We start from the raw sequence: 72,089 nt of genomic DNA, 5'->3' as shown, positions 1-72,089 counted from the left end.
ACCAATCAAAATAGTGGTGTTCGCATAGATGGAACAGATCCAAATAGGAATATACAAACATATTATGGCCGCATAGAAGAGATATGGGAACTAGACTACGCACCTAATTTTAAAGTCCCTTTGTTCCGGTGCCAATGGGTGAAGCTGACCGGAGGAGGGGTAACAGTCGACAAAGAGTATGGAATGACAACAGTGGACCTCAACAATATTGGGTACAAAGAGGAACCATTCGTCCTTGCTGCCGCTGTGAGTCAGGTGTTCTATGTGAAAGACATGTCTACAAAATCAAAGAGAGGAAAAAATGAAGACATCAACTCAATGATCAATGAGCCAAAGCGCCACATAATTCTTTCTGGGAAAATAAATATAGTGGGAATTGAAGACAAGTCAGACATGTTAGAAGATTACGAAAGAAATGTCCAAATTCCACCCTTCATAGTGAAGAAAGATCCAAGCATCATGTTAAATGATGAAGACACTCCATGGTTACGACAAGATCATAACTAAGGGTCATACGTCAAGAAGAAATTCACTGTTGTGCCCGCATGATACAACGATGCATGTTTAATATATTATGTTTTAGAGACGGATATTATGTAATATGTTATGACTTCACAATTGTAGATCTTGCTGAGATGATCAAACTTGGTATTCAGATTTTTTTTCATCTGAGGTCATTTAGTGTCTCATTTGAGCAAGTTTGACCAAGTCAAATTTGGTCAAATAAAAAAACAACACTTTGACTCTAGTATTATGAACTCTAAATGACTTCAAATTGAAAAGTTTTGAATACCAAGTTTGTTAAACTCAAAAAGATCTACAATTGTTGTTTTGGTCAACTTTCCAATTGAGAAAGTTTGGATGGTTCAAATTTGTGATTTTTAAATTTCGATGCCTACAAACTAGTTTTCGGGACCCTAGATTGTCTCAAATTGAAAAGTTTTGAATACCGAGTTTGTTAAGCTCATCAATATATACAATCCTTATATAGGCCATTTTTTCATTTGAGAAAGCTTGAACAAAATGTAGTTCAAATTTCACAAGTGTGTAACATAGTTTTAGAAAGTATATATGAGATTCAAGAAGTTGTGACTAGTGTTTGATAAAAATTTCTCAAATAGGAAAATGAGCTATGTAACAATTGTAGATCTTGCTGAGATGATCAAACTTGATATTCAGAGTTTTTTCATCTGAGGTCATTTAGTGTCTCATTTGAGCAAGTTTGACCAAGTCAAATTTGGTCAAATAAAAAAACAACACTTTGACTCTAGTATTATGAACTCTAAATGACTTGAAATTGAAAAGTTTTGAATACCAAGTTTGTTAAACTCAAAAAGATCTACAATTGTTGTTTTGGTCAACTTTCCATTTGAGAAAGTTTGGACGGTTCAAATTTATGATTTTTAAATTTTGACGCCTACAAACTAGTTTTCGGGACCCTAGATTGTCTCAAATTGAAAAGTTTTGAATACCGAGTTTGTTAAGCTCATCAATATATACAATCCTTATATAGGCCATTTTTTCATTTGAGAAAGTTGTAGAACAAAAAATACTACATTTTCTCTATTTTTATAGGTTCAACAAAAAATTCCTGTCAATTTTGGTCAAAAATCGAGAAAAAATTGAAACATTGATGTTACAATAATGTGATAATAAATTTCCTATCGAATAATATTAGTTTTATTAATTTTAAGTTAGAAATATATTTTTGCATTTACAAAATACTTAGTATTAGTAACATTTATATTCTATATTCATAAAAGAAATTAAAAACTTTAGGTTACAAAATTTTCCTATTTACAATAAATAATTAGTTAATCAATAGTATTTCTTAAAATAAATATTGCAAAGTATTGAAGTTGCTATGGAATTAATTGATTAACCTAGTATTAAACAAAAAAAAATCCCAGGGCTTTCCAATTACGTTGGCGGGTTGGCAAATTTTTCAGGGTTTCAGTCTCGGCCCAGACCAAGAACCGGGACTAAAGGGTGGGCGGCAATTTTGGTGCCCGCCAAAAAATACCTTTAGTCCTGGCTGGTAACACGAGCTGGGACTAAAGGCCATTTAGTCCCGGCTGGTAAGACTAACCGGGACTAAAGGGTTGGGCCGGGACTAAAAGCCATTTAGTCCCGGCTGGTAAGACTAACCGGGACTAAAGGTCCAACCCTTTAGTCCCGGTTGGTATTACTAGCCGGGACTAAATGTCCTTTAGTCCCGTCTGGTGTTACCAGCCGGGACTAAAGGGTCGTGGGCTATATATATCGAACGTCTGTTCTGTTCATCTTCGATCTCGCCTCCGTTGCTCAGCCCCGCCTGGCCGCGCCATCCGCCGTCGTCGAGCTCGTCTCTGCCGCGCCGCCGTCGTCGTCTACCCCCGCCCGGCCGCGCCATTCTCCAGGCCCGCATCGCCGCATCCCGTCTCCGCCGCCGCACCCGACCCCACCCTCCGTCGCCGACGCTTCCCGCGCGCCCACGCCGTACGGCCTCTGTCGAACTCGATCTTGATCTGCTGCTCTCGATCGGCCAAGTTTTTTAGATTTTTTTTACAAAGTCTCGGCTGTATGTTAGATTAAAATGTATTCAATTTTAATTAGTAGTTTATTGTTAGTTTTTTAGTTATTTTTAGATAGTTTTTGATATATTAGATTTAAATGTATTAAAATTTAATTAGTATTTTTTTAGATAGTTTTTTATTATAGTTTTTGATATATGTTAGATTAAAATGTATTATCTTACTAGTTTATCTAATTTCATGTTAGATTTATTTAATTGGATTTAGTAATTATATATTCTATCTCTCTATATATATTATATCTAGAGAGAGATTCTATATATATGTATACATATGTACTTAATTATTTCTATATGTATATATACATGTACTTATTTTCATGTGTTGAGAGAGATAAAATTGTATCTAGAGAGACATTCTATGTGTATCACATGCATATCTAGAGATATAGACATATGTACTTATTTCTATGTGTTGAGAGAGAGAAAATATATTGTATCATTCTATGTGTATATATATACATGTACTTATTTTCATGTTGATGAAATATTATGTGTTATTATATTTAATTGGATTTAGTAATTCTATATGTGTTATCACATGTACTTATGTTATGTACCATAGTAATTCTATCTATGTGTTATCTTGAAGATACAAATGGCTGCTCCGAATGATAACTTGAGTGATGACATAATGGCGGATATTATCAACGCCGGCACCAATGTGGATGTAGATGACATGAGTCAGTACTTTGCTGATTATGAGGATATCCTGAATATGCCGGTGGTTGAAGATCAACAAATTGTCGCACAAGAAAATACTGGCGAGGTATATTCGATTATCTATCATCTCTTATAGATGCATGCGTACGTATATTTGTTGTTAATCGTTGTGTTTCTACTCATGTAGCCGGTCTTTGGATCTACATCAACCACCGACAAAAGTAGGAAAGTCCGAGGGCCAAAAAAGCCATTAGAGGGCCGTTTCATAATATCAGAATTCGACACCGACACCAGCAAACCATTGGAACCACATGCTCAGACATATGTCAATCAATGTGGGTTTGTTGTAAGGGATAGGATCCCAGTTAGTGCTCGTGAATGGAAGCAGAAGATATCCGCTCCTAATGTTAGTTTTGTATCTGATCGTGACAAGAACCTAGCTTGGAGAGATATCACTCAATATTTCACATTACAAGCAGATGATGCTTTAAAGGAGCTAGTGAGGGATTGGACAATGAAGAAGATGGCAACATTGTTCCAGAGTTGGAAGAAGACATTGTATAAAAAGTTTATCTTGAAGAATGCTACGCCGAATTTCAATGCTAAGGCGTTTGTCAAGTTGGAGTCCCATTGGGATGCCTTCGTAGAATACAAGACATCCCAAGACAGTAAGGAACGTGTGATGAGGAATCGGCAGAATGCCCGACAGAAGCAATACCATCATCGCATGGGATCAGGTGGTTATAAGAGTGCTATTCCCAAGTGGCAGAACCTAGAAGCAGAGATTACTGCCAAGGGAATCATACCTGAAACAATAGAGAAGAACTGGCCTCAACGCGCGAAGAATTGGTTCTACGCTCATGGGGAAAGCCTAGACCTCGACACTGGCAAGCTAATTTTCGGCCAAAAAATTGAGAGAGCAACACAGAGACTAGCTCGTGCTAGGGAAGAAGCTGATAGTGGTGTTTTCAAGCCCAACAGAGAGAAGGATGAATTGACATATGCCCTAGAGAATCCCAAACATGGTGGTCGAACAAGAGGCTATGGGGCGGTTCCATGGCTACACGCATTCCCAGTAGACAAGGATACCTACAGAAGCCGCCAAAGAAAGAAGGATGAGGAGGCAGAACGAATCCATGCATTGGAGCAATTTATTGATGAGTCACGACAAGCATTGCTTGAATCACGTGAACGAGAAAAATCTCTTGAGGCAAGAATGCTGGAGGAGATCAAGAGGCAAGTGCAGCTAGCAATGAGTCAAATGCAATCGCAATCAACGCCGGGAGTCACCATTAGCCCCGTTGGTCAGATGAAAAGCAGTTGTGCTTCTACGGAGCTGCCAGTTATTCAAGACGACGCTGGGTTGCGCTTCCCTGTTGATGACATTACCGAGCCTCTAACAACATGTGAGCTGCACATTCCAGATGGTAATAATGCATCAATCATGGTGGCTGTCGGGGATGTATCTCCAATAGACCAAACGAAGACACCAAGAATCCATGGGTCAGTTATTCAGCCTGGATATGCTAGCGTCTCGGTCGATAGAGTGCTCAAAGGTTACAGCAATGTTCCTCTTGACATTGAAGGCGGTGATGGGGAGAAGACACTAGGAGAAGCAGAAAAGACATTTATTCAATGGCGCAAACGCTTCATCATCATTCCTGGGGTGCCACCGCTTCCCCTACCTCACCCTAGGTACGAATGAAAGTGAATGAAATATTATTTTCCATTAATTTTCTATTGGCTTAAAAAATAATTGACACACAACTTGTTTTTGTAGCAGGGTCTCCCCCCAGCCTAGCCTAATCATTCATTCCCCATCTCATCACAGCATCGCGGGGGGCGAGACGACTTCATCCCCACGGCGATCGCCAACTCCTACACCGGCCCCATCGCCTCCACAACGATCTCCAACTCCTACACCGGCCCCACCACCTCCACAACGATCTCCAACGCCTCCACGTCGGTCTCCACCAACACCGGCCACATCGCCTCCACGCCGGTCTCCAACACCGCCCCCACCCCCTCCACAGCGATGCACTACAAAGACGTCTAAGGTCCCGGCGGCAAAGAAGACCCTGAGAAAAAGAGTTATTTCTCAAGAAATACTTTCTAAAAAGACTGATGAGCAAATAGCAGCTGAAGAAGACAAAAAAGTGAAAGATTTTTTTTATAGATACCAAAAAGAAGAGTCAAGCGAAGCTTAAGGAGAAGCCGTACTTTTACCTACCACGAGAGGTGCTGAGGCAGAAGGTCGATGCTCACAAGAAAAAGATGATTGAACTTCGTAAGCCTTCGCCACTATCAGACTATGACCGCTCCCTCGTGAAGTCACATGATGCAGATAAGAAAAGGAAAAGAGCATCAGGGAAGGATGTCCCACAGCTCGGACAACAGAAGCAACCAATGCAAAATCTTGTTGTTGCTAATCAATATGGTTCCAACATAGAAGTCTATCGACCAGACAACTCTGGAGAAGTGTCGGTTCAAGCCCTTAATGCTTTTTTTCAAGATACTGGTTTAACCTTGGATCAATTGACGGGCAAAGCTCCAATCTAGAACCTAGAAGTTGATACCTGGAAGACTTATAAATATGGCAAAAGTCTGTACAACCCTGCGGCTCTGAATGAATTGGGTACGCAAATGTACTTGCTCAACAAGTGGTACATGCAGGCGTGTGGCAGGGGTTAGCAGTGGATCTTTGTCAGATTTAGAGACCATCATTACTTCCGTGGCGATGACATCTTACATATTAGTTTCGAAGAATTGCATCAACTATACCACATGGACGCTCTGGACAAATCAATCATTAGCTCCTTTTGTTTGTAAGTGATTCTTACTTTTATTTAATAAACTCACTTCCATGCGTACGTGTATATAATTATCCTCACATGTAACTTATATTTATATACAAATTCCAGATGTCAGAGCTCCAAAGAATACAAGACACCAGTGTTGGCTTCATTGATCCTTATATCGTATTCAAAACCGGTATTATTGTCAAGGAGCGATGGGTATCTGAAGCACAGGAGAATATCATGATGTTCTTCGTGAAGCAGCACGACAAGACAACAATACTTTTCCCAAACAACTTTGAGTAAGTGTTAATAATAATGTAGTCTACACATTTTATGTAATATCAATACAACTTATATGCATGTACGTGTGTGTATAAACCAATGCAGTTTTCACTGGATACTCATTGTCATTGAGTTAAACTCAAGTCGGTTACTAATCTTTGACTCGTTGAGAAAAGAACGGGCACTATACCAAGATATGATAGACATTATCCAGGGGTAATTTCGATCTCTCGTGCACAACTATTATTGAATAGACTTTGCCATAATTTATTAACGATCGTACATTATTGGTCGCACAGGGTTTGGAAAGAGTTTATTCGGCAACATCGCAAGGATTGCAAGGCACCACTTAATGTAGTTGAAATACCAGTAAGTTGTACTATATACACTTCCCCATGTGTTTAATTACTATATCGTACTTCAATTTACGTGTGAGATGATGAGAATAATCTTCTTCTCGTACAGTGGTGTTTGCGGCAGGAACCAGGTAATAACTTGTGTGGATACTACGTTTGTGAATTTATCACTGCGCACATAAGAAAAACTCCTGAAGATATCCTCAGAGTACGTATATATCAATTTTTATTTATTTTTAAATGAATATATATACATATATGTGTATTAATACTTTTCCTTTTATTTCAAATGCAAGACTGAATGGTTGAAATGAAGGGTCATGCAAAAAGACCATCTGAAAGCAGTTCAAGAGTCAATAGCAGGATATCTTCTAGAAAAAGTGCTAAATCCCAACGGCGAGTTCTACTTTGATCCTAAGGAATAAATGATGTAAATTAAATGTTTATTGATATCGTTATTTTCGAGAACAAGATTATGAAAGTGTTGTATATATACATATATATATCTATAATATATATAGTTTCATACTTTATTCGAATATAATAATGCTCAAGATGAGAATTAGATGTAATTATACGCATGCGTGTATTTATATTAGCAGCGTAGAATACGTACATAAAAACATGTTATATATTAAACAAATACGTGTAACTGAACTGAAAACAAATTAAACAAAAACAAAAGAAAAAGAAAAGGAACCTTTAGTCCCGATTGGGGTTACCAACCGGGACTAAAGGGTGAACCGTTAGTCCCGGTTGGTGTTACAAACCGGGACTAAAGGATGCGCCAGGTTTGCTCGGCTGGAGGGCCTTTAGTCCTGGTTGGTGTTACCAACCGGGACTAAAGGTCCCTCTTTAGTCCCGGCTCGATGACCCGGGACTGAAGGTTCCACCTTAAGTCCCGGGATCATTGTCCCGGCGCGGTAACCGGGACTAAAGGCTGTTACCGCCCGGGACAACAAGTCCATTCTGTAGTAGTGTACCTCTTTCCCTTAGCTTACACACCAAATTGTAAGAACTTCAGAGCATTCAACCGAGGAACATGAACTCGTATCATCTCTGAGACTGGACGTAGGGCTCCGGCCTGAATCAGTATAACTCTTCGTGTCTTTGAGTGCTACCATCGTTTTCCTAAAGCAGCACGATACATGTATAAATTCACTAGTCGGTCGACAAAACACCGACACAAAGTCACACAAAAACATAGAGTAAGTGTATAAATGCAGTAAGAAGATGAGCAAGAGGGCCTAAATTCTGCATAAAGATTTATCCCATAATATCACAAAGCAAATCACCAGTACACCTTGGAACTTTGCCAAGAATGTTATGCTTTCGGACACCAAGCATATCCGATAGTACCAGTAGTCTTTATCTTTCGGTCACTACTAGTCAATCTTCATGGTATATATATATATATATATATATATATATATATATATATTAATTCATTAAATTAAATCAATCCGAATAAAGCTTCAGCCAGGTTCACGCAATGTGGAGCGAGCGAAGAAAGTCAAGCTTTTGCTTGGTCTCGAATATAGCATCAAAGGGAAAGACAAAAGGCATTATCTTTGGTGTCTTCTCAGAAAGATGCACGGTCCTTCAAATATTTGCTCATTCTCGGAGAAGAAACACATTTGTAAGAAAGATATATGGTCCTTCGAATACTTGTTGATTGTCGGAGAAGAAACGCATATGTAAAATGTAATAAGATGTTTGTTTTGAGGAACCGCCACATTATGATGAGGTGGTGCATCATGAGTTTATACTAATTTGGTGAAATAACTCCATTTCTCATGTTTGTACTAATTTTTAGCTTACGAGGGAGTTGGTGATGGACCAACTAATTCTATACCACAAACCAAACAAAAACGTAAGGAGTGAGAATATGATAGAACTAGTTCATTCCTTTTCAAATAACTGAGACCTAGCTAGTGTGATTGAATAAAATAAGTGTTTCTCGTTCCTTTCCAAATGTCCGAGGACTAAGAAAGCCTCTACGTGAGAGGAATGTTGAAGCATAAGTGAATTGTCCGTTGTTCATTATCGACATAAACTTTTAAGTTGAACTGATCGATAGATGCAACTCAATAACCATAGATATTCATAGGTGTGAGTGTGTATATGCATCTAGTGGTGGTGTGCGCGTGTGATTATGTGTGTGTGGGGGGGGGGGGGGGGGGGGGGGGGTAAAAAACATAAGGTTGTCATAAAGTTAATTTTCAGAAATTAAAATTTATGGGGGGGTCACAGATAAAGAGGATAAACAGGATATATCGGAAATATTGGACCAAATTCAAATAAAATTTGATTTGAATTTAAGTAAATTTAAATAAATTTAAACAAAATTTGTACGAAAAAGATAGATATTTTCTTATCAGCACCTACGGATAAAAAGGATATATCGGGAGATTTCGGCTGATAAAGGAAACCACACTCTAAAGTTCTAACAGCATGTTTGGATCACCTAGCACTAGTTGTTAATCCACTACTTATTAGAACTAATTGTTAGATGACCAAAGTTTAGTCCTATACTGTATGGATACATTGACTAGTAGCTAGTAGTATTCCTAGACAAAGACTCCTATGCTCCTGGGTGAGGAGAGAGAAAAGGGGGGAGATAGCGTAGGGGGAGGGCAGTGATGCCATTTTCTCAATCCAGTGGCTCCTTTTAGTCCTATTAGCTAGATATGGCCAACTAATGGACTACTAGTAGTTAATTGAGGTGTGTGGACTAAAAATTACTTCACTCATTAGTTCCTCTGTTTGGATGGCCTAGTACTAATTTTTAGGTGACTAACAATTAGTCCTGGCATGAAAGAGGCTCTTAAGTCCAGCAGCTATGTTACCGTACGTTTTTGTTGCTCTACATATAGATGGGTCCATCCATTCTGGAGACCAGAAAACAGCTTCGTTCCAGAGGTAGCCGTCCTCTTCTCCCACAAAGCTGACAAGCTGATCGATGGCTGCCACTTCTTCCTTTGGCGACGACGCTGACCTCATGGTTGCCGACGACCTGTACTTGATAGCAGTTTGCCAAGGAATAAGCCAAGCAGACGCCACCGGGCTCATGGCGATATCCGACGAGGAGTACGCCGCGGAACTCCAGCTCCAAGAGGTGATTGTTTCCTCCGCCATGGCGGTGATTGTTCATTCTGGCATGGCAGCGACTGCGGCACAATCATCGCTCGTGCCGCAGCTTGATAGCGCCGTCGTCGTGCACACTGCCAACAAAGACACAGCAGCTGCTGAGACGCCCGTGCTTGCCGTAGCTGAGTATAGCTGCTGCTCCTCCTCCTCCTCCTCCTCCTCGCCTCCGCCACCTCTTGCAGTTGCAGCCCCTGCCAGCGGGGAAGACGACGCAACTGCGGTGGCAACTTGCAAGATCTGCCTGGACTACGTGCCACCGTCGCACGTGCACCACGCAAGTCGTGGCTGCGCACACGCCTTCTGCACAGCCTGCCTCTCCGGCTACATCAGCGCAAAGACCCAAGGCGGCCGCATCTCCGACGTCAAGTGTCCGGGGGACGGGGAGGACTGCTGCAACGTCCTTGACCCCGAACTCTGTCAAGGCATCATATCCGGCGAGGCTTTCGAGGCCTTGTGCGCCGCACTGTGCATGTCCATGGTGGAGGGCGCCGGCAACTTTTGCTACTGCCCCTTCAACGACTGCTCAGAGATCTTGGTGGACGATCGCGGCGGCGACGTGCCGGAGTCGGAGTGCCCGGCGTGCAGGAGGCTGTTCTGTGCACGGTGTGGCGTGCCATGGCACGCTGGCATTAGCTGTGCCGAGTATGGGCAATTAGCACCTGGGGACAAGGGGAAGGAGGACTTAGTGGTGCTGGAGATGGCCAAGGGGGAGAAATGGAAGAGGTGCCCCCATTGCAAGTTCTTGGTCGACAAACGCGAAGGCTGTGTGCACATAACTTGCAGGTGAAACTAAATCAACTCCCTTTGTTGCGAATTTAAGACCTAAGATGTTTTAGTTTTTAGTTCTGTCGTTCTAAATCAAACTTTTAGGCTTATAGAAAAAATATAGTATTATCTACAGTAATGCAAATAAATACGCAATTAGGATATATTCCTTGGTAGATTTAATGAAACTAATTTGATGTCGTAGATGTTGATACATTTAATTTTTTGATAAACTTGATCAAAGTTAAAATGTTTGATTTAGGTACTTTAGATTGGATGGTGTAACTTCGAGCAGTTAATTTGCTTTCTTGTACATACACCAAATTGATAGAAAATTGTTTTCAAGGCAACATAACTCCTTGAATTCATTATGTAGGTGTGGCTTCCAGTTCTGCTATGCATGTGGCGAGCCGTGGGGGCAGTCTCATCATTGCAACACGGCGTGAAAGCTGATTTTGCGCATAATCCGGCAGTGGAAAGCGAATGAAGTTACACGATCCATGCAGTCAAACTATTTTAAGTTATATATTGGCACATGCAGCCAAACTATTTCTCGTCGTATATGGCACTACCACAGAAGTAAAAACTAATAAGTGTAGTTCAATAACACATGTAGTCAAACTATTTTGTATTTTATGCGCTATGTATGTCATTGTGGCGGTACTACATAAATCTCTATCACAATTTTTTAACTAAATTATGATAGAGATTTTTATAGTAGTGCTATAAAGACATACATAGCTGATAAAAGCAAAAATAGTTTGACTGCATGTATCATAGGCCTACACATAAAAGCAATTATGTGTAGGCCTATGATACATGCAGTCAAACTATTTTTGCATTTATGAACTTTGTATATTTTTATTGCACTACTATAGAAGTGAAATAAATTGTCTTCGTTGCAGTATTACAAAAATCCCTATCGGATACAATCAAAGGCTGCTAAAACGGTTCTTGAATCTTAATATCATAAGCGGCTCAAAAGCCGCTTGTCATAGTATAGTACAATAAAATGCAATTCCAACCTAGAACCACATTACTACAGGTTTTTTATCTTAGTATCACAAGCGGCTCAAAAACCTCTTCTCATAGTAGTACAATGAAAAGCAATTCCAACCTAGAACCACCACTGCTACTACAGGTTTTCGAATCTTAGTGTCACAAGTGGCTCAAAAACCTCTTCTCATAGTAGTACAATGAAAAGCAATTCCAACCTAGAACCACCATTACTATTTTCAGCTGCCTCTACAAATGACCTAATCTTTAGAGGCGGCTCTAGATGCAGCCGCCTCTATAAATGGATTTCTAGAGGCTGCTGGATCTAGAGCTGCCTCTGAAAATCGATTTGTAGAGGCGGCTGGATTTAGGACCGTCTCTAAAAATAGGTGCAGCATAGTAAAATTTGAATTTTGTAAATGGCCTCAGATAGAGAAATGGCAAAAACTAAATTTATAGATCTCGAAGAACTATACAATTTTATAGTTGACAACTTTTTCATTTGAAATCATTTATCCAAGTAAAATTATTTTTTAATTTTTCACATTTGAAATTCAATTTTTTCAAATGATCTTGGATGGAGAAATGACCAGAACCAAAGTTGTAGATCTCGACGATATCTACAACTTTGTAGTTTAGAACGTTTTTATTTAGCTTCATTTAGCATCCCAAATACTCATTTTAAATTTCCGAAAAGAGAATACGAGGAGAATGAATATGGCTTATGGACATGACTGTCATTTGGGTGGGGTGATTAGAGAAGTTACACGCGAGGTTCGAATCATAGCTAACGCGCAGCGTGTGCTTTTTTCGCATGACTTTTTTTACTATTTTTTGTCAGATTTATGATTTTTTGGATGATTTCTGAGAAATGGTTTGTAGAGGTGGCTATTGTTGCCGGCCACCTCAAGACATCCTATTTCTAGGGCCGGCTGGGCAGCCGCCTCTACAAATCGATGATTTCTAGTAACGGAAGAATAGAGGCGGCTGGCCCAAGCACCTCAACAAATGCGGCCTATAGTAGTGAGTGTGCCCCTTGGCCCGACTCAGCCGCCTGCAGCCATTCCCGCTGCCTAGCCGCACCCTCAGCCCTGCTCGGGTGTTGTCCTGCTCACGCCGTCGCCTAGCTGCGCCGCCTCTACCCTGCTCGCGCCGCCACCTAGCCGCGCCGGCCTGCCCTGCTCGCATGGAGGTGAGCGTGAGAGAGACAGACAGAGCAAGACGGCCTCTCAGTGGGACGAGCACGTTTGGCCAATTTGAGAGAGCGAGCACATCCCGAATCTTGCTTGAATATTTCCTCTCAGGAACCACTCCATTCTACTCGTTTCGCAACCAAACATCCATGAAAGCGGGATGGATCGGCTCCATCCCGGTCCGCTCCTCAACCCAACGCATCATAAGTCAATCGACTAAGTCAAGCTCTGATGCTTACTGAAGAAGGTAGCGTGGAAGGACAAACGAGCACACCCTTTAAATCATGGCCCGGTGACAGATAATGACATCAGCTTTCGTAACATCGTCTTTTCTTACAACGGGTGACTGCGTAGGCTTTAATAAATAGTTGTGATGCACGAATTTTAATTTGGAGAAGAAAATATACAAGAAACAGTGAGTACACACAATTAAGTTCTATTGCATGTGTTAATTAATATGCTAAACACTCCATGTGAGAATCGAAATATTTATTTGTTAACATTCGTTTTAATTTAGAAGTCAGCTGATGATCATGGTAGCCCCGCAAATGAAAAATATCAATTACATGTACATGACCCCCTGGTTAGTCTTGCACGCTGCCATCAACCTACAAGCAAAGCAACTGCGCACTATCTCAGCCACTAATTTGGCCAGGTTCCCGCAGTGTGAAGCCGTGGAAGCGCACTCTCTTTTGCCTTTTGTTTCGAAGAAAGCATCTAGGGAAACACAAAAGAGGCATTATTATCTTCAGTCTCTTTTCAGAAAGATACATACATCGTCCTTCCAATATTCGTTGCTTGCCAGAGAAGAAATTAAATGCATTTGTAAGAAGCTAAGTAACCTGTAATTGTACATCTATCTGTATGAATATCCAAGTGGGCACTAGCTATATATGAGAAGATTATCCTGTGTCAAACGGAAAATCTACATTTCATTAGGCCCTTTGAGAAAATTCTTGTACATATATGTTAATCAAGAGAAATAAGAAAAATCTAATTAAGTGGACCCGGTTAGAATGTGGCTTGGATTAAAAGAGGAGTTTATATCAAGAACAACAACAACAAAAAACAACTCAAATTAAAAAAATCAAAGAAATTTATCAATTGGATTGTATAGGACACGAATTATTCCACGTCACAAAATATATATATATATATATATATATATATATATATATATATATATATATATATATATATATATATATAAGACCAAGTCACCCAGACTTCAACTAAAACATTACTCAAATAAACCTATACATAGCTATCTAGGGGAGCCTGTTTGGTAGCGCTCCTACCGCTCCACGTGAGAAGCCGAGGAGCATTGCCAAATGCCTCCGCTCCCCACTTCTCCCTTCGTAATCTCTCCGACAACTCCTCTTGTTTTGCACTGCATGTGGGGAACAGAAAAAACCCGCTCCCCACGCTCCGCTTCCGCTCCGCCTCCCCTTCCCTCCTCTCGCCGCCTCCCCCGATGTCCCCAGCCCTCCTCCTGCCACGCTCTTCCGCAAGCTGGGCCACCCTTCTTCCCCTCGTCCACCACCTTTCTTTCCTGCACTCACCAAGATCCATCCCGTCGTCACCGCATTCACCAAGATCTGTGGTGCTCCTCCTCCATGTCCATGGTGGTGCCCCTTTCCATCATCTGCGCCTCCTCCTCGTGCTCGCTCGCTTTCCTCTTCCTTCGCTACTGCTGGAGCTGGAGTTGTCGTGCGAGCGCTACCAAGTGTCAGGCTCATAAACTTGTTCGATGCATTTGAATGTGCATTTCATATGTTTGCTCGCATGGCACGAGCTTTAAATTTCAATATCCATACTTGTGTGGTGTATGCTATTTGTAGGTTTGAATGATGAAATAAAAAAAACTAGCATGCATAGGTTAAGTAACTAGACTCATGCTCATATTATGAAAACTAGACCCTCACTTCCAATTCTCACGGGGTATTCTAGTTTTTGTGTATGACTAGTTACTAATGGTGCTAAGGATGGTATATTGGTGCACTCCGATTGGTATCACGCTTCAAAGGTCCATCTTTTATACCTTAGCATCATTTGAAAGACAATGTCTCCTATATTTCCTATCTAAGCATATGTGTAAACTACAATCCAAACTCTTAGTACATATGTAGGGGGAGCAATTGCTACCATTTGGGGTTCATGAAACTTGTCTATATCCTTTTACACATGGTAAATATGCTTGGACAAGGAATATGGATTCAATTAAATTTCAATTCATATCTTTGTGTAAGGGTTGTCATGATACCCTTTAGAGAGTAGGAAGTCCCTCAATCTCTCATACCATGCTCTAGGTGCTTGCTTCAAGCAATACAATGCCTTCTTCAACTTGTACACATGGTCGGGCTTCTCTTCATCTTCAAAACCGTGAGGTTGCTCAATATATGCTTCTTCATTTATGTAACCGTTGAGAAATGCACTCTTGACATCCATTTGATAGAGTTTGATGTTGTGGGCACAAGCATAGGCTAGCAAGATTCTAATTGATTCCAATCTAGCAATCGGGGCCTATGTTTCTCCAAAGTCAAGACCTTTAACTTGTGTATATCCTTGTGCTACCAATCTTGCTTTGTTCCTTACTACTATCCCATCTTGATCTTGCTTGTTTCTAAAAACCCATTTGGTTCCAATCACATTGTGTCCCTTTGGTCACTCTACTAATTCCCACACTTGATTTCTTGTTAAATTATTCAATTCTTCATGCATAGCATTCACCCAATCAACATCCTTCAATGCTTCATCTATCTTCTTTGGTTCAATGGATGACACAAATGAGAAATGCTCACAAAATAAAGCCAATCTTGATCTAGTTTGCACGCCTCTTAAAATATCACCAATGATAGTGTCCAATGGATGATCCCTTGTAATATTGGTTGGTTGGAGGATTAGAACTTGATTGCTTGCACTTGCTTGATCATTGGGTGGAGATGATGCACTAGCCACTTGATCTTGTTTATTATCATGAGAGCCACTTGTACTAGTTTGATTTATATCATCTTGCATATTTGAGTTAGACAGCACTTGCACTTGATCATCTTCATCATCATTCACTTGCCTAGGCCTCAATTCACCAACATCCATGTTCTTCATGGCATTTGAAAGTTGAATGCCTCTAACATCTTCCAAGTTCTTATTTTCTTCTTGTGAACCCTTGGTTTCATCAAATTCAACATCATGAACTTTCTCAAGAGTACCACTATCCAAATTCCAAACTCTATATGCTTTGCTAGTAGTTGAGTATCCAAGTAGGAATCCTTCAACACATTTTTTGTCAAATTTGCCCAATCTAGTGCCTTTCTTCAAGATATAACATTTGCAATCAAAGACCCGAAAATATGCAATGTTGGGCTTTCTACCATTCAAGAGCTCATATGGCGTCTTCTCTTTCAATGGGTGACAATAGAGGTGGTTGCTACAATAGCAAGCCGTGTTGATAACTTCGGCCTAAAAAGATTGACTCACATTGTACTCACTGAAGGGACCGTGACGCCTAAGAGGGGGGGTGAATTAGGCAACTTAAAATTCTAACTCTAAACTATGGCCTCTTTTTCTAGCCTTAGCAAAACCTATGCAAAAGATAAACTATCTAAATGTGCAACTATGGTTTAGCTAGTGTGTTGCTATCTCTACCGCAAACGTAGTAAAGTAAATAATGTAAATGCGGAAGCTAAAGAGCAAGGTAGAGACATGCAAACTCCCATCGACGACTCCGGTATTTTTACCGAGGTATCGAGAAGCGCGCAAGCTTCCCCCTAGTCCTCGTTGGAGCCCCTCGCAAGAAATCCCTCGCAAGGGCCAAGTTCTCGGTCAGGTAACTCTGTGGATAGCCTCAGGCCTTCCCACACGCAAGTGGGTCTCCGATGTACCTCTCGGCAAGCCTCTCCCGGATGCTCCCCGCCGTCTTCACTATCAAGCTTCCGGCCGAAACGCCGCGGGCCTTGTTCCCTCCGGTACACGGTGGCGGCCACACCACAAACGCGGTTGGTGTGATCTCGCAAGACTTCAAGCCCCTCTGATGTACAACACTTGTGCTCGCAAGCACGGGGTGGCAAGAGGTATGCAAACCTCACTAAACACTAGGCATAAACCTAGAGCAAGCGCATAAGCGGTGGTCTAATCAACCTAAGCACTTCGCAAAGCACTTATGCTAATCACCTAATAAAACACTAAGCACTATGCATGTGGAGATCACTCAAATAGTGTATCAACACTCTTGGTATGTTTCCTCAGCTCCACACTCCTCAAATGGCCGGTTGGGGGTTATATTTATAAGCCCCACTGAGAAAGTAGCCGTTGGGGTCGAATTCCCGTGAAACTGATCGGACGTTGAATCGTCCTGACCGGACGTGTCCGGTCGTCCCGACTGTTGCAGCCACGAACCACCGATCGGACGCTACGTTTCTACGTCCGGTCGGTTGCCGCCAGCGTTCGGTCCTCACGTCCGGTCGCCTGTCTGCCGAGCCACTGGTCCAGCGTTCGGTCGCGCTTCCAGCGTCCGATCACCTCTGCGAGCCCGTTTCTTCATGATCTTGCGTACGGCTTGGTTCCTATCTTCATGCTTGGACTTTGCTTGATATCTTGGGTCTTTTCTTGTGCTCCTAAGGTCTTTCTTAAGGTGTTGATCATTGGATCATCACGTCGCCTTCGTCCAAGTCATGTCTTGCACCCTGTTGGACTACAAAACAAACACTTGCAAATTCATTAGTCCAATTTGATTGTGTTGGTCACCAAACACCAAAATCCAAAGTAAATGGGCTTAGGGTCCATTTTTCTTACAATCTCCCCCTTTTTGGTGATTGATGACAACACGACCAAAGCAAACAAATGATAGAGATTTTGAAATTTAAAAACTACCTACTTGCTAGGATGCAATGCAAAGGGCAAGGTTATATAATGCTAGAAAAACCTACTCAGATACCAATCGAAGACCATCTTGCCCTTACAAAAAGTCCCTATGTGTCATTATGGATTCCTACAAATTTTACCATTACTTAGTCTAATCCATAATCCACTTTCCTCCCTTTCTTGGACCATAACCACTTGTAGATATCAACTTTATGCTTGCCTTTGGTCCTTCAAATTCTCCCCCTTTGGCATCAAACACCAAAAAGGAAGACATTAGTAGCACAAGGGAGGGTCAAATTTCGTGATCCTTTGTGTATAGAATGAAATGGATCACAAAATTTGACTCTCACATTATATAGACTAAGTTCCCCCTAAATGTATGCATACATATGGTAGAAAGCAAAGCATATGCATAAATAGCAATTAATTGCACAAGAGAGTTTAATCTATATAATGCATGGAGAAAGCATATAAATATGAAATGAAATCAACATGATGATGCCAATTAAAGAATGATGCTTAACTCCGGGGACTCCAATTTCCTTACAATGAGACTACTACACATAGGTTTGAAAAATTGATACTATTTGAAAAAGTGTTAGTCTCAGAGCATCCAAGTTGTAGATTAAGCTCCCCCTAAATTTGTGCACACAAGTGTTGAATACTTGTAAAATTTGTGCACATTGATTTAAGTATCAAAATACCACTTGAAAGATGATATTTGGAAGAGATTATCTACAATTTGGACTTTGGCACATATTAGATAATTAATTGTAAAACAAGCTATGTGCCGTGCTCCTAAACAATTTTAAACCATGTAGGTTTGCTCCAAGGGTTGATAATGAAACCGAGCAAGCCTACCATATGATATACCTATTGAATGCATGCCAAAATATTTAAGCATGTAAATGCAAACATTAGGCATAAAAGATAACTAGATGCTTTAAGAGTATACCAATTGAAAGACAATACCAATTGAAATAAATGCTAATTGAAAGTAATGACATCTAGTTACCTAACATGGGAAGGAGAATTTGGGTCCATAGTATTCACTAACCTACTTGGCAATGACTTTGTCCTTCATGATGTACCCCATGTAATGCACCCAAACTTTGCTAAGTCTCCAAATTCCCTGAGGTCTGACGGACTTCTCACTTCCCTTTCGGGATCCAAACCTTCTTGGTGCTCTTCATGTTGGAAATGATTTCCTTTGGTACCCAAAAGCGTTTGACCCCATTGTTGGCTTGCTTGTTCACCTTGATGGCCACCACCTTGTCATTTTTCTTCTTCTTCAAGAGATAAGGTGTGGAGGCCTTCTTGTCCACCTTATTGGTGTAGGTGTTGGAGAGCTTGCTTGTTTGCTGTTTCTCCTTCTTCTTTGCTCCTCCCCCATTCTTCACCTTGCACTCATAGGACTTCTGACCTTCCTTGTGGCACACGTAACAAACCACGGTTTGTTCTTCATCAAGCTTCTTCACTCCCTTGACAGTGTTATCTTGATGAAGTTGGGTTTGCTTCGCCTTGCCTTTTACTTGAGTCAAGTCCTTGGTGAGGCGAGCTACTTCTTGCTTGAGTTGCTCATTCTCCTTTGCAACCTCTTGTGTGCATGTATCTACAATAACTTTCTCAACACAAACTTGGTTGCACAAAGGTGAGTCTAAACATAAATCATTACAAGAAGTAGAGGCATCCCTTTTTGACATGTTAAAGATAGAACTTTTCTTTTTAGATGCCTTGGTGGGGTTTGTGCTAACGGCTTCAAGATTAGCAACTTTATTAGTTAGCTCATCACAATGTTTGCACATGGTTTCCATTTTAGCAAGCAAACTATTATAAGCTTCTTGTGAGCTAGCTAACTTTTCTTTTAATTTTTCATTTTTCTTTAAAAGTTGCTCATCATTGGTTGTGCATGCATTTGTTGTTGCACTAGCCTCAAGTTGCTCAATTTTAGTGGATAGTTCAACATTGAGATTTGCAAAGTTTTCATATTGTTCAAGCAAATTTTTGTATGCTTCTTGTGAACTACCTAGCTCTTCTTTTAAATTTTTGAGCTTCTTTTGTTGACTAGTGCAAACTTTAGCATATTTAAGATTTTGTTGCACAATTGTATTATAAGAAGGCAAATCATCATCACTATCGCTCTCACTAGAGGATGAGCTTTCATTACCTCATGCCAAAAGGCACACACGAGAAGAGCTTGATGATGAGTGCTTGCGCCCTTGCCTCTTGTGATGATCTTCTTCACTTGAAGAATCATCCCATGACCTTATTGATGTGAGGGCTTTGTTCTTGCATGCCTTCTTCTTTGCCTTGGGTGTGGGCTTGTTTGGACAAACTTCCACAAAGTGCCCCATCTCACCGCATCCGTAGCATCCTCTCTTTCTTTGCTCATTTCTTTGATTGGTGAAAATGAGATCTTGAATTTGGATGGGCACACCCTTAACATTGAGCCTTTGGATCATCTTCTCCACCTTGTTGATTAATTTGATTGATTCTTCATCAAGGTCGGAGGTGGAGGAGGAAGATTGATCATCATCACTTGAATCTTCATCATCATCATCATCCTCATCTTCTTCTTCACTTGAGGAGCTTGAGCTTGAGCTTGACTCAACTTTCTTGCCCTTCATCTTTTTCTTCTCACTACAAGCGAGAGCTTTGCCTTTGCTTGATGAAGATGCTTCTCCTTGACCCATCTTACGTGACATTTCAAATGCCACTAGCTTTCCAATGACAATGCCCGGGGTCATGGTGCTCAAGTTCTCCATGTTGTGAAGGATGGTGATGATGCTTGCATATTTCTTTTGTGGTAGAACGGAGATGATCTTCCTCACGATGTCCGCATCATCTAGCTTTAATAATCCTATTGAATGGAGTTCATTGATGATTAGATTCAATCGAGAATGCATATCACGAACAAGCTCATCATCATTCATAGCAAAGGAATCATAATTTTGCTTGGCTAGACAATGTTTTTGCTCACGGACATTACTTGTGCCATCATGGAGCTCTTGGAGTTTTAACCAAATTTCATGTGCCGTATTTAAGGTGAACACTTGGTTAAACACATCCATGCTAAAGGATTCAAACAAGCAATTCTTAGCTCTAGCATTGAAATACATTTCTTTTTCGTCACTCTTTGTGGGTTTTTCGGGATTCTTGATGGGTTTCATCCCGTCACGAGTGACTCTCCATACACCCAAATTAACCGCCTCAAGGTGGCAAGCCATTCTAGCTTTATAGTATGGGAAGTTAGTGCCGTCAAATTGTGGAGGCCTAGCGGTATCCATCCCAACCACTCTACAATAGCGTCGGCTCAACGGCAGTTAAGCCAAAGGTCCAAAAATGAGCCAACCGGCTCTGATACTAATTGAAGGGACCGTGACGCCTAAGAGGGGGGGGTGAATTAGGAAACTTAAAATTCTAACTCTAAACTATGGCCTCTTTTTCTAGCCTTAGCAAAACCTATGCAAAAGATAAACTATCTAAATGTGCAACTATGGTTTAGCTAGTGTGTTGCTATCTCTACCGCAAATGTAGTAAACAATGTAAATGTGGAAGCTAAAGAGCACGCAAGGAATCCCTCGCAAGGGCCAAGCTCCCGGTCAGGTAACTCCGTGGATAGCCTCGGGCCTTCCCACGCGCAAGTGGGTCTCCGATGTGCCTCTCGGCAAGCCTCTCCCGAATGCTCCCTGCCGTCTTCACTATCAAGCTTCCGGTCGAAACGCCGTGGGCCTTGTTCCCTCCGGTACACGGTGGCGGCCACACCACAAACGCGGTTGGTGTGACCTCGCAAGACTTCAAGCCCCTCCGATGTACAACACTTGTGCTCACAAGCACGGGGTGACAAGAGGTATGCAAACCTCACTAAACACTAGGCATAAACCTAGAGCAAGCGCATAAGCGGTGGTCTAATCAACCTAAGCACTTCGCAAAGCACTTATGCTAATCACCTAATAAAACACTAAGCACTATGCATGTGGAGATCACTCAAATGGTGTATCAACACTCTTGGTATGTTTCCTCGGCTCCACACTCCTCAAATGGCCGATTGGGGGTTGTATTTATAAGCACCACTGAGAAAGTAGCTGTTGGGGTCGAATTCCCGTGAAACTGCTACTGACCGGACGCTGAATCGTCCTAACCGGACACGTCCGGTCGTCCCGACTGTTGTAGCCGTGAACCACCGATCGGACGCTGCCAGCGTTCGGTCGCAGTTTCGCGCGCCTAGAACCTCTTTGTACTCGATCGGACGTTGCGTTTCTACGTCCAGTCGGTTGCCACCAGTGTCCGGTCCTCACGTCTGGTCGCCTGTCTACCGAGCCACCAATCCAGCGTTCGGTCGCGCTTCCAGTGTCCGGTCCAGCGTCCGGTCACCTCTGCGAGCCCGTTTCTTCGTGATCTTGCGTATGGCTTGGTTCCTATCTTCATGCTTGGACTTTGCTTGATATCTTGGGTCTTTTCTTGTGCTCCTAAGGTCTTTCTTAAGGTGTTGATCATTGGATCATCACGTCACCTTCGTCCAAGTCATGTCTTGCACCCTGTTGGACTACAAAACAAACACTTGCAAATTCATTAGTCCAATTTGGTTGTGTTGGTCATCAAACACCAAAATCCAAAGTAAATGGGCTTAGGGTCCATTTTTCTTACACTCACTAGACCTTGTCATACCAATGAGTGTTCTATTTTTCCTCTCAATAAGGCCATTTAATTGTGGAGTGTACTTGCCTGAGAATTGATGTCTAATTCCAAATTCATCACACAACTCATCAATTCTAGTGTTCTTAAACTCACTACCATTGTCACTTCTAACTCTCTTGATGGTTGTTTCAAACTCATTGTGAATGCCCTTAACAAATGATTTAAATGTTGCAAACACATCACTTTTGACCACTAGAAAGAATACACAAGTGTATCTAGTATAATCATCCACTATCACAAAGCCATATTTGTTACCACCAATGCTAGTGTATTGAGTTGGCCCAAACAAGTCCATGTGCAATAACTCAAATGCTTTACTAGTGCTCATCATGCTTTTCTTAGGATGGGTGTTTCCAACTTGTTTTCTGGCTTGACAAGAGCTACAAAGCTTATCTTTTTCAAACATATCTTTCAAGCCGAACCAAGTTATGCTTAACCAATCTATTCAATTGTTTCATTCTAACATGGTCAAGCCTTCTATGTCATAACCAACCCATGCTAGACTTAGTGAACAAACATGTAGATAATTTAGCTTTACTAGCATTGAAATTAACCAAGTATAGATTCTCATATCTAAAGCCTTTGAAGATCAAGTTAGAGCCATCTACACTTATGATCTCTACATTATCTACCCCAAATATGCATTTGAATCCAAGATCACACAATTGAGCCATGGATAGCAAATTGAAGTTCAAGCTCTCTACTAGCAACACATTAGATATGCTCATGTTATTGGATATTGCAATCTTACCAAGCCCTTTGACCTTGCCTTTGCCATTGTCATCAAATGTGATACTATCATATCCATGATTGCCATTGGTGTTGATTGAGTTGAACATTCTTGCATCACCGGTCATATGTTGAGTGCATCCACTATCAAGAACCCAATGCCTTCCTCCAGCTTTGTAATTGACCTAGAAAAGAAGATCAATTCTTTTTAGGTACCTAAACTTGCTTGGGTCCTTGAAGGTTAGTCACTAAGCTCTTTGGTACCCAAATGGCTTTCTTCTTTGAGCCCATCCATGGTGCACCAATGAACTTAGCCTTCACACCATTTGTACCCTTAGTAAGCACTTAGAAAGAATTAATCTTAATTGAGGATACATTATCATTTTTGCTCTTGTTCTTGCACTCATGCTCTTTATGACCAACTTGCTTGCAACTAGTGCAAAAATGACCATTGTTCTTCACAAAGTTAGTCTTGTGAGGAGCAAAGGCTGCCTTTCCCTTCTTGGGGGTATAGTCCAATCCCTCTTTGTAGAGAGAAGCTCTTTGGCTACCTAAGCACATAAGCAAACGGTCCTCACCACCATAGGCCTTAGCCAAGGTGTGAGTGAGCTTATTGACATCCTTCTTGAGGGTCTCATTCTCAACCATTAGTGAGGCATCACAAGTGAAACCATCACTACTAGATGAGGTGGAAGTAGAAGTGCTACAAGAAGGGTTAGTGGGAGCAACAATGATAAGCTTATAGAATGATTCATCAATTAAGTCACAAGTTAAGCCTACATTACATGTCTCAACATGCTTTTACTTATTTTGTTCATCAAGCAAAGAGGAATGAGCTTTTTCAAGCTTCTTGTGAACCTTACCAAGCTTCTCATGGGCTTCCTCTAGCCTCTCATGAGATGCCTTAAGCTCATCAAGGTCTTGCTTAAGGGCTTTTATTTCCTTACACAAGCTTTTGCATTCCCTTCTCTTAATGTCAAATTGTTCTTTAGCATCATCTAGCATGTCAAGTAGTTCATCCTTAGTTGGTTCATCATCATCACTATCACTTTCATTTTCATTTTCATTATCATGTTCCTCATCACTTCCATCATCACAAGTTTGTACCTTAGTGGCCTTAGCCATGAAGCATGATGGAGTGTCGAAGAGAGAAGGCTTCTCATTGATAGCAATACTTGCAAGTGCCTTCTTCTTGGTGGTCTTGTCATCATCACTATCATCATCATCACTTGAGGAAGCATCACTATCCCAAGTGACCACATATGAACCACCCTTCTTCTTCTTCTTGAAGGTCATCTTGTCCTTCTTCTTCTCATTCTTTTCTTTCTTGTCCTTCTTGTTTTTCTTGGCATCATCATTTTCACTATTGTATGGGCATTGAGCAACAAGATGATCCTTGCTTCCACAATTGAAGCACCTTCTTGACTCTTCCTTGTTCTTGGATGAAGACTTCTTTCGTCTAGCTCGGTAGCCCTTCTTCATCATGAACTTGCCAAATCTCTTGACAAAGAGAGCCATCTTCTCATCATCCATCTCATCAAAGCTCAAGTCTTTATCTTCACTTGATGATTCTTGCTTTGCTTTGCCCTTGGATGATGTGGCCTTGAATGCCACACTCTTCTTCTTGTCATCCTTCTTCTCCCTCTTTTCTTCCTTCTTATCATCATCTCTATAAGCATCATCGGTCATGATATCTCCTAAGATTTGGTTTGGTGTCATTGTGTCCAAACCGGTCCTCACTAGCAATGTGACCAACATGCCAAATCTTATGGGTAAGCATTTCAAGAACATATGAGAGAAGTCCTTGTCCTTCACCTTCTCACCAAGTGCTTTGATATCATTGACAAGTACTTCCATCCGATGGAACATGTCCGGCACACTCTCATCTTCTTTCATCATGAAGCTAGCAAAATTCTCCTTGAGAATGTATGCCTTTGCACCCTTCATTGCCTTGGTGCCCTCGAATGATTCTTTCAACTTCTTCCAAGCCTCATGAGCCATCTCAATTTCTTTATTTGCTCAAATATTCTCTCATTAATTGCAACATGAATGGCACTTAGAGCAATGTCATTGTTTTGGAGAAGCACTTCTTTGGTCGTGGTGGAATTCTCTGGATCAGCAATCTCAATTTTGGTTTCTACCACCTTCCACACCCTTCTATTGATTGACTCGATATGCATGGTCATCTTTGACTTCCAATATGGATAATTTGTCCCATCAAATTGGGATGGCTTTTTGGTGTTGTTGATTTGAGCCATTTTGACACCGAAGGTTGTTAAGCCTCAAATCACGGTGACCATGGCTCTGATACCACTTGAAAGGTCTTAATGGCTAGAGGGAGGTGAATAGCCTATTAAAAATTTCTACAATAATACTAAGACAAATGATTAGTCAATAAGATGGCGAAGCGAATTTTGCGCTAACACTATACTTGGGGTTGTAAGCCATCTACCTAATTCTATTTTCTATGATCTCTAGTATATCACAACAAAGCTATGTCACTAATATACACCTAGGTGATCAACCTAGAGAGAGTAATACAAACTAATGATACACTATCTAGTCTTAACTACCACTAGCTCTATTCAAGTGAATGTATAATGAAATACAAGAGAGTGGTAGAGAGGTATACCGCTGTGGCAAGTGACTAATGAGTGAATACCAAGAAGACAATCAAGACACAATGATTTTTCTTCTAAGGTTCACTTGCTTGCCAGCAAGCTAGTCCCCGTTGTGGCGATTCACTCACTTGGAGGTTCATGCGCTAATTGGCATCACACGCCAAACCCTCAATAGGGTGCTGCACAACCAACACAAGATGAGGATCACACAAGCCACGAGTAATTTACTAGAGTACCTTTTAGCTCTCCACCGGGGAAAGGTCAAGCACCCCTCACAATCACCACGATCGGAGCCAGAGACAATCACCAACCTCCACTCGATGATCCTCGCTGCTCCAAGCCATCTAGGTGGTGGCAACCACCAAGAGTAACAAGTGAATCCCGCAGCAAAATATGAACATCAAGTGCCTCTAGATGCAAACACTCAAGCAATGCACTTGGATTATCTCCCAATCTCACAAAGATGATGAATCAATGATGGAGATGAGTGAGAGGGCTTTGGCTAAGCTCACAAGGTTACTATATCAATACAAATGGCCAAGAGAGTGAGCTAGAGCCATCGATGGGGCTTACATAGAGAGCCCCCACGAATAGAGCCATTGGTTCTCTGTTCCCTAAAAAATCAGGGCGACCGGATGCACCGGTCGGATTGATCGGATGCAAGACCCTAGCGTCCGGTCCTTCGATTTTGCCATGTGTCCCGTACTTCAAATGATGATCGCCCGATCTCAATGGTCAACTATGCACTTAAGTTGTGACCGGACGCACCTCTGCGCCAAGATCGAATGCGCCACCGCCTGAGTCCGGTCATTTCCAAAGAGCTCCTCGAGCCTTTGTTTTGCGACCGGACGCATCCGCTCCTGCACGACCGGACGCAAACCAGCCAGAGTCCGGTCATTTCTAGAGAGGTTCTAGAACTGGTTTTTCATGACCAGATGCGTCTGTTCACGCCTGACCGAACTCGCCCAACGTCCGGTCACTCATCCTTTTCTCTGTGCGTCACCACATCAGTAGGACCGATGTTGAACAGTGTTCAGCTAGAGTCCAGTCACCTACATCCGATCAACGATGCCACTAGAGTCCAGTCATCAAAACTAATACCACGCCACTGATCCACTACTGACCGGACACTGCTCCCCTGAGTCCGGTCACCACATGACCAGCGTCCGGTCACTGTTTTTCAGTGACTATCACCTCCTTCATTTCACCAACTTCTCCACCCTTGCTCAAATATGCCAACCACCAAGTGTATCACCTTATGCATATGTATTAGCATATTTTCACAAATGTTTTCAAGGGTGTTAGCACTCCACTAGATCCTAAATGCATATGCAATGAGTTAGAGCATCTAGATGCACTTTGATAACCGCATTTTGATACGAGTTTCACCCCTCTTAATAGTATGGCTATCAATCCTAAATGTGATCACACTCTCTAAGTGTCTCGATCACTAAACCAAAAAGCGCCTATCAATTTCACCTTTGCCTTGAGCTTTTTGTTTTTCTTTCTTCTTTTCCAAGTCCAAGCATTTCATCATCACCATGCCATCAACATCATCATGTCATGATCTTCATTTGCTTCATCACTTGGAGTAGTGCTACCTATCTCATAATCACTTTGATAAACTAGGTTAGCACTAAGAGTTTCATCAATTCACCAAAACCAAAAACCAAACTAGAGCTTTCATCAGGATAATAAGTTTGTGACCTGACTAGAATCCAATACAACGGCCGATCCTTAACCGACACGGATAGGGAAAATAGTGTAACCAAGCTATGCCCCATTGGTCGTGGGACACAACCTCTTACACCCACCAATACCCATACCATATCCCTGCCCGATCTCCATTTTTCCTCTCACCATTTTATCATGAGTGATAATAATAATCACCTATTGTGAGTAACGATAGGTTACTCACGCTACTGATAAACCTAAGCATAGCAACTACTCGACCTAAGCTAGTAGGACTCATAGGTAGGTATATCTATGCATGTAGTTTCAATATAAATCATGTAACGTAAATGCACATCATATATATATTTCTAGTGATTGTTCAAAATAAGGGTTATGCACTAGGGCTTGTCTTGGGCAGGCGTGGTGTCAGCTCAGTCAGTCAGTGGTGGCTCCAAGACCTCATCCTGTATGAGGATCTCCTCCTCATACTCTTCAATCACCTCCTCGTACTCCTACTCGCCCACGGTCACGAACTCCACCAACTTGTTTTCTACATGCATGCAATGACGATGCAACGCTCAATATTAAGGCAACATTAGTTCTTAAAATAAGAATACATCTACTAAGACACTAAGCTAGCTCTAATGACTAAGATACCAAGCTAATCATCATTCCCATCAAACCAGCAGGGTTTCGCCTACAAGTGCTACTTAGCAAATAAAATATATTCTTACTCTTATTAATGATTTCCTATATACTACAACAAGGAGTACTTAGCTATCATATTTGTCCACCGATTGTAAGGCTACAAAAATTATAGTAAGCACATAATAATACAATGAATCTACTGTAAAATTTTCATAGTCAAAGCAATTACCAATTTGCCACAAAATGATTTAATAGCCGCTGGTATCCATATATATATATATATATATATATATATATATATATATATATATATATATATATATATATATGAGCTAAATACACTAACAGATAGAGCACAATTTTAGGAACCTAACAAAATTGGTTTCACATTTTTGGGATACCTAAATGATTTTATATGATTTACTAAAGTTTAGCTCAGAATTACAAATGAAAAGCTATTTCTAGTTTCCACGAAAAATCTAAACTAATTTTGGCCCACGTGGTGCAACGCGCGCGCGTGCGCGAGCACATGACGGCCCACAGGCGAGGCATGGCCCATGCGCGAAGGCGGCCCACGGTGAGGAAGTGAAACATCCTCAATTTTCCTTGAAGGGAAAATCCACAGAATGAATTTTAATATGATAAAACCAAGAACTGATTCCATCATATTATCATATTTCAGTCGATGTCACAGTCATACATCGTAAGATTACAAGAATACAAGATATTACATCACTGGGGAACACACCTATTACAGAGTTAATCTAGCAGAAGACTATCGAGTGAAGGCTCCTCCATCACGGGCATCATCAGAGTTGGCGTAGGGCAGCGTAGATTCCATCTCCGAACCAAACTTGAGCGTAGGCACGAGACCTCCTAATCCTTCTAAAGTTAGCATCTCTAAGAAGCAGGAAATCTGCACACCGCCAGATGTGTGCAGGCCATGGTCAGCACCGATGAGCTTTAGTGGAAAAGATAAACAAGGGATCTGGCAATCCTAATATTTGGCTGTGGTTTGCATCCTTAGCGCATGAGAAGTAAATAACATTAGTAATATAATAATAATAATAATAATAATATCCAATTTTTATCACATTCACCACCACACCATCCATATCCATCCGCCAACCATCCATCCCAAACCATCTCCACACCACCACACCACATCTCGTCTCACACACTCAGGTCGACAGGCCAACTCCCTCTCGACCTTGTCTCAACGGCCCACAGCCCCCAAGGCTCGCAACTGGAAAATACCCCAACCTTGGAGGGAGAAAAGAAGGACTCATCTCCTATCTAGTTTAAGCGAAACCCAGGAAAGGTCCATAGCCGACAAGTCGGCATATGTATCGATCGATCAACCAAACACTCTGCAGAGGTTTTACATACCCACAAGATTAGCCATCCTCGGAGCCATGTATCTCCTAGGCAGAATTCCAGTCGCTTGCTAGCCTAGAATGATGTCACCCTACCTCTCAGCCCTGGAACATCCCAAGTCTAGTCTAGGATGGCTGATACTGTGAGTCATAGACAGAGCCAAGGCCCTCCGGATGTCAAGAGCCAGGTCCACAAGGCCTCCTGAAGTCTCGGAAGGGTGTGGGGGAAACCACGCGCCCCGTACCTCCTTGCACACGTTCGCCTAGCAGTAGTGGCGTCGTTCTACCAAGTAGTCTGACCGTCCCGCACCATATAGGGCGAGTGGGATGTAAAGGATTCCCGGTGAGTATGAGTACTAGTAAGTCCTTAGGGATTGACCAAGCCAGAATGTCTTCATCAGGGTTTCCATTTTACGTGCCACCACAGCACCTCTACCCCAGGCTCCACCTCTCCGAGGTTCACACCCAAGGACACCTCCAATTACCATTTACCCGCCACAGGTATTCCATATCCAAGTGCCCAGGTAGCACCACATGGCAAGACTCACCCTAGGCTCATCGTTATTCCAGCTCAGTCGATGCAACCCTCACTCTCCACGCACCCAAGACACACGTAGCACGCTCACACATCACCAAGTCCGGCACCCATAGCCAAACCATTCCCAAGGGGGTTCACCACCAGCATCACATCCCTGATATAATGCAAAGTGGAGTTAATATTAAGTATAGTGGTGTAATATGCAAGCAATCAGGCAAGTAAGCATATATAAGCGAGTGAATGCGCAAAGCAGGGTGACGTGGTAGAGTGGGTTGTATCAGGGCAATAATGGCTTAGGTAGCATGCATCAAAGTATTATCAAAGGAATAATTATAAAGCGCTAGCAGTTTTAGATATCATGCAATGTATAATAGGATTCTCTAAAAGAGGGTGCGGCCATGACACCTACGATGTAGAGGTAGTAGTGGTACAATTCTCCATTTGTTGGTGTTCCATTAGTGGGGTCACCTCCTCCTATGTCGACTCCATTCTACAGTCCTTGTCGTCATCCACGTTCTCTTGGTCCGATTGCCAGCTACTCCGCTAAGCGTCACGCAAGGCAAGAGAACACTCGACACCCGAAAAGATGACAAGGCGCAGGAAGATCCAATAACACCAATGAGACAATAAAAGATACACGGCTTGGCCCTCTCGGTGGTTGTCCGATTCCCTTGGGCCAAAGAAACACGAGTGGTGGTATGCTGAGCACAAGCTTAAGTCATGGCCAAGCCAGTATGGCTTTACGATAAATGGTTTAAGCCAGAGCTTATCTAGAGCAAACACCACAGCTCACGATCTTTTGATCCGGTGTCAATGAATTGATGGGGATTGGAAGTCGGGCCCCAAGAAAGAAGAACGACAGGGTTCGGCTCTTATAGCCTTATCCTGCAAGTCACAATTGGACACGAGTAGCAAACAAGAACGATTAACACTATTGTGACTTGGCTCCAACGTACTTCGGCTCGCCCGCTATGGTAGAAAGCGGTAGCGCAAAGAGATTGGACATCAACGTTTCCCCTCGATCCACATGACACAATAACATCAGGAGCCGAGAAGAGGGTCACTCAACATGGCTAAAGATGCGAGGGTTAGCTAGGCACATCCATGTCATGTTCTCAGACACATCTTCGGGAAAGATGGTTTTAGATGGTCGATCGGGTCGACATGCATGGGTCCGAGGTACGACATAGACCATAGCTTCGCTAACTCAAAGGGGATAGTTTAGTCTTTGATCCAATCATTATGGGCAAGACGGAATCGAATAGAGCAGGCTAACGGTGCAACAAGAGCAAGAACAACAAGGGACAAGGTCTACTTCTTCCAACACTCGCACCATGATGAAAGATGGGGCATTGGAAGGAAGCGACAAACATCAAGTGCGCAAACCACTCATAGGGTACCCGACTTAGGTGCACTGGCACTAAGACATCTCTCTAATTCATAGCGGTGCGGTTGTCACCGCAGGAATCAAAGAAATGCGATGGTCATACAAGGTACAAGCATACGGGGGTTTGAGCACGAAGAGGCAAGTAAAAGCAAAAGAGTGGCGTAGCTCTATGGTCATGGCGAGGCAAACTCGCGGCCACAAGCTATACCAACGAGTTGGCATCCTTCGTTCTTACGATTATTGTCTCCCCATCCGTCCACTAGGTTAGGCCACATAGGGCTCATTACGTGCGGGTAATATCCGCACCAATGTCTAGTCCACAATGGGCGAGTCCTAGGGCCGAATTGGATTATTGATGATTATAGTACGTCGGAGACAACTAAAAGAGAGGGAGCAAGTTACGCTAGGCACTACGGTCATGGTGGGACGAACCCACGACTGAAATGGCCAAACGAAGTACGATCCCTCGACCGGCTTGAAGGCACGGTCCTCAGACAATTAAACTCCAATACACAAGATACAAAGTCGCAAACACAAAGATGAATGGAGTAGCATATTTCCATAGCGAGGGGGATAGGTAGACCTACACAAGGGCATGGTGTAGATAGATATAGATAGATCAAGATCATGTATTGTAAGTGGACGAACGAGTATAAGAATGAGCAGGAAGGGGCTTTCGTCGGTGTTGGGAATGGCGTTCGACTAGGATTCGACTTTGCGGCAAAGATGTGGAGGGCCATAGGCTATTGTAACTTGTCCCAGAGGGTTGTGGCTTCTTCTGGCCAGCTGAGGCCAGCTACGGCCTGCTGTGGCTAGCTGTGGCTTGCTATGGCTCGCTGTGGCTGGCTGCGGCTGGCTACAAGTGGCTATGGTTGGCCAAGGCAGGCTATGGATGCCTTTGGCTGGCTGTGGCCAGCTACAGCCAGTTGCGGCTGGCTGCATCTTGCTATAGTTGGCTAGATAAGGCTGTGGCTGGCCAAGACGTGGCTAAGGCTTGGTCGAATGACGGTCGATGTTCACGGACTTAGGTCCAGTGGCTATGGCGTTGGCTCGCACACGCGGCTCAGCGTAGGACTATGCATGGGCATGCGAACGGCCGTGGCGGTGTGGTCCCGAGGCTCACGCGACGTCATGCGGAGGCACGGCCGTGCGTCACCACATGCAAGTGAGAGTGCATAAGTCCACGGCTCATGGCGTGTGTTCATGAACGATGGGGCGAAGCAAGGCTAGAGCTCTTGGGATGGTGTGTGTGCGAGCACGAATGGCAGTGGTCGATTGTAGTGGCGGCAAGGCACATGCCAAGCCACTGCGGTGCTTGTTTGTGAGTGCACGCGTGCCCGTGCGGCGAGCAGCCATAAAAGGCTCTGTCTTGGTCTTCGTCTGGCAAGGTGAGGGCAAGTGTCCATGGCTGCGAGGCTCTAGGTCCGTGTGTGATCGGGGGACTTGGCGGCATCGGCGTTCTTTACAGGGTGAAGGTGTCCAAGTGTGCAAATAGATGGTGAGTCGGATCCTTGTGGAGGCTTGGGCACATGAGGTTCCATGAGTGCGGTGTGGCTGTCAGCTGTTGCACAGGGGCATCGAGACGACAGCCAAGGGCCATGAACGTCGAGGCCACTGGCAAGGCTATGGCTTGGCTTGGCTTGGGCAACCGGAACAGAGAAGATTGGTACGTGTGTGCTCGTGCAGGTGTTCGTTGGTCCAAGGGCCGGCCTTGTGCTACTTTACTGGTTCTAGGAGGTCAGAACGAGGCGGTGTCATGGGAACACGGTGGCGCTCCGGCGGTGCACGGGCAGACACGGTCAACGACTTGAAGGCCGGTCAGGTAGGCATCAAGACGTCAGACAAAAGGTGGGGTTTGGGGAACCAGTGCTCACTATTGGGCTCATGGTGGTTAGGGTAGCAGCGCGGTGGTGGGTCAAGGTTGCGACGTGTTGCTGCGGTGCCGTGCAGACGGTCAAAGTGCCGGGGTCATGGAGGCAGGGCACGGCGAGGTCGTCGGGCTCTAGCAAGGTGTCCACGTCGTAGACGATGTCACGACCATGCCGGAGATGGAGTTGTAGGCGCGACGTCGAGGTGGTGGCGTTCCAGCTCGGAGCAGAGGATGACGACACGGAGGGCGACGCCGTGGTGTCGGGGCGCTGCACGGCGTGGTGGTTGGGCATGGCACGACGTCGAGGCTGGGCGCGATGTCATGGCGACAAGGGAGCAGGGGCATCGGTCGACGGAGGTAGTCCATGGTGCGGCTGGTGGCGCGTGGCACGACGGAAGGAGGTGGTGGGGATGCGTCGTGGCGAGGTCAGCGTGGTGGACGCCGCAGTTGGAGAAGGAGCTCGTGGATGCAGTGGAGGTTGAGCTCGGCGCTGGCGACCGTGGTTGAGAGGTGGTGGGCAGCACAACGGGTGCCGATGGTGTGGCCCTCTACCATGGATGAGCAGAGAAGAGGGAGAGAGAGGTGGCGGCGGCAGCTACAGGGAGTCCAAGAGAGGCACCGGCTACTGTGGCTTTTATAGCGTGAGGGTTAGGGCTTCCAGGGGGTGCCAATGATCCTCGGCGTCCGTGCACAAGCAGGGACACATGGCGCGCATCAAGCGGCGTGGAAGCCGGGGTGCTGTCGGGACGCGCGCGTGGGAGCGGGCGTTGCGAGCGGCGGTGGCGGGGTCTGGGAGTTGGGCGCTGCCCTAGGGTTTAGGAGGCTGGGGCGTCGGTCGTAAGCCAAGCTAGGGTGAGGTGGGCGCGAGCGGGCTAGGCCGGTCAGGCACGAGCAGGCCGAACTGCTGAGCTGGTTGGGCCGGTTTGGCTTTCCTATTTTCCTTTCCCCTTTTCTAATTCCTTATCTATTTATTCCTCTATTATATTTACTTCCAAAAGCTCCTAAATTGGTATACACATGCTGCCAACATGTACAGCTCCTAGTGGGGTCCTCTAGGGGTTATCTACGGGTTTAGGGTTAAGTCCACGGCAACAACAGTATCGGGTTATGGTTGTTTAATGAGAAGAATTCGAGAGAGAGGTTCAAGGGAGTCCGATGGAAGAAATTCCGGAGGAGAAGACATCTCAATGATTGAGATGGAATCAGTGGGAATGAGAGAAAGTGCTACGGATCTGTGCACTCCAATACAAAACCCTAACTCAACCAAGAAACTTCGGCAAGCTCCTACAAGCAATACTATATGTATGCAACAATTTATTTATAAATTGTTCTTTGTTTGACCTAGCATCTACATGCTTCACACATTGTAGGAAAAAATTTAAAAAGTTCGTATTTTTGGCTTCTCCAAAAACCCGGGTTGTTACAGGAAGCCTGCGCGCGCTGGCACATATGCAAAAACGCACCTGGACTATGAACAAAACAACCCACAGTCCATGTTACTATTCCTAGAGACAACAGTTATGCAAAAAAACCCTCAAACCTTTCTCCTCTTTACAACAGTGAGACCCTCGGCCATCCCCGCGTGCTCTGGCGCAGCGAGCAGTGGCACAGGCGCCTACACCGGCCACATGGGACCCTCGCTAACCTACCTACGAGGCCGATGCTCACCTAGGATTCGACGCGAGACGATGGGCGGCGGTTGTGCGAGCTGGGACACCGTAGAAGGTCCTCTCCACGATGGTAGACACCCTACGACAATGGCGATGGCGTTCAGGTGAGCCACAATAACAATCAAGGAAGTAGAGCAGCGGGTGAGCAACGACAACTCACCAGTGACTTTACCAAGAAGCCAGCTTGGCCAAAGACAACCCGCGTGAGGCTGGCCGCATGCGTGCGATGAGGCAAACGGCATATCGCTAAGGTACGGCCGCATCAGCGATGAGGAGGCGGCACAAAAGCTATGACTAGCGTGCGCACGACAAAGAGGAAGCCAAGGCAAGCTAACGGTGTAGAGGAATTGGCGCGGGGTAAAGTGGTGGAGATTGGCCACGATGCGGGCGGCGACGAGCCTTAACGGCACATCGGCGGCAAGATTCCAAAATTGAAGCTTGGTGTGGCACGAGTGAAGGTGGGGTGGGGTCGTCTAGAGAGGGGGCATGAAGGCGGAGACGTGAGCACGAGGAGTTGATGAGAGGTGCTCGCTCTCTGGCTTCACCGCAACATGACATGACGACAATGGAAATAGAGGGAGGGAGAGATGAGCGCAGCAGTGGGTTTGGCTCATCCATGCCTTGGCAGGATGCGAGCAGTGGGACTGGGAGTCCCACGTGCTGGCCTAGACGATGGGCGTGCATGCCCGACTGGCATGGCCTGCGTGGCCGTAGTGCCATAAATGGCAAAGCGATGGCGGCATGCATGGCCATGTGGGGACAGCACCCAACCGGGCCAGGTAGGGGCAACGCGATGCAGCACGCGTATAGGAGTGACACGATGGTAGTGGCAGCATCGCGATGTGAGGCAGCAGAGGTGGACGTGACGGTAGTGCAGCGCGAGATGGGGTAGGACAATGATGGCGTGACGGCACATGGCTAGAAGCTAGCGGCAGGGTAGTAGCGCGGCAGTGAGGTGGGACAATCGCGCGCCAGGGCTGTCGGCCATAGCAGCCAGCCGAGCGTGGCCAAGCGAGCACGGGCGATCGACGCATCGACGTCATGGCTCAAGGGCACGGTGACCGTGCCTACGCGAGGAAACCGACCAAGGACGTGCCATGCATGCTTTTTAAAGCGGCCAAAACAACTAATCGGTTGGCCAAACACCCAAACCACCTTCACCATACTTAAGAGGGTACATTAGGCTACCAAAACAGGCCATGACACTACTCTTCTTCTTAACTAAATTTTGCTACAAAAATTGATGAACAAAGCAATGTCTACCCTTTCCAAAGTTCAAGAAATTTTCTAAGTTCTGAGTTTAACTCTATTTCAAATTACATTTCTAAGCTATCTTAGCTAGTAATATCATTTTTTGACCGCAGGTATTTCATCGTCATCTATGGAGTTTGTACTTCAAACTTTATTCAAGTATCACATACATGTTCTGTAACATTTTTGCTTAATAAAAACTAGTTTTAAACTCTAAGTGATACAACATGACTATTAAATTAACTTTCGTTTCGTATTTTTGTTGATCGTTTTGAGTTACGGAAATTTATCTACACTCTTTATTACATGCATTAACACATAAACATGATGCTCATAACATGTTTTAGTAAATTATTTACAGTGTAACATCGAGGGTGTTACAGTTTGGATGACTAAGAATTAGGAATTGAAATTTGAACCCAATACCAATCGGTATTGGCTATACTAGCCTCTCCTCATCTCTAATACCGAGCCCCACGGTTTCGTATTGTGCGGCATTCATCCCCCACCCCGACCCCGACCCCGACGCAAAGGCCCGATGCGGAGGCCGCCCAAGCCTATCGCCCTTGACCCCGACGTGGAGGCCACCCCGACCCTGCCGCCCTCGACCCCCCCCCCCCCCCCCCCCCACAGAGGGCGCCCCGACCCACCGTCCCTGACCCCGACGCGGAGGCCTGTCGCACAGGCAGCCTTTTCTCTTCTTCCCCGATGCCTCTTTTTCTCCATTGCCAGTGGCACCCTTCTTCTCCGTGGTCGCCGGCGCCCCTTCTTCTCCATGGCCGGTGAGCTCCTCTTCCTCTTCCCCATGCCCTGCGACCTCATCGTCATCTTCTCCATGGCCAGCGGCGCAAGATCGGCTTCCTCTTCCCCATGGACGTCGGCGTGAGCTCCACTTCCTCTTCCCCGTGCCTGGCGACATGCTCTTCCTGTTCTTCATGGCTGGCGGCGAGAGATCTGCTTCCTCTCCCCCATGGACGGCGTCGGGACCTCTTCCCCTCCCCCATGGACGGCAACGCGAGATCCACCATGTTGGCCGGGGTCGAGCTCCCCCATGGCCGCACTTGAGCTCCCCTACCGTGGCCCAACATTTCAATTCTATTCTTTTGCATCCAAACAAAAAACAGTATTGAGCTACTTGCTAGGATTCCAAAAGCCAATTCAACATTTCAATACCATGGCTGCTTTGGTATTGAACCCAATTCAATTCTAGCTCCCCCAATATCTACATCCAAACGGACCCTTAAGGAATTTAGCAAACCTACCTTAAGGGGCGGTTTGGAGGGATACCGTAAAAGTCTGCCTAGGCAAATAGTGGCACCCCAGTCATCCGATTTTGGACGCTTATATTGCCTGATCAGACAATGCATGCCAAGCTTTGAGAGTATTGATCTTCACTTAGAAAGAAAGGGATGGAAATTACTCTCCTTAGTCAACCATTAGCTTGTTTTTCAAGCATGGATCTTGTAATTCTGAGCATGAATTACTAAGACAGTATTCCTAACTCTCTCTTGCTGCACCATGTCGATTGAGAATGAAAGAAAAATAAATAAAATAACAAAAGGTTAGAACAGGCCACCAAGACTGTATTTGCAGGTGGGTCTAGCAGGCCAGCAGGTCGGGCTGGGCCTGCCTGTAACCAGCAGACAACAGAAATGGGCCTCTTGTTATGGGCCGAAACGAAGCTCACATCCGATCCGACTGACAGAACACCACCACCACTCGCCGCCGAGAAAATCGGAATTTTGCCATTACGGGGAGTGGGCTTCGTCCAAATGCCATCAATTTTGTGGGCTTCGCTGAAATGCCCTTATGAAACGAGTCAAACACGCTATAATGCCATTTTGAGTTTTAAGTCTACTTTTAAAAAAATCAGTCAAAATTTTAGCCTTCAGTGACCATTTTGCCCCTGAGCTCGTTGAATCGGTGGGGGAAAGCGAGCAGAGAGAGAAGCGCGGGCGGTGGTGCTGCTCGCTGCCGGGCACAGAGAGAGACGGTGGGAGACAGAGAGGGGCTTGAGTGGTGGAGCTGCTCACCGCTGAGCAAAGCACCTGGGCGAGCGGCCGGTCGTTGGACTGGCGCTAGGAGCACGCGGCTCGTGTTGCTCGGCCTCCCACGACGAACAAGCAGGAAGAAACGAAGAACTGGAAATTTAGAATAGGAAACCGGTGGCCACAAAATCGACGAAAAACTGGACCAAATCAAAACAAATCGCGACCAAACTTTTCACAGGCCATCACAAGGGAGTTGGTGAGCATACTCTAAGAGATCATCGCCCAATTTCAACCCAAACTCCGAGAAAATTAGATCACGGCCAAGAACACGAAAAACTCCCCAAAAATGAAATTCGTTCAATATCTTCGTGCTCGACTCGATTCAATCAAATTCACTTAAGGGGTAGCATCAACTCATGTTATAGCACGAATCTGAGCAAAAAAGAACGAACTAAATCGGTCTCAAAATAAAGAATCGAAGCAAGAACGGGGGAGGAAAAAACTGAGAAAAAAAGCTAAACCCTAGAGGCATTCTAGGCCAAACCCTAGAACACGAATTGAAGTCATCGAAGGGACGAATCAGAGAGGCAAAAGCAAAATCAAAAAATACAAGAGGAAACGGGAGCACCTGAGACTCCTCTGTGCCAACCGCGGCACCGCCGAGACCCACCGGCATCGAGCACGAGCACCATGAGCGGCCACAACAGGAGAGAGGGGGAGGGGGGAAGATGAGGACAACTGGCCTGCAAGGCCATGCCTCTGCCCTGCCCTGCGTCAGCCGCGCGCACGACCCAGTGGTAGATCGAGACGGAGGGAGAGGGAGAGGGGAGGGGGGCCGCCCGCGTTGCGCCACCTCGTCGGAGGACGGCCAGCGCGGCGGGCCCGTACGGTGCGCCTGCACACCGGGAGAGGGGGAAGAGAGGGAGAGGGAGGGAGAGGGAGAGAGGAAGGGGAGGCGAGGGGGAGAGATGAGAGGGCACGGGGGAGAGAGGAAGGGGAGGCGACGGGAGCGAGAGAGGGGGAGAGATGAGACGGCATGACTGCTCAGGGGTAAAATGGTCAGTTCAGGCTAAAAGTTTGGACGAAAAATATTAAAAGTGGAGTTAAAACTTAAAATGGCATTATAACGTGTTGAACTCATGTCATAAGGGCATTTCAGCGAAGCCCACAAATTTAATGGCATTTGGTCGAAGCCCACCTGCCATGGGCAAATTTCCAATTTTCTCCTCGCCGCCGACGCAAAGCAGAGCAGACGCCCCACCGTCGAAGCATCCCCATGGCCATGGCTTCCACCGCCACCGCCGCTGCTTCTCCCCGCCTCGCCTTCCCTCTCCTCTCCGCGCCGGCCTCCTCCTCCAATACGCCTCGCTTCCCTCTCCGCCGCCGCCGCGCCTCCCGCCCCCTCGCCGTAGCCGCCTTCAAGAAGCTCTCCGAGGCGTCCCCCGTGCCCATCCCTCAGGAGCCCACCCAGCCCCTGGTCGACGAGGACACCCTGCCCCCCAAGCCCGGGGTCTACGGCGTCTACGACCCCGCCGGGGAGCTGCAGTTCGTCGGGATTTCGCGTAATGTCAGGGCCAGCGTCGAGGGCCACCGCCGGAAGGTCCCCGCTAACCTCTGCGCCTCCGTCAAGGTATGGCATAGACTAAGCATGTATATCATTATATTAACAGTTTATGCTCCCAATTACATGCCTCGCTTTGGAACTAAACCAGTAATTACCTTTGAGCTAGCTTTGGTATTGGGATCGTTAATTTGGGCAAACTGATACATGCTAACTTGGGCTGGAATGGTTTAAGCCTGTGTCCTTTCTCACTTTTTGCTATGGCCGAAAGCCCGAAAGGAGGGAACAAAAGGGCACCAGTTTTTGTAGTTGCGAATAGTCGATATGCTTACCTTATCCATTCTCCCCAATCAGTAATATTCTCATTGATTGGCCATTGTATAAACATCTCTAGCTAGTATCAGTCGGTCCATACTTTGCTTGATGTAGGAGTTTGCATTTCTCATTCGGTATGCTCACTTACTTTCTTTCTCGCCGAAAGAAAATATGCTTTCTACTTCATTCTCCCCCATCTGCAGTAAGATGGAACCCAGTAATTTATTCTTCTTTCAGCCATCCATGAGCCTTGTCCTGGTTGACAGAACATGACGTTCAACATACTGTCTGCAAAACAATATGTGCATATTGGTAGCTGATTTAGTATTTAGCATTGTATTTTTCATTCTAACCTCTGTAACTGATTAGCTTTTATTAGGACGGTAGCCAGTAGGTATGATATTACATTATTCACAAGCCCCTTCTTTATAGCAGGTTTGTGGACTTTAAATTCCTTATTGCTTCTATAGCATGTTAGCAACTATGGGGCCTGCTCATGCAAGATCATGAATCTGGATATGTCTTCATATGATGTGTTAATGCCAAAGGATCTGCTGAAATAACATAAATTCGGTCAAAGTTTTAGCTAGTGGTTGTTCTACCCCATCCTGTGTCCCATTTTAGTCAGTTCTGTGAATTGAAGTTGTTATAACAGCCCTTCTGAATATTGCCCTGGTTCTCCTGGGGCCTTAAAGACTTGGACACACCTGCTGCCTTAACTCCTCTTTTGCTTCATTACTTTTGTATACCAGTATGGCACTATTCTGCATAAAATAAATCTGTCAAAAAGGAAAATTAATTTCTACTTTTTGCATGTTTAATACTTGAATATCTGATTGCACTGACATTGTAACATGTGCAGGTCACAGTATCAGATGAGGAGACACCAGATTGAGCTGCCCTTAATAATGCCTGGAAATCATGGATGGAAGAACATATAGAAGCCACTGGCAAGGTGCCACCAGGGAATGTTGCAGGAAACTACACCTGGGTTGGTGCCCCCCAGAGGCCTCCAGACTTGCGGTTGATGCCTGGACGCCATGTCCAGCTGACTGTTCCACTAGAACAGCTGATAGACCGGTTGGTGAAGGAGAACAAAGTGGTAGCCTTCATCAAAGGATCAAGGAGTGCTCCCCAGTGCGGATTCTCACAAAGGGTGGTGGGTATCCTGGAAGCACATGGAGCGGATTTCGTAACTGTTGATGTGCTTGGTGAGGAACACAACCATGGGCTAAGAGAGGCGCTGAAGACGTACAGCAACTGGCCGACGTTCCCTCAGATTTTCGTTGGCGGGGAGCTCGTGGGAGGCTGTGATATTATTTCATCCATGGCTGAAAAACGGGAGCTTGCTGCCCTATTTCAGAAATAGTGCTTACGTGCTGGATGATTAATTGCTTTTCATCCATTTTTATTCTTTTACTGAAGAAGAACGCCAAGGCTTTGTTGTTGTTGTACTGTCTATGCAACTGCAAGCATACTTGGGTGGTTGTAAGAAAAAAAATATTTGGCCTAAGAAAATGGTCATTTGGACTTTCATGAGTGCTACTGAGGGGATATATCTGGTTATTCCTGAGAGGAGATTCAGAGTTGGGGTGTTCTCTGTATTTTTGTCATTGCTTCAGATCATGAAAAAGTTGTAGGCTTGTATGTTCATGCCAAACAGTATGTTGTATACACAATGATTGCAGGTTACTGCAAGACTTGTTTTTGGTACAGTAATATTTTTTTAGTAGAAAAAACTGGATTGTAAGACGAAACTAGGGAAGGTGAAGTTGTGGTTTTCAAGCATGCTGGAGAACTGCAATGTAATAAGTTGCTGATGTCTATGCTCGGTTGGAGCTGTACTAGCTTGCTATCCTCTTCTTTTTCCGCTTTTTTTTGGTGGGAAAGACTAACAGTTCGTTATAGGTTTGATCAAGTATGGTGGGCAAAGGTTGTTGGATAGTTTTCTTGATTTTCATGATGTATTACACTTCCTGATTGGAACTTGAACTGTACAGGCAATAAATAGGGAGGAAAAAAACCTTGCGTGTCCTGTTCTAATTCATAGATTTCGTTGTTTCATTAGCTGTTGTATGACACTATCAGAAGCTTTAACTTTAGCTTGTAAAGGAGGTCATGTCTGGAGAAGTGAAGTCCCAGCTGTGCATCCAAGAAAGTTTCCAAAAAAAAAAAGTGCATCCAAGAAAGGTAAGCAGTGATTTGACTCGTCCGGTAGCGTTGTTGCTCCTGCACGGATCATAGCACAATGAAGTGCATTTCGCTGTCATTTCTTCAATTTTCTCAGAAGAAAACGTGAAAATAAGCCCAACTGTGTGTATGCAAGTTGCTTTTGTGGTGGTCCGATCCATTGCTTGCATGGGTTTCTTATACGTAGCATGCATCTCCTGCGAAAAGTTGTTATCTGTTGCTTTCGCCAAAGAAATAAAGCGCTGTTGCAACTGAACCGTACGTATTGTGCATATATATGGAAAAGACTGTTTAGTCGGTGGAGTATATATGGAATATATTCCGCCAACAATGCAATGCCGTCCAAGAATAAGTTCCGTCCATTCAGTCTTATGTTAAGCTTAATAATTTATTGTATGTTTGGACCATTTCATTTGTACTTGTGATTGAATTATTACGTACGGATTCCCAGCTTATAGTTTTCTCCCTAGCAAGCTACTCTCTCTGAAGCGTGCTTAATTTGTTATAAGAGTTTGAGACTAGAAAAAATGGCTTACCACCTTAAGTTAGCCCACGGAAATCACAACAATTCATACAAGCAACAACGTACAAGTGGTTGCTTGGTACTACATCCGTCCTGAAAAAATAATTATTATAGGGGCATTTTCGATTACAGTATCTAAAGTTTAACCAAATGTGTAGATAAAACATATTGATGTTTATAGCATCAAATAAATATATTATAAATGTAGGTTTCATGACGAATATAATGGTACCTATTTTGTACAATAAGTATTAGTATTCCCTGTTTTGCCGGCTAGGACCATATTATTGTTGTTGTTCTCGTTTTCTCTCTCTCTGTATAGTGTCTGTCAGGGCTTTCTACATTTTAAGATAACTAGATATATGCCCGTGCGTTGCATGGGGGTCACGAATTTTTACGTACAACTACGTACAACTACATCGACACACGTGAGTTATGGCTTAGGTAAACATATTAAGAAATATATAATCTAGTTGAGCCCTTTTACAATGGTTGGAAATGCTTTCTAACGCTTCCTGATGCCTACCCAAAATAGTTGTTTTTGTTGATTTTTATTCATCAAGGGCAATATGGTCATTGCGAATCCCCTTCCCCCCAAACCGCACGCACCTCGCTCTCTCACTCACCCTAGGCCGCCACCACCATTGAATTGATTGCAAGATGAAATTTGGCACTGAACTTGCTATTTCGGCTAGTATGTTTTGAATAGGTTATCAACCTGAAGTAATTACAGTAGTCAGGAAAATGAGTATTTCGTCCTTGTGGCTTTGCTTTCTTAAATGAATCTACTCCTATGTTCGTCCTGTTCCTGTGCAACCAATGGAGATCAAGCTAGCAGCAACCATATATTTCTCCAGGCTCCCTATTGATTAAGCTTCACATGCCTTTCGTCTGTACACAGTGGAAATCGAAGCCGTATCTAATGGGTGCCGGCGGACGGCCACATCCCGCGTAGATCCCCTGCAACGGAGCGTCCTCGGCGCGTACAAGTCGACGATGGCCACAGTGTGGCGACATGGCGACGCGCTGGGGCGTGACGCTGCTGCGTGCTAGCGTTTTCAGCCCGAGCGAGGACGAGAAGCACCAACGCTACACCATCGACATTCGGCAGAACTCATGTCTGGCCTCCGGCGGCAGCACCCATTCATCGACTCAAAACATTATTTTTATAATTATGGATTTACCGTTTTATCCTTGATTAAAATAAATAACTACGAAAAAGAAATTATCACTCTTTTATTTGAAGTCCTAATCCTCTCAACTTTGGAGGTGTTGGGAGGCGTTATGGCGCATATGGGCCCACCGACCATAGACACATCCAACGCCTCCCGACGCCTCCCTCATTAACACAGCTAACGCTTTCTGACGCCTCTCCAACCATAGTAAAAAAGTTCAATCTAGTTATATAGAAAATATAAAGTTGTCTTCACCTTCCTCTAACCATACAGAATAGTTCCACTTCACATTGAAAACGGCAAGGCACAATTGTCTGCTAAGTAAGGTTCCCTCCGTCCTACAGGGGTGTATTTTTTTGCCCCACGGGTCTCGGGTTTAGGACTAGATCGGGTCATGTGCAAGAGCGGATTTTAGAGAAAGCCTAATAAAACTTGTCTATAAGGCAAGCCAAGTCATCAATAGACAAGTTTAGAGCCTACAATTAGTCCCTTTCTATAGTCTAAATATTATTTTTAATCAATATGCAAGGATAGGAAGGGAAGGGTTAACCTCTACGAAGACAAAGTGTCTTGCATGCGTGACGAGCTGATCGACAAAACCAGTGCCGAGCATAGCTTTCTCTCTCCCCTTTTGCGTGCACATGGTTGACATGGCAGTCGAATCAGACTGTTATTTAACCTGCTCTTATTATTTTTACGGTGGCGTTGGACCCGAGCCTAACCATCCACGAGCCCTCGCGCCGACCGTTGTCCGCGTCAGGCAGAGACCTCAGCCTCCTTGGCACCGCCAAGCACCGCCGCCGACTTGTATTTTTTTTCCTGATTTCATTTGATTTGGTTTGATATTTTCTTTTTTTCCAATTCGAATTTGGAACGATTTGATTTGATTTGATTTGGAGGAGCTGAGGCAAAAAATCCGGGGGCGAGCTGAGCAAGCGTGGCGGTACAACGATACCCTACACACATATCTGACTTGTATTTTTTTATTTCATTTAATTTGGTTTTATATTTTATTTTATTTTTTTTATTCAGATTTAGAACGATTTGATTTGATTTGATATCCGATTTGGAGGAGCGAGGGAAAAAAATTCGGGGACTAGCTGAGCAGGATGGGGTGACGAGCGACGACGATACCCTTGCTTCAGCTCCTCAGGCGGTTCGTTTAAAAAAAATGACAGTGGCTGCTATAGTGTCGTCATTAGTGTGCATGGTGTGGTGGTGTGCATGATCGATTGATTCGTCCCAAAAGGGGCGGGCTTGGGGTTGGCACATGCATGTGGTGCCCGCTGCTTATAAGTAGCCGCAAGAGACGCCGCGCCCAGACACGACATATATATTTTTTGTGTTGGCTTATTATTTGTGGGAGAGGAAGAGAGAGGCTCAGTGTCTTACGTTACGCCTCCCGTTCATGTCCTAGCAAAACCAACACCATCTCTCTCTCGGATCTATCTTCTCCAACTCCGGCGGTCGATCGCACCACCACCGTACCAATGCAGACGCAGACGCAGACCCAAACGACGCCGCCGCAAAAGCAACAGCAGCCGCCCTCTTCTTCACAGATGACGATGAGGCGGCCGGCGGATCAGGTTGAGGAGGCGGCGGCCAAGGCGACGGAGGACATGAAGAGCCGGGTGGACGGCTTCGACGCCGGGAAGCCGCCGCCGTTCCGCATCGGCGACGTGCGCGCGGCGGTGCCGGAGCACTGCTGGCGCAAGAGCCCCTGGCGGTCGCTGTGGTACGTGGCGCGCGACGTGGCGGTGGTGGCGGCGCTGGGCGCGGCGGCGGCGGCGGGCATGGATAGCTGGGCGGTGTGGCCGGTGTACTGGGCGGCGCAGGGGACCATGTTCTGGGCGCTCTTCGTCCTGGGACACGACTGGTACGTACGCCCGTCCGTTCCTCCTCCAGGCCGGCCGGGACCACTCATCGTCGTCTGTTCCTTTTCTTGGTTACGACGACGATGCATGTAATAATTAATGTATACATATGTAATGTATTGATCGGTGCAGTGGTCACGGGAGTTTCTCGGACAGCGCGACACTCAACAGCGTGGTGGGGCATCTCCTACACTCCTTCATCCTCGTCCCCTACCATGGATGGTATGTTGTTCTTCAATTCGATCGATCGATCGAATTCCTCCCTTGCGTCCTTTGCTTCTTCTTCTTCTTCTTCATTCACCTCCATGGCTCCATCCCTTGATGCATGCATGCCTATATAGCCTTTTTGTCGCTTTCGTTTGCAATAAGGCATCGACGACAGCTATGGGTGTGCACGTAAAGTAAGGCAAGCAAACAAAAGATGGAAGAGAACACACTGCATGCATGTTGCTTTTTCTCTTTTTTTCCTTCCCTCCAAAAATTCGATACGACACGATCTCGATCGGTGTCATAGATATTTATTTGGATGGTCTATGTAGGAGTATATATAGAGCATATATATATCGTACGTATAATAACATTTTTATATGGAGAGCACACGGCTTGTTCGACTGTCTGGGCTGGATCATGGATTATTTACTGCTGGCTGGTTTGGTGTGAGAGAAAAATACTGTTCCAACTTATAATTCACGATCGTTTACGGCCTGCCGAGCTGCATGTTGCTCGCTTGCTTGATTATATATTACTACTGGTATGATGCACGCATACCAGTGTAGCATCCATGCATGTACTAGCTAGCTGCATAATTGAATTTGTTGCATGCAGTGTCTTGTCTTCATTCACCTCAGCACAGCCAAGTACTAGCTAGCTGTGTCATGTATATATGCACTGTATACAAAACATGTCATCATGTAAAAATTAAAGAAATCCATTGCCATGCACACATATATCGTCATTAGCAGGCAGGTTTGATATCTTCTTAATTAGCTGGTCTTTGATGATACATCGTCATGCATAATAAATATTAACCTGAGCTGGAACACGTATATACCTAGCTTGTGACTGAGGAGTTGACTGGTTAATTATTGGTGGGCATGCACGAATGATGCAGGAGGATCAGCCACAGAACACACCATCAGAACCACGGCCACGTCAACAGGGACGAGTCATGGCACCCGGTCAGTCACTCAGTACATCAATCTATCTATCTATCCATCTATCTATTTATTCGTACACTACTACTAGTACATCTTAAATATAAATATTTTTTTTTTGTTGCCGCTAGTACGTAGCTGCTACACATATACTCTCTCTGTTCAGAAAAGAATGTAATTATGGGATCCGTACCGGTCAAAATAGCTCAAGTTTGACCAAGTTTATAACAAATAGTATTAATATTTATGTCTCCAAATAAATTTATTATAAAAATATATTTTATGACTAATCTAATGATATTAATTTTGCATCAGGAATGTTAGTATATTTTTTTATATAATTTTGGTCAAAGTTCAAACTGATTGACTTCTCGGGAACTAAGAATTGTATTTTTTTTTTTTTTTGGACGGAGGGAGTAGAAGCTAGGAGTGCATACTCACTTAAGTAAGATAAATGTGGTTGAGCTTCACCGAGCAGCAGCATTTAGGCCTCCAACAACCGTCATGTTCTTCTAGAGACGATAGCATATATGTGCAGTACTATATTAGCAAAAAATCTCAGCATAAATTTTGTCCATCCTTTTGTGAAACTATCCTTTGCTTTTCATGCATGGGATGCTCGACCAACTAGCTTTCAAAAAGACTGCTGCAGATCTAGGCGCTCCAGGCAGTCACATGGCATTGCAGGCTGCTAATCAACCACAGCTTCTTATTAGCTCTGACTGATGCAGAGATTAATTGAAAGATGTGGTCCATGATGCCTGAACCAATAATAATGAATTGGGTACTGGCTCCTACCATCACCACCACTGCACCAGCAGCAGCAGCAGCAGCAGCTGGCAGCAGCTAGATCTAGCTATATCTGTATCTGCACCATGTAACACCCATCACGAGAGTTGCTGCTAATAAATACTAAATCATATATGACTGCTAAATTGCTAAATAAGGTACCACTGCCTACCATTGTTGGATCCCAACAATTAATTAAGTTACTACTGTCAAAATTTTATACTGCTGGCTACCAATAATGCAAGTACCAACCCAAACACACTTGTAGTGGTATATCTGTATTTGGCAATGCCATACGATGGTCAGCCTAGCTTATTGCCCTTTTATTTCTTGTGTCGTCAGGGGCAACTACTAGCTGCATCATGTTTTATCAATATCAAGATGTAATGAGGAAAAAAAAGTAAACGAGAAAAGTTTCAATATAATTCACGTCCTCCAGATCTCTGAGTGGTAATCACAAGATAAGCTACAGCGATGCTTTACTTTTCTCGGGCTCTGATTTGCAGTATAATGGCTGTGCTAAATGATCATTAGTTGGATTATAGTACTTATTAATTTGCGGACATACATTGCTTTTTTTTAGGGCAATGGCAGGTGCTTTGCCTTTTTCATTTCAGTAGGGATTGAGTAATGTACATTAAGGTCTGATGACCCAATAAGGGGGAAACATAGAACAAAAAGGATGAGCGCAGCATCTGCATCGCCTGCCTGAGCGCAGCCACCTCTTGCCTGATTACAGCCACTAGTTGTATCTCCGTTAGTGCTTTGTTGTCATATACTCGTCGGCATCTTTCCTTCCAAATGTTCCATGTCGTATATGTGATAATTTGATTTCTATGTTCCGGATCAGCTGTTTGTGTTTCGCCCGATAGATCAGACCACCATAGTTTCAGATTGGCAACCGATTGCCTTGGTTGAATGTTTAGGTGGCCGGTCTGCTGCGCTATGTGTCACCAGACTCTTTTGGAGTAAGGGCAGTTTGCAACCATGTGTGTCATTGATTCATTACGTGTTCTGCACAACTGAAAAATTGGGTTTGCTTGTCCTCCCCGCTTAATTATTCGATCCGACGTGAGCAGCTTCCTTTGCAATAGCAGCCAGAGGAAGAACTTGCATTTGTTCTCCGCCTTTGTTTTCCAAATATCTTCCCACTTGTAGTCCTTTATAGACCCTTGGAACTGTATCATGTATGCTGATCTTGAGGAATAGCGGCCATCTGCCGAGAATCGCCACCGTATCTGATTCGGCTGTGTGGTTAGCTGGATCCCCCTTATGCGCTGCCACAAATCAACAAACTGCCTTAGCTGTGCACCGGTTGTCATTCGTCTAACCCCGCGCATCCAACTATTTTGGTTCAGGGCAACTGCGACTGTCTGATTCTTGCTGTCGTTGCTTTCGGTTCATATGTGATGGAAAATATAGTAGTATCTGTCTTTGAATCCATGCCAGTGTTTTCTGAAACTTAATTGGAGCTGCCTGCCTGCCTGCCATATAATGCAGATCACGGAGGGGCTGTACCGGCGACTGGAGCCACGCACAAAGAAGCTAAGATTCACGGTCCCCTTCCCATTGCTCGCATTCCCCGTCTACCTCGTACGTGTTAATCTGAATAAGATCATCTCATACACATGCATGAATCCATATGCATGGAGCGTCTCTCATCAAAATTTTTCAAATGTTCAGTCTCCAAACTGATGAAAACAAACTCAATTAGATAGTTGGTTGCGCTTGGATGGATGCAGTTGTACAGGAGCCCTGGAAAGACGGGCTCCCACTTTCTTCCCAACAGTGAGCTGTTCAGCCCCAAGGAGAAGGGAGACGTCATGGTCTCAACCACCTGCTGGTGCATCATGCTCGCCTCCCTCCTCGCCATGGCGTGCGCATTCGGCCCAGCCCAGGTGCTCAAGATGTACGGCCTCCCATACCTTGTAAGAAAACCAACCACACTCTACCAGTACTGTCCTAGCTTATTGTCGATTTGATTAGTAATTTCCCCCCACTAACTAACTAACTAACTAACTAATGTTTGCTTATAAGCAACTAGTACTACTTCTTTTTCCTAGCTGGTATACGTACTTGCATTGTGGAATCATCAGCTAGCAAGCAACTCAAAACGAATACCAAAAGCAGCAGTATTGATGATCGATGCTTCCCTAACTGCATGTGTGCAGGTGTTTGTGATGTGGCTTGACTTGGTGACGTACCTGCACCACCATGGCCACCAGGAGCGCCTTCCCTGGTACCGCGGCGAGGAGTGGAGCTACCTGCGCGGTGGCCTGACGACGGTGGACAGGGACTACGGCTGGATCAACAACATCCACCACGACATCGGCACCCATGTCATTCATCACCTCTTCCCGCAGATCCCGCACTACCATCTCGTTGAAGCTGTAAGCTAGCTGCTACCTTTTAACCATGATCCATCTATATATATACGTACTAAGCTCTACTGAATCGTTATCTTAAAAAGAGCTCTACTGAATGTCTGAATGAATATGTAGATGCTACTGAATTACTTAGCTCATATATAGCGCGTCTGAATACTCAAAAGTTGAAACACGCGCGCAGCATGTTCTCGAAAAAAAAAAAGAATACTCAAAAGTTACAATTGTCTTGCTTATTCTGTTGCTTACAAGTTAAACAAAATGTAACATGAAAACAATTGTCTTTCTTCTTCTGTTGCTTAAAAATTGAAATTTGATCTGAAAACAGACCAAGGCAGCGAAGCCAGTACTGGGGCGATACTACCGGGAGCCGCCGAAGTCAGGGCCGCTGCCACTGCACCTCCTTGGCGTGCTCCTCAGGAGCCTCAGAGTCGACCACTTCGTCAGCGACCATGGGGATGTTGTCTACTACCAAACTGACCATGACCTGACAACTACTGCTCACGGCGCCTGGGCTGCCCAAAACCATCATAAGCAAAAATGATTCTCAAAGCAACACTGGCCGGAGTAACGATATATTATTTTGTTACAAGCAACAAGCCACACAAGAACTTCAACTCCATATATATGGAATTGAAGCCTGCTGATAGATGATAGCATAGGCATGAGAAAGTCAGTCAAATAAGAAGCTAGCAAGCTAAAGGGTCATCTAGTTGAAGAACAGGTATTAATCATATTGTGACAGGCGGCCAGCCTTGCAACACACAGGACTAGCTACTTACTACACATTGGTTCGTTCATTGATTGCTCGTACTACCTAGATGTTGAGTTGGAGCCCTGGATTCGTGTAACGGTGGTTGCATGGCCACTACTCTCTGAAATTTGTATTTCCTACCTCTCAAAAACGTTATTTAATTTGTGTGATACAAATTGGGCTTGATCTGTACCATTTTATTTGGAATTTAATTATATGCATGGCTACTAATGACATATCACACTTCGACAGTTTAGGATGATCATCTACCGTTTATATCCCTTCTATATATACTGCAATACCAGAACATTTGCTAGCTGTTGTTGAATGTACTCCTCCTTGTTCTACTGCATATATCATGATTCTTAAATCTTAATTGTTTGCACGAGAGAGGAGAAATTTCCCTCACCATGCAGCGGCTGCATCCCCCGAGCTTAACCCAGAAGCTACAACGAAATTGGATGTTTCCACCGGGCCTAAATTTCACCGTATGCTTGCTTCCGCCACACCAGGCCAGCAAATGCAGGCCCAACTAGATCTTAAAGAGTATCATCCTCAATCCGCTAGATCGCACGATAATAATGACGCTCCGATGCAGCCTAAAAATAATTCAAGCTCTCCAAACAAGGCCTAAATGCCACGTAAAATAAAACGACAGGACCACTTTGCCGAGGCTAATGTTGCAGGATGCCAAATTTTGCTTATGTAAGCTTATAATAATGTGTTGCTGACTAGTAGTAAAGGTCTTGTTTCTCAATCAAGGAGCATCAACCAAAAAAATATCTTAGCAACAGACACCAGTTCAAATACTCTATTAAGATACCACAGGGATTCCAATCCAACCCAGATAAAACAAGCTTACGGCATGCAGATAGCAATTCAGCGGAGTAGAACGAGGCTACTAATCCCCCAAAAAAATACGAAGGCTACTAGTATGCAGTTAGCAATTATCCTAATCCGTTGCCGTTGCTGCCTAGGGCTGCACGTTAATCTTCAACTTCATCTTCATCCATATCACCTTGGATCAGGCAGGCAATACCCAGCTGCCATTCAACGATATATTTTCCCACGTCATCATCAGGTCAGCAAGTCTCAAACAATATATGGTTATTAATATTACATAATAATAGTGAGATCGATGAGATGTATCTACATACATGTTTGGTGGTCCGTTGTCATCTTCCACACGGCCCTCATGACCACCAATCATCGCCCTGTCCAACACGCAGAATACAAGATTTAATAGAATATTATGTTGATTTTACCTCCAACTAGATTATTGATCAATCAAATGTCCAAACAAATCTTGCAGTCATGTGCAAAACTAAACCTGTATACCAGCACTAACATAACAACTTAAATACCAAAAGAGAAATCCACACTTACTTTTTTGTCTTCAAATCAACCAAAATTTTCCAAATATCAAGAAAAAACAGGAACGGGGTTCCTATTTCTGTATCATAGTAATTGATGCCCATAAATTTTCCATTCAAATCAACAAGGGGACCTCCAATAACAACCTAATCAGGTTATATGGAGAGGTCAGTTGTGACGCCAAGTATGTAAGGCTAAGTACATCATATTCTGGTAAAAGTACAACAACAAAGCCTTTTAGTCCCAAATAAGTTGGGGTAGGCTAAAGTAGGCAATTAAAAAAGAAAAGGCAAGGGTGCTACCTTAGTGGTTCTACATGTAGTGTACCAAAGATATTCACAATCCAAATCGCTTGACACCTCGTCGTAGTCTTGGATGTATTTCCCACTTGTAGCCATTAATATACCTGATTCAAAGCAACGGCCCACAGCTACTACCATTTCATCATAACATATCGACTCAGGTTCCAGCTTCACAGGACACTCAACATTGTAATTATTGACGCTGACTAGAGCAATATTGTAATGTAAACTATAATGTTCCAATTCCCCTACAGTCTGTTCGTTGTTTGGAAGCAACACCTCAATCTGCAAACAATACAATGAGACTTAAGCAGTGTCTTGGACGAAAAAAAATCACAGTAAAATTCAAAGTACCAACCCTTAAGCCGCTCACAATCTCATTTGCGCCATCGGGATCCCTAACCAAGCTGGCTGAGGTCAGAATAGTCGGACATCCATCATAGTTAATGAAAAATCCTGTGCATGCAAAGAACTTTGATTCACCTGGACACCATAACTGCCATTAGCTAGTGATAACTGAACATAAATGTGAAAAAGTAAATAGCGCATCACTGTGAAATCACCATGGAACGAAGCAAGTGCGACAACAATGTCAGATATGTGAGAAGAAATTTCTTTCTTGAATTTACCCCAGACACCAGTAGGATATTTGTCGCCAAACTTTTCTTCAAAAGTATTAACATTCATGCTACCTGGTAGACAAGATATCGTATAATAGTTAGTGGGACAGCAGGGCTGTAAAAATGCGCAGCGCGTGATAACTCAGCAAGCATTGACTCATGACCACGTCCCTTGATGGACTGAGATAACCCAAAGTGTAAACCCAAATTGCACCTTTGCTTATCCTGGTGCAACAAGGTTGATTAGCACTGACATGTGTTGATTCTAAGTACAGCATTTAACAGTCACTTAAAGTTCTCCACATAATAACTTAAGATTAAAATGTTATGGCAACTTGTGCAGCAACTCATGCCATCTCTACTCTTCAAGGAGATTTGATGGTCATGGTGTGCTCTATGCACACTCAATCCAGATCTTTCTAGATGGATTTAAGAAGGATGTGTGTAGCATTTTATAGCATAGTGTTGTACTATCTGCGAAGGGCGGGCCTGATGCAAGCGGTAGAGTCTTACCGCCTGTGACCGGAAGGTCCCGGGTTCGAGTCGCAGTCTCCTCGCATTGCACAGGCGAGGGTAAGGCTTGCCACTGACACCTTTCCCCATACCCCGCACAGAGCGGGAGCTCTCTGCACTGGGTACGCCCTTAGTGTTGTACTATCTGCGTATGTGTATATGTAGGAGCCAGTTGATATGATTACACGTATAGAAATTTTTAGACCAGAGTAAAATTACTTTTCAAAATCAAAACCTGATGTACACTTATTTTGTGATCACAACGCACAGGCATTGGCTGAATCGCTAGTGCTCAAGTAATGTTAATGGATTAACTCTTAACACTATAATATAACTGTAGAATACTAAACTAGCTATATAGAAGTACAAATGTAAAGGCTTAATTTGAACCACTAGAGGACCTTAGAAACAGTGATGAACTGCACAATTAAATAACATTTCGTGATCAATATTGGGTGGTTGTGTACTCACCTTCAGGATACGAGCGAAGTTCCACACCTGTGAGTCTTTTTCTATGCCTGTAGATAAAACATTAATACGAGTATTAACCCAAAAGGGATCAGCACGAGTAGATAGTGTAATAATACAAGAACTGAGCAAATGTTAAACAAAATCTTTTTTTTCTTGAAAAATGTAGGAGAGCTGCGTGTCATTTCATTGAGAGAAGAAAACACAATACAAAGGGCCAAAAAAAACCCCTCCAAACACCCCACCACACACATCCTTGAAAAACAAAGGTACATACGCGCCACGCACAAAAAAGGACAACCAACGACTACCCTGCCCCAAATTAAGGACCAAGACCTGCAAAGGAGCTCCTGGTGAGCAGAAGCTCCAGACATACACCAAAGGCTGCTCTCATTGGCAATCTTTTGCAAGACTACCTCCACAGTAGGACTCTATACCTCAAATGCACAATCATTTATATGTTTCCATAATTCCCATGCAACTAGGATAATCAGAGAATTGAGACCACTCTTCTGCTCCTTGGCGGAGCCAGATTTTTACATCAGGGTATTCCACGTAAAAAATTACTATACTAATATACAATATATTGAACTATAGGTCCATAACAATAATCAAAAGTGTACAGTGTACTAATACCATAACATTTATCAATTAGTTCCTCAGCCTGAGCTACTCTAAGAATTCCCATCTTTTTACAAGAATTGCCAAGAATATGCCTGTTTGGTACAGCTTATCTGGAAAGGGTTTCCCAATAAGTTGCACAAATAGTGTAAAAGCGGCGGCCAAAATAAGCTGGTCCAATGCAGCTTCTGTTTTTTAGTACAAATGAGAGTGGTGGGAATAAGCGCGACCGAAATAAGCTGCAAAAAAGCTTCCCGTTTGGCCGTTGGTTTCAGCTTATTTCGGCCATAAGCAGCTTAACAGGCCCTTTATCAAACACATAGTGTTTTGCTCTAAATTTTATCAATCAAGATTGTGATCCGTTCTAAATTAGAGAAATTAAATCATTACCTGGTGCGGTGGTGCCTAGAGGCCTGAAATCTAGAGAATGGACACCGAGTAAGCCTTCAAGGCTTCAACACCGGCCACCAGCGACAGCCAACAGCAGACCGGACGCTGGCTGCTTGGGCTGTTTCTTGTGGGCTACTGGGCTGCTAGTTGATTCGTGTGTTTTTAATCCAATTAAACAATAGGTTGCACATGTATACTAGTATATATATTTATTTTTCTCATCAAAGTCTTGGGTATTCCATGGCATACCAGGGCATACCCCTGGCGCCGCCCATGGGGCACTCTTTTGACAGCCCTATACCACCAGTTAGAGAAACGGGTGGTATCCAGTTAAACAAAACCTTGATAGTCAAGAGCGTCCATACTCCCTTGTAATGTTCATATTTTAATCTCAACAAAATATTCTAACATATTTTGAATTAGACAAATATGTTGGCTTCAATATTTGAAATACAGGAATATGGCTACTCTACTCTACAATACAGAGCAACTGTGACACATGCCAAGTACAGCTGTTTGATATATCTTACGCTAGGTACCAAAGCATCAAGTTATTATTAAGGGTAAACAAATACATTGGCTTCAATATGTGATACGCAGGAAAATGGCTACTCTACAATACAGAGCAACTGTCACACATGCCAAGTACAGCTGACCTGTATGATAATATCTTACGCTAGAGGTACCAAAGCATCAAGTTATTATTAAGGGTAAACACTGAAAGCTGCAACTACAAACATAGACAAGCAAACTGGAAATATATTGGCACACCTGACTGACTTCATCATCGCAAGAAATGTTATCTTTTCCATGGATGTCTGTAAATGGTTCAAACGATCAGAAATTATATCCCTTGGCATGAATATGGGTCTTTTCATATTCGAGAAAAGGTTCATGCCAACAAAGTTCCCATCAAATTCAAAAAGTGCGCCCCCCTGCATAACCTAGAACAAACAAAAAAACATGTGGCAAGCAACAAGGATTACAATGGAACAGAATAAAATGACCAGGTAATAAGAGTTCCTCCCACCTTTACATTTACTAGCCACTGTTGACTGTCTCGTGCAAATTCTAAATGTGACTCCCTCCAGTCATTATTACTTGACATTAGGACACAAAAATAGACTCGAAAGTAGTTATATTCTTGTGCCCAGACATCAAGTAATAAGGACCGGAAGGAGTACTATTTTATATTTTAAAATGTATGATATCTTTGAAGTATGTTCCACTGCAAACTCAACCACTATGAAAACCATTCAACTTAACTGCACAAGTATACATTTTGAAAAGAATAAGGCCAAGCTTTTGCATTACAGTCGACAGCGACTAATAAAAGTAAACAGAGGGAGTAAATTAACATTTTCTTTATTGAATACGAGACACAGTTTAGAGCATATAGTAAAAGAAAAGATTATAGCACTCATAATAACGCAAGCGTACCTCAGATAATTTACATGTAGAGAACATAAGGTGTCCACAATCTTTAGGGCCTGAAGCAGTAAGTGTCCCACTTGTGGCCAATAATTTGCCAGAGATGTCACGCCCTACTGCCACAACCTTTCTACCAGGCATCAATTCCTCTGCATAACTGAGAGGTACGCAATAAACATCAAGGGCGGACGTGACTTCGACAACAGCAATTACATGATCCAGGTCATATTCTACCACAGTCCCTATGGCAACATTTCCTCCATGGCGTACTTCAATCTACAATAGTAAAGCAAGGAAACAGCACAGAATGATCACAGTTATGTAAAGTAAAAAAAGAACAATTAGTAAATGATTCAGCACCAACCTTAATGTTATCATGGCCATTTCTTTCATCATTTAAAGCTCTAACCAAAATTGCTGACGTCACAAACCTTGTGAAGTTAGGCTGGCATTCTATAGCTATGCCAGAGGATGCAAATAGCACATTTTGCCCTGCAAGATCACCATGGGACAAAGCAATTGAGACAACACTTCTAGACAACTTTGATGCAACTTCGTAACTCAGCTCACTCCAGAAACCTTGATTGTCCCAAAATAAGCAACAAGTTAGAAAACACGATACAAGACAGCCGTGAGTGCTCAAATAGAGCCATAAAAAACTATGAAGAAAAAGGAAGAACCAGCAGACCTGAAATCAATGAGTCAGTTGAGAATCTAGTGAGATCATCAGCACCCCTCTTGCTTGGCAACATCTTTCCAGAATTGATGCAGAACTGAAGAAGGAAAAAGTTGGGTCATAACCAGAAAAGGCAGCGTTGCAGGTCAGCAGGTCAGTAATTCATTTTTTATTTATGCCATACTTTAAGCCTATATACTGCGAGATACGTGGATCCGATCCGTGTCAGGAGATCTCAGGCTGGGCAATCGGTTTTAACCGATCCGATAGCTCGGTTCGGTTTATTCTGTTTTTGGAAACTTCGTTTTCTGAGATCTACAAACCGATCGGTTAATCACAAAACAGAGAGCCGACGAATTCGGTGTCGGTTTTCTACTTCCCCGAAGTCCCCAGGTGCTCGAACCCAGCCTGCCGCGCGGCCGCGCCCTGCACGCGCAGGAGTCGCCCCGCGCCCCGACGCCGCCGGCCGCGCGTCGCTTCCTGCCTGCTCCGCCGCTGCGCCGCCGGCCACGCCCTGCACGCGCAGGAGCCGCCCCGTCCGCCGGTCCCGCTGCAGTCTGCAGATAAGGTTAGGGTTTGGTTTGGAGATGGCCTGGCCGAGTGCGGGTGGGGTGGCTTCGTATGCCTCACTCAGGTGGCTTCGTATGCCTCGCTAAGGTTAGGGCAGAGCATTCATTATCAAACTAACCAATCGGTTATTATTCTAAAAACAATACATCTTCAACTCTTGTGCATCTCAGAGCAACCTGTTTATAATGGGATATAATATAATGGATGCCTTGATTTGTTCAGGAAAAAAAAAACAGACGGTTAATTCAATCTCAAACAAATAAAAACACTTTGGATTGGATCAGAAAATTGAGATGTAGCATTCTCTCTTGTTTCAGGCCATCACAAAAACAGAGGCAAATCTGCGCAGCACAAGAACTGCAGGATTGAGTTTGTTCTCGCCAACCTTCAATCAAAGACGCCACTCTTCTCTTCTGGCCCCTTTGCTATGCCTTCTCTCAGCACTCAATTATTTACATCTGAAATTGATCAGAAGCACTGATTAAAATGAGCAAATCCCAAAACCAAATTACAAAGAAATCCAAAGATGAACACATCTTGTCATGCGGATCTTATGAGATGAATGTTGCTGCGCCACCAGCGGATTAGTAGCCGAAGACAACAGCAGCGTACGTCCCCCACGTGGGATTGCCCTTGGCGGAGGAGTCCTGCACCAGTCGCCGTAGCGGAGGTCTCGGACGTTCTGTGCATGGAGGATGCGGGCGAGGCGATGGGTATGGTATGGGTATGAACAGGTAGAGAGCGAGGGCCTCAGCTGACCGGGTAGAAAAGGGGAGGGAACGACTCACCAGCAGATGGGGGGCGCCCGTGATTTTCCCAGACGAGATGGCAGGGCCGCCGCACACTGTTCACCGGGTACAGCGCCGTCATCCGCAGAGGCATGGCCGGGCGCACGCGGGTACGGCGCGCGACGAGCGCCGTCCTCCTATCTGGAGCTCGCGCGCCAGCACGCACGCCAATCTGGCACTCGAGACTGCCTGTGGGCCGAAGCGCAGGAGGGTCCCATCTGTCATGCACACCGGGGCTCACCCACCTGCTCTCCCGAGCGGCTGTCGCGAAGCCCAACGCGGGCGGCGCGGGGAGGGGCAACCGGGCGAGCGAGGGAGGTCGACGACGCGCCTGCTCCCACGCCAATTCGTCCCTGCCAACAGGCCCAATCGCAGCAGGGGGCCATCCGTCATGGACGCCGAGGCACCACTCTGCTTCCCTGAGCGCAGCGCTGAACACGTGGGGCGTGAGGTGGGGCAGGCGAGGGAGACGATTTGGGGGCAGGGACGCGAGACGGCCGTGTGGGCTGCGGGCTGCGGGCTGCGGGCTGCTGCCGCTTTCTCTGCAAGATGGGATGAGACAGGTGTCGAGTCTAGGAAGGGCCACAAAGGCTCCGAACTTGCAGCCTGTTCGTAACTGTTGCCTTGTTTGTTGACCGTTCGTGAGGAAGTACCGTAGTCTGGTTTGTGTGAGAGAAAAATATTGTTCCTAGCTGAAAAACATTGTTCATGTGAGAGGGTTGGCCAGCACCAGCCAGCTAGCCACTCCAGCCGAACAGGCGGTCTCTCGTTGCAGCCGAGTGAAGTGGGTTTTAATCAGACGGTCTCCGACAATACGACTCAAAATATAAGACCTATAAAAAGGTCACGTCCCTAAAGGCTTCCTTCTCCAACAACGAACGCAGAAGGAAAGGTCGGAACACGGACAGTTTCGTTCGCGCGCAGTCCATGAAATTTTCGCGGGAAACGGAGGGGAGGGTATCGCGCGTAATGCGGGCTTGGCTCCATGGAGGGATTATCTTGCCGCCCCGACTGCATGTGAGAAGGGAGTCAAACTGGCAGCGAGGTAGCCACCGGCGATCAACCGCCGGCACAAGGCCGGGCGTTGGCACAACTGAGTCAATCAAATCAGGTAAACTTATTTCTGGCGATTTGGTTGCTCGATGTCACCTCCACTTTTAGGGCTCGTGGGTTTCACCCCCAATCCAAGTGGAGTTGGAGAGGATGAAAGGGGATTGGGAGGGATTTTGACTTTTTCTAGGGTTGAGATGGAGATTGAGATTGGTACAATGGCGAGTACTGTCTGTGACTCAATTGCGATTTCACATATCCACACGTTGTATGTACTTCTACAGCTATCTCGGATTGACGTTGTAATTTTACAGCTACTCTGCTTGTCGTGTTTGTGTGCTACAGGTATCTTGAATTGACGTTGCACTTCTATAGCTATTCTAGGGTATCAAATTCCTCTCAGTCTCCTCCAATCCATTTGGATGGAGCGTAAAACGAACGAGCCCTTAATTTGTGGCCAATTTGTCCCTAAATCAGCTTGGCTTTAGACCTGGACTGCAGTTGCATTGCCATGGCTTGGAATTATGTCAAAATTTCAATGTTCGGGACAGCCGCAGCATACTCCAGGGACGATGAGATCATGGCTGCGGTGGCCGTCCTCACCCAGATGCCACAAAAGCGCCCTTGGGGAGGTTCGGTGCCAGGCTACAAGACTTACAAGCGTGATCGAATTGCAGCAGATCGGCAACTGAATCAAGACTACTTTGTTGAACGTCCACTTTACAATGAGGAACATTTTAGAAGGAGGTACAATCTTTGGCCTAGTTTCCATTTCCGTGACACATTGAATTAATTTGATAAACAATTCTAATTTTGTGCTGTAGGTTTCGCATGAGACAGGAATTGTTCCTTCGGGTAGTGGATGAGGGCACTGCCAAGAATACCTTCTTTAAACAGAGGAGAAATGCTGCTGGGTAGTTAGGATTCTCTGCTCTTCACAAGTGCACGGTGGCTGTATAGATGCTAGCATATGGAGGCCCAGCTGATGAGTTGGATGATCATTTGAAAATGGGAGAGAGTACTGTCCTGAAACCCTGAAGGAATTTATTATGACTGTGATCGAGGTGTTCGACAAAGAATTTCTTCGTCCTCCCAGAAGTGAGAAGATAGAGCACATATTAAGCATCAATTTGGCTAGAGGTTTCCCGAGAATGATAGGCAGCATCGATTGCATGCACTGGGAATGGTCTAACTGCCCGATTGGTTGGCAAGGCATGTACAGAGGGCACAAAGGCAAGCCAACTCTAATACTTGAGGTGGTGGCGACCGAGGATCTTCAGATTTGGCATGCTTACTTTGGTTTACCAGGGTCTCACAATGACATTAATGTTTTGCATCATTCTAATGTTTTTGATGATTTGGCTAACGGGAGGGCACCCTCTGTTGAGTTCCATGTCAACGACAACATATATTCCCTTGGAGAGATGGCATCTATCCCGATTGGGCTACACTAGTGAAAAGCATTCCTTTGCCAGTTAGCAACAAGCAAAAGGTATTTTCAGAGCAACAGGAGTCATGTAGAAAAGACGTGGAGAGAGCTTTTGGTGTCCTACAGGCTAAGTGGAAAATCTTGCATAGGCCAGCTCGTTTATGGAATAAAAAAGTACTTAATTCTATCATGCGTGCTTGTGTCAAACTTCACAACATGGTAGTTAAAGATGAGCGCGGGTCAGCTACCTAATATCCACCCATCAGAATGGCCTGGAGTGGTTGACCCACCAATTAACCAGGATAGAGAAATCTCGGGAATTGAGAAACTTGTTGATGCTCAAAACATCATTCAGGACAGAGAGACAATAGCTCAGCTTCAAAACGACCTGATGGAACACATGTGGATGCTTTACGGCCAATGCTCTGGTCCTTTTGGTCCTAATAACAGGAACTAAAGTATTTACCGGTAGGTTTAGTTTTTTTGTTGCTGTCTCTGTATGTAGCTGCAGGCTTAGCTGCAGGCAGCCTACTGATAAGGCCTTTGTATTTTGTTGGCAGCCAACACATGTAGATATTTTGTTGCTTGTTGATAAGAAATATATGATATATGTAGTGGAATTCTGTTGGAGTTCTATAATTATTTCAGTGGCGTGCACCTTCAATCTAGAAGTATTTTCAAAACAAAAGGTAGGTAACTAACATGGCTTTTCCAACATAAGAAACGAGTAGCCCTACCTGCCACCAGTCCGGTAATGTAGACTCTATAATTCAGATTACAATCTCAGAGCGTTTGCCTATTTGGTACTTTAGGAATATATCAGTACTAACATATCATGGTCTATTATAATACATCTTGATCTTGTGTTATTGTTTCTGAAGCCCCAACATTCCTTTAACAGTTCTGAGTAAAACTACAAAAAGGCAAGAGAATGACAAGAAAGGCATTCTATATGTTCAAGATCAGAATGTGGTGGTAAGCATTAAGCAACTATTCTTTTCTATTGTTATCTTGTCGTACAACACTACAGACAGGTAAAATCAGATTGCCTATACACAACAGTTCACAACACTACAGATAATACATCAGTTCAACAGATAATAGAAAAGTTGCACACAATACATTTATTCAACTCTAGTTCAACCGAAGTTTAACACACGCTCCTTAGTCTTCATTGTTCGAGGGGCCGATGAATCCTCTACGCTCCATGATTTGCGTTGCATGCCAAGATAATAGTTTTTCAGATAAAGGGGGACCTTCTCAATGTCAACCGACATAATACTAGACTTAGCTAATATCAGGTGAGCCTCTGACTCCTCTCTAATCGCATTTTCCTTCTTTTTCTGCTGCACACTCATCTTCATATGCTTCTTCTGAAGGTTGAAAAGATCCCTTTGAATTTTAATTTTTTCATCCTTCCTACTATGGATTTCAGTCATTTGCTGGTCTTGCTTCTGTTCGGTCTTCTCTGATTTCTCCTGCAACCGCTGGAGGACTTCGATAGCCGTACTAGATGACGATGTCTCTGTGAAGCTCTTTGATCTACGCCTCTTCGCACTATCCCTACCCTCAGGATGTGATGTGTCTATATTCTCATTCCCAGATTCTGCATGGCCAGCCATAGTATGGCCTTGAGTTGGAGGAGATGACATTTCATCCGGTGATGTAGAGTTGTTTAGCTCAAGAAACTTATTGTTCCATTTGGCCTCATTGCGAAGTTTTTTTCCAGCAATGCATGATGGTAAAAGGTTCTGTCCTCTCGTACATTTGTACAGCATCATCAATCTACACATATGAATATAGACTAAACCGATTAAAAAATAAACATGGAAATTAGAGAGATGGAGGACAACATGAGTGGAAGTATACCCGATCCTGCTCATTTTTTCCGCTCTCATTCAGCCTATCAATAGCTTCTTTGTGCCCACATAACTTGTTCATCGCTTTCTGAATCAATGCCCACCTATGCTGAATCGCAATCTGGCTACGGTTGGACCCTTCAGGCTTATGCTCATTGAAATAAGCATGCATCCTCTTGTAATAACCACCTAAAGTCTGATTCACACCTGCATGTTATTTGGGCATCAAAGGGTCAAAGATTTCTTAAAAGACATTGCAAACTATTACCAGTAATAGGGTCTTTGCTAATATTCAGAAATACCGAACACACCACCAAGTCCTCCTCTTTGGTGAATGCAGTTCCTCTCCTGGACACGTTTTTCTTCTTTGCGGCCCTCTGTGATTTCAATGGAGGGTCCTGAGAGCCATGGGTGTTGTCAATGGAGAACCCCTGACTAAGTTGCCCATTCATAGGTGGGCAGGACATCTGGGAGGAGCCATGCATGTTGAACTAGTGATGAAAAGAACTGTTAATCATTGATGTATTGATATGTAAATAGAACAAACCATCGTGCATGGCTGCAATAAACCTAGGGGTTTGGAGGAACATCCAAAGATTGCAAAGCAGTAGAATAACCAAAAGCCCACTGATCTGCCCCAAAGATTTCTCCAGATTCGCCAACGCGACCACTTGTGCCACTAAAAATGTTATCCATTGTCCTAGTTCAAAGAGATTCAATAATGGTGATGCACAACAAGAAGCAAAAGAATATATCAGCATAGACGATGCATTTGGTTCTTTCATCCATAGGCAATTTGGTCCCTATCTAAAACCACCAGCAATATATATGCCATGGGGAAGTAGTCAACAAGACAAGTCTTCTACTGTATTTAATATTGTTTAGTTTAAGATGGCTCATAGAGTAACACAGACAATACTAGTTTGCCCTATTTAAATCCTAATTGTCTCATATGTCAGCTAATAATCCACCACAAAATAGAGTTGTGCTATGATAAAACGAAGGCCTAATACGAGAAGTCTAGTCTAGAGTTTATGTTTCACTAAAATGCAACTGAGAACACCCAAAAAAAGGTGGACAACGAAATAAAACTAGAATGCAGTACACACAATTGCTAAGTTCATGGTGAAATCATAAGATGAGCACCATTATTCTATTCCCATTGCCAGGTCGTATGCATATGCCAGTCCAATTGATCAAGCGACTTTGGGGGTGCCTTACTGCTGATCGAGTGGAATATCGTCGATTTGCAGCTCTACTCATTCTCAAAGTAGGTTGATGCAAATAAGCCTTCCATCTCGAATGCAGTCACAATTTTTTTTTTGTCTTGCTTACTATTACTTCATATATTACTAAACATGGGTCGTTTTGTATTTAAAGTAGTGCATCATTTGTTCATTCGTTCAGGCATGGTGAAGTGTGTGTATATACACACACACACACACATATATATATATATATATATATATATATATATATATATATATATATATATATATATATATAACTAATACCCTGTAGCTGGCTACAAAATAACTTATTAGACTGTCTCCAACTCGGAGAGGCAAACACAAAATACGTCCTATACAGTACTTTTGCCTATCCAAAATATCCTCCAACAGGTGACCCAGATACGCTACCCATTTTGCCTACGAGCCCAATCGTAACGCAAAAAAGCATCGCCTCTCTCCTCACTACGCAAATCTCCGATGTGGCCCGCCCGCGCACGCCTCCGCGTCGGTGGAAGCCCCGCATCGGAGGAAGCCCAGGCGCCGGCGCCCTCCTCCTCCTCCCCCTCCCCTCCGAGGCCTGACTCCGCACGCAGAGAAGCAGGAGGCTGCTCCGTGATCTCCTCCCACGGTTGCCCAAACCCACCGATACCCCCGCCCAAATCCGCCAGAGATCACCCCTTTCCACCAAATCCGGCCAGGATGCGGCGCAATCCGCCGCTAAGGCCGCCGACCCAACCCGCGCGGTGTCGTTCCTGGCCGAGCGGGACTGGTTCGCGCGGATCAACTCGGAGTTCGCCGCGCCACTCCGGCAGCTGGGCCCGCTCTTCGTGGTCCGCGCGCTGCAGCGCGCCGCCGTTGAGCCGCTCCTCTGCGTGCGGCTCTACGTCTGGGCGTCGCGGTTCGGCCAGCGCTTCGCGCAGGACCTGTTCATGCGGCGCGCGCTTAGGGACGCGCTGTGGCGGCGCGGGCCCGTGGTTCACCGCCCTGGTCGCCGTCGGGATGGGCCTTCCCTCTTGCGTCACTGTTGGAGAGGGTTGTTTTGTGGGTGCGTGACCTTTTTCCTGTGCATGACCCAAAACCGGGAATGAGTCTCGTGTTTAGGTCTCCCTCGTTGGAGACAGTCTTATGTAGCCACTTTGAGTTACGATAATTACTATGTTAATTTATGAGATTATAGTAACTTTTTACTAAGTGGTTTACTATAACGTTAGGGTAAATATCCCTATGTGTTATAGTAATCCAAATATCGTAAATATGTGTTGACATTATCGTAAATTAGTATATAAAATTATCGTAAATGGAGGTGGCTACAGAATAACTTATTTTGTAGCTGGCTACTAAATATACTCTCCCTATATATATATACAATAATTTTATATACTAATTTATGATAATGTCAATACATATTTATGATAGTTGGGTTACTATAACACATGGAGATATTTACCATAACATTATAGTAAACCACTTAGTAAGGAGTTACTATAATCTCGTAAATTAACATAGTAATTATCATAACTCAAAGTGGCAACAAAATAAGTTATTTTGTAGCCAGCTACAGGGTAGTAGTTCTCTCTCTATATATATACTAGGATAGCATACAATATTTTTTTCGTGTGCCAAATCTACCACTACCATCTGCCCTGTAATGAGTCATGGGTGAACACATATTGCCACTACAATCCTGGGCTATTATATATACTCACAGATTTGTGATTTCCAACTGTACACTACCACACAGCTCATGAGAATAAGATGACGCGAAGAACTTTACACAGATGGATCAGCAGCGGATCGAGCCAAATCTGAACGAGCGACAGTAGATGGGGGTGGGGGGAAATGCAGGGACAGAAACAAAACCAGCTCCTGTCCGCCTAGGAGCTGGCCGGCCGGCGGCAGCCGAAGCGTGGAGTAGGCGAGCGGCTGCGCCGCTGGGGTGGGGACACGCCGTCGCAGGGCGGGCTGGCCAGGGCTCCTCGGCGAGCCTAGAGGACGCGGCGGTGGGGCGGAGGGATCCATACCTGCGAAGCCTAGCTCGGTGCAGATCTCGTCGATGGCGACTCACTGGGTGTGCTTTCCTCTTCTTTCCCCTCCCGCGAAACGGTTGTGCAGGCGTGGCAGAGATATGGGTCTAGGAGAGAGACGGATGCTTATTTGGGTTCCCACTCGACACCGACGCAAATTGGGTCTTCGGTTTCCCTACTCCGTTGGACTGTGCTTTTTTCACCTAAACCAACATGAACGAGGCATATTTAGGTTTGGGTGCCATAGTGGGTAGGCTGTTGGACACAGTCTCAACCCTGATATTTTCCCACATCATCATGAGGTCAGCAAGTTTCTAAACAATATATGGTTATTACATAATAATAGTGAGATCGATGAGAAGTATCTACATACATGTTTGGTGGTCCGTTGTCATGTCTCAAACGACCCTCATGACCACCAATCGCCCTGTCAAACACGCAGAATACAAGATTTAATAGAACATTATGTTAATTTTACCTCCAACTAGATTATTGATCAATCAAATGTCCAAACAAATCTTGCAGACATGTGCAAAACTAAACCTGTATATACCAGCACTAACATAACAACTTGAATACCAAAAGAGAAATCCACACTTACTTTTTTGTCTTCAAATCACCCAAAATTTCCTAGATATCAACAAAAAAAACAGGAACGGTTTTCCTATTTCTATATCATAGTGATTGATTTCCATAAATTTTCCATCCAAATCAACAAGGGGACCTCCAATAGCAGCCTAACCAGGTTATATGGAGAGGTCAGTTGTGACGCCAAGTATGTAAGTCTAAGTACATCATATTCTGGTAAAAATACAACAACAACAACAAAGCCTTTCAGTCCCAAATAAGTTAGAGCAGGCAATTAAAAAAGAAAAGGCAAGGGTGCTACCTTAGTGGTTTTACTTGTAGTGTACCAAAGATATTGACAGTCCAAATCGCTTGACACCTCTTTGTAGTCTTGGATGTATTTCCCACTTGTAACCATTACTAGCTAGCACCATTTTATCATAACATATCACGCTGGTCGGCGGCCGCTCCACAAAGGAAGGCCCCTCCGCCATCAGATCTGGGGATGAGCTCCGAGCTCTGCCACCGCTGCTCCCCTCCGGTTCCTCGTTGTCAGCAACTTTGGCTTTCTCCCCACATGCATATGGGATCTGGGTGAAAACCCTGTCAATTGCGAAGACCACTCCGAGTTGTTGCATCCATCAATGTGTGTTGGCTGCACCCCCGCTAGGCAGGTCTCGGGGTGAAAGCCTTTATGTCGGTGTTTCAAATAAACACCAACTTGTAAATTTATATTTGTTACGTGTTAGGCTCGGATGGTGTACTAAAAGACACAAGGTTTATACTGGTTTGGGCAAAATGTCCCTATGTCCAGTCTGCTACTGCTCGTGTTATTAACATCGAAAAGGGTTTGTAGTAGGGGGTACAAATGGTCGAGAGAGGGACAGGCCCCAAGTCTCTGATGGAATGGTCAAAAGGATGCCAAGAGCTCTATTGCTGCTTGGCTGTGTGTTGTGTGATGCGTTGTGTATGAAAATCAATCCGTCTCCTTAGTGGGGTGCCCTGCCCTCTCTTTTATAGACCAAGGGGGAGCAGGGATTATAGATAGGAGAAAGAGGAAAAAACCAAAGCTAGAGGTCCTTCGAAGGTGCCGGGTCTTCCTTTTCCCTTAAGCTTGCCCTAGCTTGCCCTACAGACATGGCAGACCACGCCAGGGATAGCATGTTTCGCTGATCCTGATAGGGCTAGGCTCTGGCTTCGTTTCAGCGAGTGGTCACGTCCCATCCTCCCCCGGTGGACGGTGCGATGTGTTAGGGTGCCGAGCCATGACTCTGCCAGGAGTAGACGAGGAAGTGACTATACGCCTATTACTATTGATGACGTGAGTTCCCTCGTGGATTATAGTGGTTGTCGTATGCTCATGTTAGGGTCCGCGCCCGAGGGCTGATGGCGGCGCCCACAACATTGTAAGACCAAAGTCGGCGCCTACAATACTGTTCGGGCTCTACCATGCCTGGAAGGGCTTAACGCGCCCGTCCCGTCGTATCCTGATGGTACTTTTCTACAGGCATGCAGGGTATGGTCCTCGGTACTACGGTTGACTTGAATATCATGTCTTACCTCATGCTCATCATCATGAAGGAGCAGGGCATAGTCGTCGGGCGAGGCGAAGCCAGCCCTCACCATCGGGCGAGGTAGAGCCAGCCCTCAGCCGTCGAGTGAGGCGGAGTCTAGACCTCGGGGGTTAGGCGAGGCGGAACCAATCTTCTGTCGTTCGGGCAAGAAGTGTAGTAGCGTTCTTGTGTGACCAGAAGCGTTAACGTTTGATGGTTGTTAGCTCCTCCTCATTGGGTAGCCCGGTATTAGGTCCCCGACAGTAGCCCCGAGCCCCCGGGTGATTCGGATAGAATCACCCAGGGGATATTTTGGACCCTTCGCGGGCATGACTATGAGATTTGGTGTTTTGACAATTGGATAGCTTAAATGAAACCCTAGTATCCCGTTCATGGGGATTCATCCATGGTCGGCCCGGTTAGGACTCCATTGCGGATCGAGGCTCCCTTGAGGCTCGTGTGCCTAAGTTCTGGCCGCTCGCGGGCCCATCCCTTGTTGGGATGGCCATCGAAACTGTTGGGCTAGCCCTCAAACTCCTAGGCTTGGGCGAGCTGGAGAAATGCTTTTTGACCCGTATCCCCTCTATGGGAAAAGAGTCCTGGTCTGCTCGGGAAGGCAAAACGTCCAGCGTGATTTTGATGGGAAAGGATAGGGATTGCGGGCGCATATCCCGCAACGTGACGTGGTGGTGTATCATGGCAGGCTCGGATACCTAGGCGGGCGGTTGCTCTTCTCGCATCCGTCGCTCCTATAAAACCAAGGGGTTCGCCCCTAGGGTTTCATACTTTGCCTCCTCACCGTTGCATCTACAACCTCCGTTGCCAATCGCCTAAGCCTCCCGCACCCGCATCGCAGCCGTCGTCAAGCTCGTGTTCACCCCCTTCCAATCATTTAATGGAGCCATGGTATAGATCCAACATCACCCCTCAGCGCCTGGAGGGCCTCATTTGCCGTGGCCTCCTTTGCCCGCTGACCGCCGCCGAGGAGTGGCGGCTGCCTGGTAATGAGGATGAGTCGTCACCACCTGAAGGCTACATGGTGTCCTTCGCTCGCTTTCACGAGCGGGGATTCGCCACCCCCACCCACAAGTTCCTTCGGGGGCTACTGGATTACTACAAGGTGGAGTTGCAGCACCTTATGAAAGGTCTTAATGGCTAGAGGGGGAGTGAATAGCCTAATAAAAATTTCTACAACAACACTTAACCAAATGGTTAGACAATTATGAGGCAAAGCAAGTGTTGTGCTAGCCTACTCAAAATGCAAGCCACCTACCACAATTCTAGTTTAGATAGTATCTATTCACACAATAGCTATGACACTACCCTATGTTAGTGTGCTCTCAAAGGCTAACTAAAGAGCCACACCAACCAAGCAAGCAAGCTCTCACAACTAACTACACTAAAGAGCTTGTCAACTAGTTTGCGGTAAAGTAAAGAGAGTGATCAAGAAGGTTATACCGCCATGTAGATGAAGAAACCAATCAATCACAAGGATGAATAACAATGAAGACCAATCACCTCGGAATCAATGATGAACACAATGATTTTTACCGAGGTTCACTTGCTTGCCGGCAAGCTAGTCCTCGTTGTGGCGATTCACTCACTTGGAGGTTCACGCGCTAATTGGCTTCACACACCAAACCCTGAATAGGGTGCCACACAACCAACACAAGATGTGGATCACACAAGCCACGAGCAATCCACTAGAGTACCTTTTGGCGCTCCGCCGGGGAAAGGTCAAGAACCCCTCACAATCACCACGATCGGAGCCAGAGACAATCACCACCTCCGCTCGACGATCCTCGCTGCTCCAAGCTGTCTAGGTGGCGGCAACCACCAAGAGTAACAAGCGAAATCCGCAGCGAAACATGAACACCAAGTGCCTCTAGATGCAATCACTCAAGCAATGCACTTAGATCACTCCCAATCTCACTATGATGATGAATCAATGATGGAGATGAGTGGGAGGGCTTTGGCTAAGCTCACAAGGTTGCTATGTCAATGCAAATGGCCAAGAGTTATGAGCTACAGCTGGCCATGGGGCTTAAATAGAAGCCCCCATGAAATAGAGCCATTGTACCCCTTCACTGGGCACTGATCGGGGTGACTGAACGCTCCGGTCCTACTGACCAGACGCTGCTGCTCAGCGTCCGGTCGCCCGATGGCGGCCACGTGTCTCTTGCGTTCAACAGTGAACATTTGATCTCAACAGTCGAAATGCTGACCGGACGCTGGACCCTCAGCGTCCGGTCGTTTACAGTAAGGGTCCAAAACATGTTTTTGCCGACCGAACATGTCCGATCATGCTTGACCAGACACACCCCAGCGTCCGGTGCTTAACCCTAATTACTGTGCCGTCCGACAACATGACCGGACGTAGCCCTTCAGCGTCCGATTGATGAGCGACCCAGCGTCCAGTCATATGACCAATGCCAGCATCTCTCTGTTACACATGACCGGACATGCCAGTCCCTCAGAGGTCCAGCGTCCGGTCACTGTATAACCAGCGACACTAACTCGTTTTCACTTCTAACTTCTCCACCCTTGCTCAAATATGCTAACCACCAAGTGTATCACCTTGTGCACATGTGTTAGCATATTTTCACAAACATTTTCAAGGGTGTTAGTTCTCCACTAGATCCTAAATGCATATGCAATGAGTTAGAGCATCTAGTGGCACTTTGATAACCGCATTCCGATACGAGTTTCACCCCTCTTAATAGTATGGCTATCAAACCTAAATGTGATCGCACTCTCTGAGTGTCTTGATCACTAAAACAAAATAGTTCCTATGGTTTATACCTTTGCCTTGAGCTTTTTGTTTTTCTCTTTCTTCTTTCCAAGTCCAAACACTTGATCATTACCATGGCATCATCTTCATCATGCTATGATCTTTGTTTGCTTCGCAACTTGGAGTGTGCTACCTATATCATGATCACTTGATAAACTAGGTTAGCACTTAGGGTTTCATCAATTCACCAAAACCAAACTAGAGCTTTCAATCTCCCCCTTTTTGGTAATTGATGACAACCCTTATACAAAGATATGAATTTAAAATTCAATTGAATCCATGCTGCTTGTCCAAGCATATTTACCATGTGTAAAAGGATATGGACAAGTTTCATGAACCCCAAATGGTAGCAATTGCTCCCTCTACATATGTGCTAAGAGTTTGGATTGTAGCTTGCACATATGCTTAGATAGGAAATATAGGAGACAATGTCTACCAAATGATGCTAAGGCATAAAAGATGGACCTTTGAAGCGTGATACCAATCGGAGTGCACCAATATACCATCCTTAGCATCATGGTTAGCTTAATACCACTTAGAAATATTTGGAAATGAAAGTTATCTAGTGATTTCATTTCATCATTCAATCTAACAACTAGCATATATCACACAAGCATGGATATTTAAATTTAGAACGTATGCCATGCAGGCAAACATATGAAATGCACATTCAAATGCACCATACAAGTTCATGAGCTTGCTCCCCCTACTTGTGTGCTCAAAATTTTAATTTATCCCTTTCCTTTTTCACTTTTCTCCCCTTATGTCATACATCAAGTATTTCTTTATGTTTCTCTCCCTTTATGATATTTCTCCCCCTTTTTCACTATTTTTACTACTATCTTTGTTTATCTCCCCCTTTGTCATCAATGACCACAAAGGTGCTAAATATAGATAGTATTACTTGTAGGGTCGAGATTATCAATGTCAATCAATGGGGTGAGGATCATTTTCCTAAATTTGGTTCAAACTAGAATATATGCCAAAGATATTTAACTCGGTTTGATCCAAGAACAAGCTTCTT

At 44.6% G+C, this 72,089-nt stretch overlaps 4 protein-coding genes and 3 pseudogenes across 5 annotated transcripts; 5 read left to right on the top strand and 2 right to left on the bottom strand.

The window, feature by feature from the left end:
- The first annotated feature begins 9,493 nt into the window (after window positions 1-9,493).
- On the top strand, window positions 9,494-11,440 carry LOC136509269 (uncharacterized). Its single transcript, XM_066504084.1, has 2 exons — window positions 9,494-10,604; window positions 10,963-11,440. The coding sequence occupies exons 1-2, from the start codon at window positions 9,634-9,636 to the stop codon at window positions 11,030-11,032; spliced, it is 1,041 nt and encodes a 346-aa protein (XP_066360181.1). The 5' UTR covers window positions 9,494-9,633; the 3' UTR covers window positions 11,033-11,440.
- Window positions 11,441-39,312: 27,872 nt separating this feature from the next.
- On the top strand, window positions 39,313-41,785 carry LOC136509032 (monothiol glutaredoxin-S12, chloroplastic-like). The gene is made up of 2 exons (XM_066503830.1): window positions 39,313-39,718; window positions 40,827-41,785. The coding sequence occupies exons 1-2, from the start codon at window positions 39,365-39,367 to the stop codon at window positions 40,857-40,859; spliced, it is 387 nt and encodes a 128-aa protein (XP_066359927.1). The 5' UTR covers window positions 39,313-39,364; the 3' UTR covers window positions 40,860-41,785.
- LOC136509471 (monothiol glutaredoxin-S12, chloroplastic) lies at window positions 40,890-41,333 on the top strand. The gene has a single exon (XM_066504259.1). The coding sequence runs from the start codon at window positions 40,890-40,892 to the stop codon at window positions 41,331-41,333; it is 444 nt and encodes a 147-aa protein (XP_066360356.1).
- A 3,393-nt stretch (window positions 41,786-45,178) lies between the features above and the next one.
- On the top strand, window positions 45,179-51,043 carry LOC136509143 (fatty acid desaturase DES3-like). 2 transcript variants are annotated; one of them, XM_066503957.1, is made up of 7 exons: window positions 45,179-45,728; window positions 45,859-45,948; window positions 46,838-46,904; window positions 49,170-49,262; window positions 49,412-49,597; window positions 49,841-50,059; window positions 50,382-51,043. In XM_066503957.1, the coding sequence occupies exons 1-7, from the start codon at window positions 45,343-45,345 to the stop codon at window positions 50,595-50,597; spliced, it is 1,257 nt and encodes a 418-aa protein (XP_066360054.1). In that variant the 5' UTR covers window positions 45,179-45,342; the 3' UTR covers window positions 50,598-51,043. The 2 variants fall into 2 exon arrangements, with proteins under 2 accessions (XP_066360054.1, XP_066360053.1); XM_066503956.1 differs by having other exon boundaries at window positions 49,388-49,597.
- Window positions 51,044-51,589: 546 nt separating this feature from the next.
- On the bottom strand, window positions 51,590-60,123 carry LOC136509469 (uncharacterized; annotated as a pseudogene).
- Window positions 60,122-61,496, top strand: LOC136509468 (uncharacterized; annotated as a pseudogene).
- Window positions 61,497-62,746: 1,250 nt separating this feature from the next.
- LOC136509466 (glutathione S-transferase T3-like) lies at window positions 62,747-63,594 on the bottom strand (annotated as a pseudogene).
- Window positions 63,595-72,089: the final 8,495 nt, after the last annotated feature.

The sequence above is a fragment of the Miscanthus floridulus genome, chromosome 15, assembly GCF_019320115.1.
Source record: "Miscanthus floridulus cultivar M001 chromosome 15, ASM1932011v1, whole genome shotgun sequence".
Classification (NCBI taxonomy): Eukaryota; Viridiplantae; Streptophyta; class Magnoliopsida; order Poales; family Poaceae; genus Miscanthus; species Miscanthus floridulus.
This window is presented reverse-complemented; position numbering and strand designations above follow the sequence as displayed.

What these genes read in the sequence shown, in the direction of transcription:
- LOC136509269 (XM_066504084.1), top strand. Translation starts at nt 9,634, where the DNA reads ATGGCTGCCACTTCTTCCTTTGGCGACGACGCTGACCTCATGGTTGCC. An exon ending in TGTGTGCACATAACTTGCAG is followed by an intron (nt 10,605 to 10,962) that starts GTGAAACTAAAT and finishes TTCATTATGTAG; the next exon opens with GTGTGGCTTCCAGTTCTGCT.
- LOC136509032 (XM_066503830.1), top strand. Translation starts at nt 39,365, where the DNA reads ATGGCCATGGCTTCCACCGCCACCGCCGCTGCTTCTCCCCGCCTCGCC. An exon ending in ACCTCTGCGCCTCCGTCAAG is followed by an intron (nt 39,719 to 40,826) that starts GTATGGCATAGA and finishes TAACATGTGCAG; the next exon opens with GTCACAGTATCAGATGAGGA.
- LOC136509471 (XM_066504259.1), top strand. Translation starts at nt 40,890, where the DNA reads ATGGAAGAACATATAGAAGCCACTGGCAAGGTGCCACCAGGGAATGTT.
- LOC136509143 (XM_066503956.1), top strand. Translation starts at nt 45,343, where the DNA reads ATGCAGACGCAGACGCAGACCCAAACGACGCCGCCGCAAAAGCAACAG. An exon ending in CTCGTCCCCTACCATGGATG is followed by an intron (nt 45,949 to 46,837) that starts GTATGTTGTTCT and finishes CGAATGATGCAG; the next exon opens with GAGGATCAGCCACAGAACAC. An exon ending in TCGCATTCCCCGTCTACCTC is followed by an intron (nt 49,263 to 49,387) that starts GTACGTGTTAAT and finishes TCAATTAGATAG; the next exon opens with TTGGTTGCGCTTGGATGGAT.